At 45.5% G+C, this 68,595-nt stretch overlaps 7 protein-coding genes across 27 annotated transcripts in view; 2 read left to right on the plus strand and 5 right to left on the minus strand.

Annotated features, from left to right (window-relative positions):
- Nucleotides 1-9,106: 9,106 nt before the first annotated feature.
- LOC136552807 (uncharacterized) lies at nucleotides 9,107-11,610 on the minus strand. The gene is made up of 2 exons (XM_066544375.1): nucleotides 11,449-11,610; nucleotides 9,107-10,231 (listed from the first exon to the last, which is right to left on the minus strand). Exon 2 carries the CDS (start codon nucleotides 10,185-10,187, stop codon nucleotides 9,384-9,386), a length of 804 nt encoding a protein of 267 aa, XP_066400472.1. The 5' UTR covers nucleotides 10,188-10,231; nucleotides 11,449-11,610; the 3' UTR covers nucleotides 9,107-9,383.
- A 413-nt stretch (nucleotides 11,611-12,023) lies between these two features.
- LOC136552808 (xylulose kinase 2-like) lies at nucleotides 12,024-16,974 on the minus strand. 2 transcript variants are annotated; one of them, XM_066544376.1, is made up of 11 exons: nucleotides 16,369-16,974; nucleotides 14,942-15,593; nucleotides 14,715-14,803; nucleotides 14,039-14,103; nucleotides 13,849-13,904; nucleotides 13,637-13,757; nucleotides 13,469-13,543; nucleotides 13,161-13,214; nucleotides 12,853-12,947; nucleotides 12,591-12,765; nucleotides 12,024-12,483 (listed from the first exon to the last, which is right to left on the minus strand). In XM_066544376.1, exons 1-11 carry the CDS (start codon nucleotides 16,428-16,430, stop codon nucleotides 12,239-12,241), a joined length of 1,689 nt encoding a protein of 562 aa, XP_066400473.1. In that variant the 5' UTR covers nucleotides 16,431-16,974; the 3' UTR covers nucleotides 12,024-12,238. The 2 variants fall into 2 exon arrangements, with proteins under 2 accessions (XP_066400473.1, XP_066400474.1); XM_066544377.1 differs by lacking the exon at nucleotides 16,369-16,974 and adding an exon at nucleotides 15,797-16,315.
- Nucleotides 16,975-21,453: 4,479 nt separating this feature from the next.
- On the plus strand, nucleotides 21,454-24,101 carry LOC136552810 (thymidylate kinase-like). The gene is made up of 6 exons (XM_066544378.1): nucleotides 21,454-21,822; nucleotides 21,928-22,266; nucleotides 22,400-22,511; nucleotides 22,608-22,667; nucleotides 23,095-23,199; nucleotides 23,602-24,101. Exons 1-6 carry the CDS (start codon nucleotides 21,776-21,778, stop codon nucleotides 23,710-23,712), a joined length of 774 nt encoding a protein of 257 aa, XP_066400475.1. The 5' UTR covers nucleotides 21,454-21,775; the 3' UTR covers nucleotides 23,713-24,101.
- A 239-nt stretch (nucleotides 24,102-24,340) lies between these two features.
- On the minus strand, nucleotides 24,341-33,408 carry LOC136550477 (xylose isomerase-like). Of its 17 annotated transcripts, XR_010782322.1 has the most exons (12): nucleotides 33,239-33,408; nucleotides 29,915-30,593; nucleotides 29,707-29,822; nucleotides 29,116-29,166; nucleotides 28,952-29,003; nucleotides 28,714-28,759; nucleotides 28,455-28,550; nucleotides 28,260-28,333; nucleotides 25,336-25,380; nucleotides 25,172-25,241; nucleotides 24,991-25,102; nucleotides 24,341-24,882 (listed from the first exon to the last, which is right to left on the minus strand). XR_010782322.1 is itself a non-coding variant. In XM_066542055.1 (9 exons), the coding sequence occupies exons 3-7, from the start codon at nucleotides 29,776-29,778 to the stop codon at nucleotides 28,538-28,540; spliced, it is 234 nt and encodes a 77-aa protein (XP_066398152.1). In that variant the 5' UTR covers nucleotides 29,779-29,822; nucleotides 29,915-30,593; nucleotides 33,239-33,408; the 3' UTR covers nucleotides 24,341-24,882; nucleotides 24,991-28,333; nucleotides 28,455-28,537. The 17 variants fall into 17 exon arrangements, 1 of the variants encoding a protein (XP_066398152.1); XR_010782311.1 differs by adding exons at nucleotides 31,398-31,718; nucleotides 33,090-33,171 and having other exon boundaries at nucleotides 24,991-28,333; nucleotides 33,263-33,408; XR_010782321.1 differs by lacking the exon at nucleotides 25,172-25,241 and having other exon boundaries at nucleotides 24,991-25,080.
- A 21,229-nt stretch (nucleotides 33,409-54,637) lies between these two features.
- LOC136550479 (uncharacterized) lies at nucleotides 54,638-59,231 on the plus strand. Of its 2 annotated transcripts, none has more exons than XM_066542058.1 (6): nucleotides 54,638-54,801; nucleotides 56,352-56,650; nucleotides 57,428-57,535; nucleotides 57,629-57,676; nucleotides 58,392-58,650; nucleotides 58,751-59,231. In XM_066542058.1, the coding sequence occupies exons 2-5, from the start codon at nucleotides 56,402-56,404 to the stop codon at nucleotides 58,632-58,634; spliced, it is 648 nt and encodes a 215-aa protein (XP_066398155.1). In that variant the 5' UTR covers nucleotides 54,638-54,801; nucleotides 56,352-56,401; the 3' UTR covers nucleotides 58,635-58,650; nucleotides 58,751-59,231. The 2 variants fall into 2 exon arrangements, with proteins under 2 accessions (XP_066398155.1, XP_066398153.1); XM_066542056.1 differs by having other exon boundaries at nucleotides 56,352-56,668; nucleotides 57,431-57,535; nucleotides 58,751-59,227.
- Nucleotides 59,232-64,208: 4,977 nt separating this feature from the next.
- Nucleotides 64,209-66,437, minus strand: LOC136550481 (11-beta-hydroxysteroid dehydrogenase 1A-like). Of its 3 annotated transcripts, none has more exons than XM_066542061.1 (6): nucleotides 65,982-66,437; nucleotides 65,458-65,650; nucleotides 65,305-65,390; nucleotides 65,076-65,207; nucleotides 64,801-64,965; nucleotides 64,209-64,686 (listed from the first exon to the last, which is right to left on the minus strand). In XM_066542061.1, exons 1-6 carry the CDS (start codon nucleotides 66,162-66,164, stop codon nucleotides 64,399-64,401), a joined length of 1,047 nt encoding a protein of 348 aa, XP_066398158.1. In that variant the 5' UTR covers nucleotides 66,165-66,437; the 3' UTR covers nucleotides 64,209-64,398. The 3 variants fall into 3 exon arrangements, with proteins under 3 accessions (XP_066398158.1, XP_066398157.1, XP_066398159.1); XM_066542060.1 differs by having other exon boundaries at nucleotides 64,801-64,923; nucleotides 64,992-65,207; XM_066542062.1 differs by lacking the exon at nucleotides 65,305-65,390 and having other exon boundaries at nucleotides 64,801-64,923; nucleotides 64,992-65,236.
- Nucleotides 66,438-68,520: 2,083 nt separating this feature from the next.
- LOC136550480 (calcium/calmodulin-dependent serine/threonine-protein kinase 1-like) overlaps nucleotides 68,521-68,595 on the minus strand; it is a 5,506-nt gene continuing 5,431 nt past the window's right edge. Inside the window, exon 11 of the mRNA XM_066542059.1 lies at nucleotides 68,521-68,595. This exon is cut by the window's right edge and continues 395 nt beyond it. The gene's annotated coding sequence lies outside the window, so the exon portion shown is untranslated.

The raw sequence follows: 68,595 nt of genomic DNA on the forward strand, positions 1-68,595 counted from the left end.
TCTGAACTCTATTTACTAAGTTGTAGTAGCAGACTATTTATACAACTCTATCCATCTAGACCTAGTACAGCTGCCGGGCTATAACAGTGACTAGATAACATAGTAGGACTGACTTTTGCCCCTGTCCCTGCATGTGGCTACAGTGCGGCAGGTGAGCCATTCGGCGCCTACCTCTGCAACGGCTATAGTACCACAGCAGGGAGCCTTTTCGACGCCGTCTTCCACTGCTGTGTGTTCACACAAGGAAGTAGTAGATTATCTAACAATTTTCCCCCTAATCCTACTGTTATCCCTTATACCCCTCCATGCCGATCATCTCCTTCAGCTCCGTTAGTCGAAGACATCCGAGCGGCTTGGTGAGGATGTCCGCGAGTTGTCGACCAGTTTCGACGAACTCGATGACAATCTGTCCTTCATCGACATAGTCCTAGAGGAAGTGGAACTTCACATCGATGTGCTTGCTCCGGACATGCAGAACCGGATTCGTCGCGAGGACGATGGCGGGCTGGTTGACCACCATCAGTGCTGGTGGGTGAGCTTCCGCACCGGTCAGCTCGCCCAGCAGCCGGCGCAGCCACACAACTTGGCACGCCGCTGTGGCCGCCGCTACGTACTCTGCCTCGCACGTAGATAGCGCCACCACCTTCTATTTCAGCGACAACCATGAAATTGGGGCTGACCCAAGGAAGACGAGCACTCTAGAGGTGCTCCGCCGTCCGTCGATGTTCTCCGCCATGTCTGTATTGCTGAACACAGTAAGTTGCAGTCTACTCCCGCCGATCTTGGGAAAGATTATCCCCTGATCCACCGCCCCCTTGACATAGCGTAATAGCAGCTTCACCGCAGCCCAGTGATCCTCTCTAGGATCCTCCATGAAGCGACTGACGTAGCCCACGATGAACGCAATGTCCGACCTCGTGTGGACTAGGTAGCGCAAACCACCGACGATGCTCTGATAGAGTATTGCATCCACCTTCGCCATAGAGCTGGCCTTTGTCAGCTTCAGCCGCTCCTCCATCGGAGTCACGCATGGCTTGCACTCAGCCATATCGCTTTGTTCCAACAGCTTCGAGGCATACGCGCTCTGACCAAGCGTGAGTTCCTCCTTCCCCTGTCTCACCTCGATGCCGAGGTAGTAGGAGAGTGCCCCGAGATCGCTCATTCGAAAACAAGCCGCCATCTCACGCTTGAAGCTGTTGATGTCCTCCGTGCGCGCGCCAGTGACGATCAAGTCATCCACATACACGCCGACGATGAGCTCCTCCTTCTCCCATCGCCGCGTGTATAGCGCATGCTAGGCTGCGCACCGTTGAAACCCAAGCTCGCCCAGTGTGGCGTCAAGCTTGGCGTTCCACGCTCGTGGGGCTTGCCGCAGCCCGTAGAGCGCTTTGCGTAGTCGGAGCACCCTGTGCTCCTCTCCCTTGACGGCAAAACCCAGTGGTTGCATGACGAAGACCGCCTCTGCCAGCTCGCCATTGAGGAAGGCCGATTTAACGTCCAGGTGATGGACGCGCCAATCCTTTGTCGTTGTCAAGGCTAGTAGCAAACGGACAGGCTCCATGCGCGCTACTGGTGCAAAGACTTCCTCGAAGTCGATGCCCTCGCGATGAACAAAGCCTCGGACGATGAGGCGCGCCATATGCTTGACAATGGCACCGAGCTCGTCCCGCTTGACCTTGTATACCCACTTTAGGCTGATCGAACGACATCCTGGAGGTGGATCGATGAGCTCCCAAGTCTTGTTTTTCTCGATCGCATTCATCTCCTCCAGCATGGCCCGTCGCTAGTGTGTATCGCGCTCGGTCAGCGCGAACGTGGGTGGTTCCTCTGCACTGATGAGCAGTAGCTCTGGGTCACTGAGCAGTCTACCCGCCAGGCCTAAGGGCCCTGTGCCGCCGACGATGTCATCCAGCCTGTGGAACCGCACCTCCTCACCTTCATGGAAGGCATCCACGAACTCAGTGATGTCACTTGGAGGTGAGGCGAACTCAATCGACGTCGATGGAGTTCCCTGTTCCGCCGGAGTGCTCGGCACCCTGGTTGCAGTGCTCGGCACTACTTCTGGACAGCTCGTCATAAGTCCTGCAGTGAGTCGACTATACCACTTGTTAGGCCACAGGATCACCGACTCAGGTGAGTCGATCACTCACCAGTCTTGCCGAGCACCCGCTAGTGTTGCCGAGCACTCACAAGCTGAGCCGACCACGAACAAGCGTTGTTCGACCCCACACACACTATGGCTAGAGGTAGAAGAAGAGGGATAATAGAGCATAAACACATAGTACAAGCACCCAGCGATGGCCGAAGCCTGGTATAGGAGATGACAAATCTGAACTCTATTTACTGAGTTGCAGTAGCAGACTATTTATACAACTCTATCCATCTAGACCTAGTACAGCTGTCAGGCTGTAACAGTGACTAGATAACACAGCAGGACTGACTTCTGCGCCTGTCCCTGCATGTGGCTACAGTGCGGCAGGTGAGCCGTTCGGCGCCTGCCTCTGTAGCGGCTACAGTACCACAGCAGGGAGCCTTTTCGGCGTCGTTTTCCTCTGCTGTGTGTTCACAAGGAAGCAGTAGATTATCTAACAGTTTAAACCATCCAACATCAAACATCATAGTAATAGGTTACGAGTACGACTAGCTTCCATGGCATTGCGTTACCACTATTACTTGTGTTATTGTAGCCGTAGACTCCAAAAATGGCATCATATATATAGCTTCATGTCTACGCTCCTCCAAGAACCAACAATAGATATATTGTACTTAATTAGATATGATAGCGAAAGTTGAATTATATATATGGACATCGTCCAACACGTAGGTCATTACCAAAGTACGTAGCATGATATCATTTCTCCCTCTCCATAGTCCATATGGTTGCCATCCACCATTTTCACACGGCTCTGAAAGCTGGATATGCAGGGACGCTGCTGCAGTGCAGTGCAGTAGCGGCAGCTGGATGCATGGTGCACGGGCGAGATGGCTGGCTAGTAGAACAATCACGCAGCCCATCTGCACCGTGCATGCATGCGACAGGCAGCCTCAGTAACTGCACGAGCATGAGCATGAGCATGAGCATGCGCCTATGGGTGCTGCTCAGGGAACAGGACATGCGTCCAAAGCTCGTGCACTGCCACACGTGAGTGCACGCCAGGGCTCACATCCGTGAAGCTTCCAAACTCTCTCCATCTCTCTCTCTCTCATTTAAACTTGAGCTTGCTGAGCCGAGCTACCGATCTGCAGCGTCGCATGGCCTGTGGGGTGCAGCTAGGTCAGTACTGCAGTGCATCATCTTCTCTCCCTATGGAGAGAGAGAGAGTCACAAGTGCATGGCCAAGGGCTCTTCTTTGGCTGTCTGGTACTAGTCTTCTGTAACTCTGTTGCTCCACATGGTGTCACATGAGCATCAGTGCCTCTCCGATCCCCGGCCTTCTCTTCTCACCTCTCTCTTCTGCTCATACACGACAACAGTTTCATCCTGTCGTTTTGCTTGTGTGTATTGACTGCTTGGCAGATCTGAACCTGCATCCGTTTCCAAACGAAATAAATATGATCGAGCTTAATTTTCTTATAGTCCACACAAGTAGATTAGCAAGCAATGCATATGGTACATACATACTCGTAGATGGTAGATCTTTCCTGACTTTTCTTGCAGAATCTAATCATGCCTTTTCTTGCAGAATCTAATCCTGCACGAGCATGAGCATGCGCCTATGGGTGCTGCTCAGGGAACAGGACATGCGTCCAAAGCTCGTGCACTGCCGTACAAGTGAGTGCACGCCAGGGCTCACATCCGTGAAGCTTCCAAACTCTCTCCATCTCTCTCTCTCTCTCTCTCATTTAAACTTGAGCTTGCTGAGCCGAGCTACCGATCTGCAGCATCGCATGGCCTGTGGGGTGCAGCTAGGTCAGTACTGCAGTGCATCATCTTCTCTCCCTATGGAGAGAGAGAGAGAGTCACAAGTGCATGGCCAAGGGCTCTTCTTTGGCTGTCTGGTACTAGTCTTCTGTAACTCTGTTGCTCCACATGGTGTCACATGCAGCATCAGTGCCTCTCCGATCCCCGGCCTTCTCTTCTCACCTCTCTCTTCTGCTCATACACGACAACAGTTTCATCCTGTTGTTTTGCTTGTGTGTATTGACTGCTTGGCAGATCTGAACCTGCATCCGTTTCCAAACGAAATAAATATGATCGAGCTTAATTTTCTTTTAGTCCACACAAGTAGATTAGCAAGCAATGCATATGGTACATACATACTCGTAGATGGTAGATCTGTCCTGACTTTTCTTGCAGAATCTAATCATGCCTGGCTTGGCAAATGCCATTGGCTATCCCCTGTTCCTTTTACCCTAGAGGAATGACAGTGTGCTAGCTGATCAAAAAAGCTGGACACAAGGGTAAACTATATGGGAGAGACTAGTGTAGTGTTGATTTTAAGTTGCAAAGGGTATCAAAGCATGCATGCAGTACTACTAGTAGTGGTGGCTAGCTCCTATGCAAGCTCAGCTTTAAGGACACCGTACCTAAAGGCTACCTGCAATCCACTACCAGTCAAAGAAACATAGAGTCACTCTGTTAGCCCACAAGATCATTCGCTCAGATGAGTCGACCACTCACCAGTCTTGCCAACCACGGCCGAGCACGACAAACGTGTCCGACCACACACTATGGCTAAAGGTGAAAGAAGATAGGAAGAACAGAGCATACACACAGCCAGAGATGTAATATACATCCGTTAGCGCGCGGTGCTCCCCGTTCTGGCACCACTTGAACACAGCTGACCAATGCTGATGATGCTTGAACACAGCTGCGGGGTGTAATATACATCCGTTAGCGTGCGGTGCTCCCCGTTCTGGCACCTGAAGATGATGGTGCCGCACCCTTAGCTTGTCACCCTTGAGCCGTCACCAAACTTTACCGTACCGGCAACATCGTCATCGAGCTCGGAGAAGGATGCCTTGGAGCCCGTCATGTGGTTGCTGGCACCAGAGTCCAGATACCACCACTGCTCCTGCTTGCCGCCCACACGTTCGAGGTGGACTTGGGCGTGCGGTTCGTCGAGGTTGATAGCCTTCAGGGCCTTCCCAGGTCCTTCCACCGTCGTCACCTCTCCCTTCTCCTCGGCCTCGACGTCGTGCAGTGCGCAGAACGTCGCTATCAGGATAGTGGCCTCGTCATCATCAGCAGCTTGCGCCAGATGAGCCTGAGCCTTTTTCTCCTGCTTGCGATTTGGGCACTCCCATGCCCAATGGCCCATCTTCCCGCAGCGCCGGCAGGCGTTGGGGTCGACCTGCTTCTTCTTCTCCGAAGAAGCCTTGCCGCGGCGCTTGCCATCACCACCGCGGCACTATGTCTCTGGCTGTGTATATGCTCTGTTGTTCCTCTCTTCTTCTACCTTTAGCCATAGTGTGTGGTCGGACAACGTCTGTCATGCTCGACCGCGGTCGGCAAGACTGGTGAGTGGTCGACTCACCTGAGCCGATGATCTTGTGGGCTAACACACTCAACTCCCTGCCTGCTCCAACAAAACAAATTAGCATCCATGGAGTTTTGGATTTCATTGCTATAGTTTCTCATGAGGAGGTCAGGAAAAAAAGAAATGTCCGTGCATGTTTCAGGCTTGCAATGCTTCTACAGAATTGACGGCAAAAGCAAGTGCTAGATTTACATTATTCAGAGCCATTTGTGATGAGGCATCAATTTATTGAGGTAGACAGAATGAGCGCATTTTGAAGGAATTATTCTCCATGAACAGGTTCATGTGTTATGTATCACAAATGGAAAGAAAATGAAGATGCTGCGGTCAGTGAGTATGATATCTGGTACAGTGGGGGTGGTTCCAACACATAATGAGAGCCTTCAACTGCTCTGAGATGCTTCAGGCTTTCCTGCTTACGTACACAAGTGGCCTGTACCACGTAAATTGAAGACCACAACATTCACCACCACGTTTTGCTGCTGGTCCCCTTCTTGTGCTAACAAAATTTACTGCGAGCTGATGAACACCTGTCTGATCAATCAAGCTCGTATTCTATGGTTCTCAATGTGGAAGTGCGTGTCTCCTTGAAGCATGGATGTAGTGCCCACAAATGCATAGTGAATTAGTGATATGATGATGATTTATCATGTGAGGCGCCTCTCTTGATGAAACACGTGTCAATGAACACGTTTTTGGAGAAAAAAAGATTTATCATGTGAGGCGCCATATAGGTTATCCCAAGCTAATATGTTTCTATAGCAATGGTTTGCTTTTTCTGTGTGAACTAATATTTATGGCAGGGTGGTGAAAGCCAAAGCTAAAAGGCTCCCCTCCCCCCTCCCCCAACCCCAAAAAAGAAATATATACTTGAAAGTAGACACACACATATTGAATTGTTCACATTTTATATATAGCGCTGGAGTAATGTAAAAAAAATAAAGTATGGTACAAAATATGGATATGATCCTCCATGTAAAATTCTTATGTATGCACCTAAACCTTAAAGTATATGTGATAGGAATGAATTAAATGAATTGATTACTCATACATTTTTTTCATTTTATTGCTGATCTGTACATTTTTTTAGGGAGCAATCATTATTTGCCATTAGACAACTATATATAAACCCCCTTGCCATTTCCATGCAATAAATAATATAACACAAATTCCAACAGTGACATATCAGGAATATAATGCCTCGTAATTAAGATGGCACCCAAGAGGGCAATATAGGAAAAGCCAACACATGTTTAGCAGCAGAGACGCAAACATGGGATACTTCTGTGGTCTGTGGAGCGCAAACAGAGCGAAGAGCCCAGGAAGTGCATGCGCGCAGCATATGCAGAGGGAATTAGCCAAGTGACGGAGAGAATGTTGCGAGCAATGATTGTCCCAGCAAGCTCCCTCGATGCACATGTCTCGCCAGATTCTGATGCGAAGATTTCATATCTCCCACAGATAAAGCTAGCAGAGCCAGGAGCGAGAGAGGTCGATCGATGGCAGGAAAAAGGAGGAAAAGCTAAACGGGAAGGAATCATTAGAAGTCGCCGGCTTTCACGGCACCAGCAACGAAGGCTAACATTCTTATAGATTCTAGTACAAATAAAGTGATCTATATAGATCACGAAATATTGAGACTACTTTTCACACAATACAAACTATCATTATTTATGATTTATAAAAAAATGTTTTTCTTTTATCATGCCTCACCTTTATTTCATCTCCCTCTTCTTTTTAACCATGGACCACTTTCTCTCTCTATACATATGTAGCTTCTACTGCTATAACAAATTTAGAATACCTACTTTTTTTTATCCGATACTACATGGCCCTTGAGGCTACTGCTCAAAAAGCAGGGTTGGGAAGCCCTCGGGGGGCCCGTGGACCATGCCCATGGTCATGCACGCCAAAGCCCTCTAAAGATGAGGAGATTTCTAAAAGCCTGTAAAAAACCCCATGCTGTAACTTATCTACCAAAAGAATGTTGCTCTAGCTAGACATGGAAGAGAAAGATGGAGGCTGTCTTTATAGGGAAAAAGGAATGAGTGTGTAGTGCCCCTGTATTGCTAGTTTGCTACACACTTTAATTAGTAGTTGCCAGCAGGAATCCTAAGTACAAGGATCGATCTAACCAGTTTACAGTTACTTTGAGTTACAGTAAAAAGGTGCAGCAGCTAGTAGAGAACATATATATAATCTGCAAACACAGCATGTGTATCATGATCTAGCTAGTATTCAAGTTGACTCAGATGAGACATGCATACAAACAGGCAACTCTGACATGTATGCCCCACTACCAGCCGTACTCTACTGTCCAAGTGTATGTGTATGACTCAGATTTGTGGTATAGGGGGAATCAAAGACATATGCGTACGTACCTGCTGCTACTCCGTAGGCCGTAGCAACCACAAGCATGCAGTGAAGTGCATCGCTGGCGGATGAAACGAAGCAAGGGTAAAGCCAAACAGAGGCGGTAGATTCCTCGAGCTCCTTGGCCTGAAGCGCGCGTCCATCAGGCTCTGAACCGTTGAACGTGAAGGCAGTAAAGAACAAGGCAAACTACACCACACCGGTAGCTGGCCCAGCCCGGCTGGCGGAGGCGACAACCGGCAGCAGGAACCATCCCGTCCCGTCGTCGTCCTCGTCCATCCGCCGACAGGCGCCTGGCGCCGATCATGTGCGCAGCAGCCCACTGCCGACAAGACGAGGAGGTAGCAGCCCGCAGGCGCGTCCCCATGCCAAGCAAAAGGTTTTCAACGCCCCAGCTGGGCTCGTGTTGCTACCTGTTTCCTTTGCCGGAGCAGCTCTAGCCCATGATGGCGGTGCAGACGAATCAGCTCGATCGCTGGAATGGAAGTCATGCGTGCCAGGCATCTCCTCCAAGTGTAGTGGTTGCCTTTTGATTCTTGGATGCTCATGTCCTCCCACCCTCCTTCCTCCAGCTCAAGTTCCCAGCCAACAGTTGTCTTGAATCTTCAGCTCCATGCCTCAAACCTGTTATTAGGTGATGAGAAGAACAGTCAGGAAGATGTATTTCAGTTTGCAGATTACAGGGCAGACGTGTGTGCAGATAAAATCCCAAACAGTGAAACTGTTCGTCTGAAGTTTCTGTTACAAGCAGCAAGCACTGGCAACTGTGGATTCAGCTGGTAGAGACATCTCGTCCCGTTCGCTTGGCTTATAAGTCTTACTTTTTCAGCCAACGAACAGTATTTTTCTCTCACAGCAAATCAACCAACAGTACTTTCAGCCATTCTTATCAGTCAAACGAACGGGGCAATCATTTGCTCCACTTCTAAGGCAATATCATTTCCTGTCATACGATCCAGCCTGGGTTAACTGCACGGTTGTCAGAGGAAATGACTGGACTGCCACACTGATCGTCTGGCATCCTGGGAATGCGAGGATAACTGGCCAGTGACGTGATTTCCTCTGAACAAACGGTGAACAGTAAGGGCTGGAGGTATGAAAGAGAGAACCCAAGTGGATGACCCAATGTTAACAGAAAACTTTCTAGAAGATGAGCACACCACACAGCAAAGGACTGCAGGTTACAAAAGAATGAACACAGGAAGATGCCAGGGGTAAATGATTACAGCAATACCAAGGGGAACAGGAAGATGAACACACCAAACTTAGAAATTCATAGATGAATACATCGTTACAGGATTCAATGGTTCGCACAAAGATCATAGAATAGGAACACCTAAAGCTCCCAAGTGCTTCTTCGTACAGGGGAAAAATATCAGTACTAGCATTCAGGAAAGCAAATGCTACATTTGTTTCTTGGGTTGGAGAAGCCCAGCACATGGTCTGATGATGATGAGAAGATATTCATGAATTGAACAGAAGCATATAATGATATTCAACATCCACACTGCTTTGTCCAGCTCATTAAATTCAGCGCCTACCACCCCTTCTTTTACTCTTCCTTCGGCTGCCCTTGTCATCAGAATCACTGTCTGATGCAGACTCAGATTCAGAAGATGCTGATGATGTGCTGTCCCTCCTGTGCCTTCTCTTCTTCTGCTTCCTTCTGTGTTGCTGCTTCTTATCCTCTGAGGAACTATAACTTGAACTACTTCCAGAAGAGTATTCAGAGCCCGTCACTGATGATTCAGAGTCGGAGTCGAACACCGAAGCACCACTACTGTTGCTATCTGAATCACTCGGCGATCGATGCTTCCACTTACTCTTTCCCTTTTTTCTTTTGGCTTTCTCCTTCTTTTGCTTTTCTTTCATCAACTTCTGCTCCTCTTCCCTCTCCTTTATAATATCAGGATTCTCAAATTGATAAGAAACAGGTATGCTTTTCTTCAGCTTGGGATTTTTAAGCTGCTGCGTTCTTGAGGGCCGTGATATGTACACTCGCTCGTTTTTGCACTCATAGGTCCAGTGACCATGCTGGAAACACTTCTGGCATTGGGTATACGCGCCAACAGAAGAAGTTTCTGAAGCTTTTGGCTTCACAGTGCCCAGCTTCGCAGCCTTCTCTGTACTCATCAGATACATCTGTCTCTTGGCTTCCTTCCTCTCCTGCCAGCGGCTTGGTCCCTCTTCCTTCTGCCCATAGGCATTGACATTGCGGGCAGCAGCAGCCGCAGCTCGTTCAGCTTGAGCCCTGCTTAATCCCTTGGCCACTGATAATGTGGCTGCCTTTATTCTGTCCGCAGCAGCATGTGGCTTATCATCATTCCCAGACATCTTGATTCACCCAGAGAGAACAAGATTATCCTAAATCAGCAACTCTGCAAAGAAATAAACTGTGCTGATCAGTAAGGAACTAATGAGGTCAGTCATATCTTCAGTAAAATGATGATAATAATAAAATAGGATCAATCTCAACTCAGCCAGAGTTAGGACATATGCATGCGCACACATTCAGACCCAACGTTTCACCCCTTTTACTACAACTCTACAAGGATAAATACAATACAAGGCACACATTTGGTCAGAGTATTTCGTATATTTATATTTTGGTTTCTCACACATATAGGACACTAAATATAACAAACTAATTGTAGATAATTAGATATAGGAAGTAACTTGCACAATTATATTGGTTCCGTATTTCAGTTTTTATGGAGTACAGAGGCAGTACATGACCATCGAAAGTTCTGTAAACAGATTATCAAGTTCTCACACATAAACGCTAGTTTTTGTCTCGCACACACATAAACAATCAAATCATTGCTCTATCTCTAGCTCTAATGGCTCGAATTAAAAACTGTCTGAGACAAGTCTTGCAGAATTTCAAACAACACAATTCACCCAATTAACCATAGATCATATATATCATACAAAATTAAATCATCGCATCTCGAAAAACTAACAAACGAGATCAATGGATAACCCATCACTAGCTACCGAGTACATTATAGACAAAGTATAAAGCAATAACATACAAGAAAACAGCATAATACCACCAAGAGCTGGAACGTAGCACTACACTTTGCATGAAATAAAAAGCGGATATCACTAATTCTACTGATAGAGAATCCACATTTCGGCGCTCCCTAGTAATAGATCTGACGAGAAATTGACCACAACCACGGGTGAGAAGGCAGGGGCAGCCGGGCAGGGAAGCCCGGTGAGCTACATACAGGGTGAAGCGTCCAGTGGCAACTCGGTGCCCTAAGCGCCGTAGTCCCGTGGAAGAAAAGACCGGCGCATCGGTGCCTCCAGATGAGGAGGTGCGCCGACGCCACCGCGGTGCTGAGGTGGGAGGAGGCGCACAGGCACGCATTCGGCCAGGGAGGCAGGGACCTGGGTTTCGCCTTGGAGACTAGGCGCGCGGGGGAGCAGACGCCGGTGCACTACAGAACCCTAGGATATCCAACAGAAAGACGAATCCCCGAGACGCCCCACCGCCCTCGAACCTAATCGACGCACGCTGCAGGCGTGGAATCTAAGAAGATAGCGAGGCGGAGCGGAGAAGGAGATGGGGAGCGAGCTTCTTGCTTACCAGCCGGAGCGCAGCGGAATGGCGGCCGCAAGATCGCCGCCGTGGACTAGGGTTTGGCGGTGCGGGGGTCGGGGACGAGACGGAGGCCGCCCGGTCCCGGTTTGATTTGTCCCGGTCTCGACTCTGGAGGAGGGAGAGGACGAGTCTGATTGGCGATTGCCCGAGGCGGTCGCGGCTCCCGGCTTCCATGACCGACTCGGTCGGACGGGTTGGGCTAGGCTGCGTGCGGACATTCAGTTGGGCCGCGTCTGTCTTGGGGTCTTAGCCCTTTTGCTTTTTTTTTTTTTAAAAAAAACATTGATTTTCGTTTAATGGAAATTATTGTCATGCCATTGCAAATTGCGTAAATCCTGTATGTACTTATTACCACTGTCAGTGACACAGGAGGCCCCATGTGTCAGTGACACGGATGGCAAATACTGGATTCGAATTCTCAGTGACAGATATCTGAGTTTACAGGCAAGGCAATACCGCCTTACTTTTCTTTGATTCGACGCATGCACAACAGAATTCCACGTTTCGTCAAATTCGCAATGTGCCAATGTCATTAACAAAGATTTAAGATTCGTTTCCCCTCGCGAAATGTTGTGTCTTTCAAAGTTGTGCGTGTCTCAGTCTCACAACGATGCCCGGACTCACAGCACAATTTTTTCTCTGCTGACCCAGGATTGTAAAATGCAGAATCAATAGTACTGACCTAAGAGAGTTTGCGTAAGAGACGATAATCCACGGTTATTCACAGATTATTCGGGTCCTGGCAGCTTCAGCAGTGCTAAATTCATGATTTTTCCTACGATCGCCCGATCTTCTCCACCAGGCGTCTCTCGATCTCCATCCGCTTTCTCATCAGCACGGTGTACTTCTGGAGGAGCTCCCGGTCCTCCTCCTTGTTGCCGGCCGGGACCGCCAGCTTCGAGCCAAGAGAGGTCTTCTCTAGATTGCCCTTGTACAGGCATGAGATGGGGACGAAGCTGCCTTGGGCGTTGCACAACCACCCGTGGGCCGCTCTCAGCGCCGCGCCCAGCGAAGCCGAATCTGATCCATGGACAGCATCAGTTCAGCGGCCATGGATATGGCTGGTGCCATCGGTTTGTGTCAGGACAACCAAGTTCGTTCAGGGAGGAGGAGATTTGAGCGATTACCAGGTCTCTGGACTGTGAAGACAGGGCAGCCGAAGATCTGGGCGATTGACTTGAGGATGCTTTTGTTGGAGGATGCCCCGCCGGTTGCTATGATCCGCTTGGGAGGGTTCGGCATGCCAAACCTCTCGGCGTGGCCTCGCATCGACAGCATTTGACCCTCAATGATGGCACGAACCTACAGGCAGGCAACGTTGTTGATGACAAGCATGGCAATCTGCTTGCAAAATATCATATGAACTGATGAATGTTTCTTTTTGCAAACCTCGGACGGTGGGTCAAATTCTTCCACTTCACGCTCCAACAGAGTGTCTGACGTGACGTCATTGAGGTTTTCGGCAGTGTACCGATGGAAACCCACTGCATGAAAAAACAGTCAGTTTCTGAGTTTTTGAGAATAAAAGAGGGGAAAACGCTGCAATGATAATAGGAGCTGTTCGGCTGATAAGCCGGCTGAAGCTGATTTGTTGCGAGAGAAAAACAATGTTCCATGACTGATAAGCGAGGCTGATAGTTTCTGAGTTTTTTGAGAATAAAAGAGGGAAAAACGCTGCAATGATAATACATCAATACCTGGAAGTGGTGGAAGGATTTCATGGTCTTTGTAGTAGAATCCTAACTTTCCACCTACATGCATGAAAAAGAAATCGCATAGGAAAGTAACCAATAAAATAGTAAAATTACAGCGTGTCAAGATAAAATAAGCAGACATTAGGATTAACGTATAACTTAACACTATAAAGCATGACATCCAAATTCCTCATGTCATCCCATAAAATTAGCTTATCTCTGTTAGGTAGTATTAGAACTCTAAAGGAAACTTGATAGAAAAGCATTTCGATTGAGCAAAATGACCATTCTCAACTTATGTAAAATCTAACCATTTAGAGGGGGTGTTTTCTCCAGATAATTGTTAAAAACATCCCATGATTTGTCTGCACACCAATTTCGCACATCTGAAACCAAAATGTAAGTATCATCAGCAATGTAGTAATGACATAATGGCATGCATACTTGTAGAACAATAAAAAAAAAGGAAACACACGTACCTTCTCTGGTCAAAGAGCCATTTTTGTAGCATAGCATCACCATATAACCATCAGGTTCAACAGGGTTGGGGAAAACATGCCCTTCAAGGCTTGGTTTAGCTTCTGCAGTTATCCCGAATACCTACAATACAATTAGGGGATGAATTACATACAACCATTAGGTAAACATGGCTATCAACCAAATCAACATTGACCACGTCTTCTCAACTTACTGTATCGCTAGTACCAAGGCTAATGGCAAGATCACCAGGAGTATTCAGAGTTAAACCTACAACAGATGCCAAGGTCTCATGAATGTTAATGTAAGAAATCATGAAACTGTTTTCACGCCAATTTTCTGCAGATGCATATAGAAGATCACAAATGCCAACTCCTCATTTAAGAAGCACTAGTCAAACCCACCTGCAAGGCTATTAGGATTGTCTCCAGACCATTGAATGACCAAACAGTTCTTATCAAACTGAAACCTGAAAATACACAATGTCTTCTTTAAGTAATTACAAAATTCTAGTGCGGAGAATATTTATAGCATTAGTCATTAGGGTGTATTTTTGTTATTATAAGCTAGCTTGCCCATTCACATTAATTTTTTCCATAATGTTCAGGAACTTCATTTAAATCCGGTGATCATAATAAAAGGAATGATGGGGTGGAAATTTTTTTATGATGTGAACTCAGAAACTTGATCAAATCCAAAAATTATAACAAAAGAAATGGTGAACAGTTGAACATAAATTTTGAGATGTTCAGACTTCAAAGTTCATCCGGTTCCAATAATTACAGTGCAAACTTTTCAACCTGAATGTCTGCATTAACAGATTTATTACAATCAGAGCTTGTATGCCATTTAACAGAAACGTACTGCCTGAACCTTATATTATGCTTGGTTGCTCAATGACACCTGAGTAGTCATGCAAACAGTAATTTCTACTTGCAAATAAAAGGTATATCGTCAGAAAAAGATAAGTACATGGTAAAGGTGATTCTGAATATATATGGCTGCAAACCAAGTATACTACAAGTTGGCTTGAGAGTGTACATTTAGCACTGGCCTAATGTATAATCAAACAAAGCTTACCTTTCTACAAAATAAGGAGTGATTCGGCCAGCAGTTGAATATGCTGGTGCTAGTTTTCCAAGCTTTGCGCCAAGTCCAGGAGCAGTTGCCTAGGAGGAGAAAGGGCACGATTTTGGTATTTTAGTCCATGAAATATTCTTAAATAAAAAGCCTACAGTTTCATGTTTTAGACTTAAGTCATTCAACAAGTCTTTAATGTATTACTAAATGAGTTAGCAAGTTCAAACCTCTAAAACAGACTTTGACCAGGTCCTTTGGTTTATATCCATCAAGTTCATCCCTGCACCATCAGTTTCATCTATACTTGCATAGCTTCCAACAAGGATAGATGCCATGAACGAGCTCACTAAAGATATTCTCTCAGTATCTTCATAAACATCAGGCTCTGTCTGATAGATCTTCCTTATCTGGGGGCCAGTGAATCTTTCATAGGCACGAGATCCTGTCAGTTTCGCTAACTCCAGTGCGCCTCCAACTGCATTCTCTATTTCTCTGCATTGCTTAGTTGTGCTACTATCCATCCATATTGGTGAGTTCATTGTAGAAAATGCATCCTTGAGCTGTGATAACAAGCTCTTACTAGCATCCAAGGAGGACAACACAGCATGGCTGCCCTTCTTCCAATAAACACTGCCATGTTGCTGCCCACTCCCTGAGACAGCCACAACTTTACCGAAGTTGATCTTTGGTTTTAGCTTCTCAAGCAGCAGCTCCAGAGCTTCCACCCACATAATGGTTGGTGAAAAAATGTGGCCATCATCTGCGGGGTCTCTGTACACCCCGCCTTCAGTTTTGTAGTGTGGCAATTCAGAGTCAAAATTAACAATTTCAGAAGCTACTATTGTTAACTCATTGTTGAGCACCGTAGCTTTCAGCGATCTGTAACAGGAGAATGACAGTATTAGGTCCAAGTCTAATAGTAACCCACAAATTTAGTATGACAACAAAGAAAAACAAAATCCAGGAAGAGAATATGTGAAGCAAATGGTGCCGCAATCATGGTTATCAACTTACTGGTATGCAGAATACAGAACAAAGAAACCACGTTTGGGCAAGGTAAAAATCTTGAAAGATGTACTTACGAAGAATGACATCCATGGTGTTTCTTGTGCATCTAGAAAAGAACTTTGTTTTTTCAACCCAAACAAGGTAGAGAAGTTATACGACACAGCCACGTTACATCAGACTCACCCGCACTAGTTAATTCCAGTTTCACTGCTTTGGTAGAACTCGGAATCAGATTGCAACAACACAAAACACACGGTTCCTTAAGCCTCTATCACCATGACCCTGCAACACACGAATCTAAATCCGTGGAATGAACTTTGTGCCCCCTTTTTATGGACCTTCAACCAGAGTACTCAAGTACCAACAGTACAAGATCGGCTAGATTCCACTCTTCTGTAAATTCATTCTTCCGATCGGTACTTCTGTAATACTTCCGATCGGTACTTCTGTAAATTTTAAGCACATTTCATTTTCCTTCCCCAGTTACAAGCAGACAAGGTTCCAACCTTTACTCATATAATGTGCCATGCCCATCGCTAGAACAAATGATCGCCTGATTAGAGGAATAAGCAACACCGAGATCACAGGAAAAACAAGATCCAGTACCGGTTTAAACTGAAAGGGGTAGAAAAGGGACGAGACTTACTGAGTGGAGCTGTCCAATCCGAGGAAGAGAGAGCCCTCCGGGAGAGAGCCTCGCCCCGCCATGGCCGCCGTCTTTTTCCCCACGCAAAATTCGCTCCAGGCGGGACTACGAGAAGGTGAGAGCGACGCGGAGGTTGGCGACGAGTGCGCTACGGATCAGGAGAGATTTATGGGAAGCGGGCGGCGATCCAAGGACGAGGAGTGGACTGGTGACCGTGAAATCCGTTGGCTTCCTTCGGATAAGGAAGTTAGTTATCGATTGCTGGCAAGCGGCCGAAAATTAGCCCCATGACGCCCAGCTTCCAGCCCACCAGGTGCCCGCAGCCGCAGGAAGCATCCGTTCTCCGCCTCTCTGACTCCCGACTCAATCGGCGACTCCGAACTGGCGAACTCCGCCTCCGCCCTCCGGCAGTCCGGCATCCGCTCAACGCGCCAAAGCCGGCAGCCGGCAGCCGCCCGCCCGCCGCTCCTATCCGTGAGGGGCTGACGCCGCACCGTGATTGAAGCGCGTCGGCCGGTCACCCCACCCGCCCCTTCTGCAGCCCGGCGGTACACTCTTCAGTATAAGCAGGCTCAATTGCGAAATGCCATTGTGTATTACCTGTGTGATGGGGCACATGGCCATGTTTTCTGCCTGTTTATTTTTACTCAAGGAATCCGGAGAGGAATTGGTCCCAGGAAACAGCAGATGCTGTGAGACAGTTCCTCTGGATTTTTGAGGTTCTACCTTTCAGAGAATGCTATCATTACGTCCAATTAACTCTTTTTTTTAGAAAGATCCGTTACCAGCTTTCATTGATAAGATTAGAGAATAATTACAGTAAAAATTTTGACACAAGCTACGCCAACACCCATTTATGCTCGGAGCTCAGTTAAGTAAGGTCCAAGCCATCCCTGGTTTGCCTGAGGACTAATTTACATACGTTAGAGGAACAACTAGGCCATTTGACATTGCTGGCTGATCCACTACATGAGAATGGACGTCGCTCTGCCCCGGCAGTGTAAGTTGCAGCCCTTTGTTTCCTGCATATGCCCACGTATTGGCTTCATCATATATAGATTCCATAATCTTCTGCACTTGCCTGTATTTTTTCTTGAAAACTCTGCTGTTTCTTTCACGCCACACTTCCCAGATGGTCAACACGATCAGTGATCTCAGCCCCGCCCTTCATTGGTGACGGTAGTCTGTTCATCATCTGAAGAAACCACTCTTTGACATTATCTGCGTCTTCCCAATTTGCCGGCTGCAGGCACGGTGCTCTCTCACCCAGAGCCCCACCCTTTCCCATATCGTTTTGACCACTGGACACTCAACGAATAAGTGAGTTGCAGTCTCCAGGTTCCGTATACATAGCTGGCAGAAAATATTCATTTGGCCAATGCCTTACCTGCAGCCTTGCTGCTGTCCATATCCTGTCCTGGAGAAGCAACCATATGAAGAACTTGCATTTTGGAGGTGCCTTGGTCTTCCATATAAACTCGGCCGCATTGCATGTACCTAAGTTCTGAAAATGCAGATCATATGCAGACTTAGCTGAATATTCCCCATTCGACGAATGAGTCTTGATAATTCGGTCTTCTTCCGACTGCACAAGGACCACAGATTGTAATTTGTCCCATAGTTGGAGATACTCTGCGATAATTTGTTGACTCATATTATTGTCTATATCCCTGACCCAAGTATTGGCGGTCAGCGCCTCCGCCACAGTGCGGTTCTTTCTCTTGCTGTGTCTGAACAACTCAGGGAATAAGTCTGCGGGGGCGTCTCCGTCTAGCCATCGTGATGTCCAGAAGGAAGCCTTGCATCCATTGCCAAGGTCCACCTTAGTCGCGGCGCTGGTAACGCGCCTGTCTTCATTGTCAGCTTGAAGCTGCAGGCCCTTCCAAGGACGGTCCCTGTCATCCCAGGCATACCACATCCATCTTAATCGTAGCGATCGACTGAAAGCCTCGAGATCCTTGATTCCCAATCCTCCATTACTGTAGGTGTACACACTTTCGTCCATGCCACCATACACTTTCCTCCGGTGAGCTGTCTGTCACCGGCCCAGAGAAAACGACGTCTGAGATTGTCTAGTTCCTTTATGAACTTTTTGGGAGGTTTGATAGCTGTAATCCTGTATACAGGTAGCGAGGTAACCACCGACCTTATCAACTCCTTTGTTCCAGCAACCGTGATCAACTTCCCTTGCCAGCCAGCTATTTTCCCTTTTGCCCGATCTTGGATGTACTGGAGATGCACCATTCGTGTCCTCCCTAGATTCAGAGGCATTCCTAGGTATTGGATAGGGAAGTTCACCCTGGCGCCCGAGAACTCCCTGAGCACCTCCTCCATATCTAAGCCTGCACATCTAATTGTAGCCACCGTGCTCTTCGTCATATTAATGCGCAGCCCAGTAGCGTCCCCAAAGGTCTCCATAATTTCCATGATAACGTCCAATTAACTCAACTGTATAGAAAAAAAAATAGTCTGGTGATCATCTATATAGGATGGATTACATGGACTTCGTGCAGGTCTCCTATCTGCACCAAGAGTCCATGTTGCTGTTGTAGTATCAGTCTAGGGGGTGTTTGGTTCTGCAGGAAAATTTTAGTCTCTGTCCCATCGGATGTTTGGACACATGCATGAAGCATTAAATATAGACGAAAAAAATAACTAATTGCACAGATTGTGGCTAATTTGCGAGACGAATTTTTTAAGACTAATTAGTCCATGATTTGACAATGTGGTGCTACAGTAAATATATGTTAATGGCGGATTAATTAGGCTTAATAAATTCGTCTCGTAAATTAGTCTCCATCTATGTAATTAGTTTTATAATTAACTCATATTTAGTTCTCCTAAATAGTATCCGAACGTCCGATGTGACATGGACTAAAATTTAGTCCATGGAACCAAACACCTCCTATTTTCATTGCTGGGCAAAGATATACTGTATTATATGACACTGTTTTGCAGAACCATTTGGACTCTGGTGCTCATATTTCAGTTCCTCGTGTTCCTATGGATTGAAGGTCACTCAGTTTTGTCCCTTTTGGATTTTCTTGGTATTTAAACTAGTCTTCATACCTGGCGGTTCAAACTGATACGCTATATTGAGCGGAATTTATTTGCATCGGTTGAAGATGAAAAAGATACTAAATAACTTTCAAGGCTTAAAGAAACTAAATGATAAATTTGCCTCACAACGGCCTGAGGAATGAACGGTATGCATTATATTCATTCATTTCATTTCAATCTATAATGTGAATTGATATCATCAATTATATTTCTTGTTATATCTATTATTAATGTGTGACTAATAAAAGTTTTAGCCTCGAATATTTAGCCTGTCCCGTTTGTGGATCCGATTGCTGGTACTGGGATAGACAAGGATCATTGTCGATTATCGCTTCTCGAGGAATAAAAAAAATCAAATTTGACTAAAATTATACAAGAAAGAACTAATATTTATGATACTGAATAAATGTATTAGTTTAATTATAAACAATATTTTTATAATAGAACTATTTGGAAATATAAATAGTAATATATTTTTTTATAAACTTGATGAAACTTAAGAAAAATTAATTTTGTTTTCTTAAATGTACAATTACATTGTTGGGACTGAGGAAATATCCTCTTTCCTTTTCACACTCATATACATGCACATGTACTCTCTCTGGACTCATATATAATGTATGACAACAAAAGTTTAATTACTAAAAAAGTATTTTAGAATACAAATACAGTGTAAGAGCATCTCCAAAAGTACCCAATAAAAACCTTCCAATCTAGAATTTTTTGGCAGGAATAGAAAAACCCATCTCCAGGGGTTCACAATCCCACCTCCTAATCTTTTAGCACTTGAAAAAAAAATCACCGAAAGCGCGGATATATCCGCACGTGGAAGACGCGCGTATTGGTCTTCCAATCTAAGGTGGAAGGGCGTGAGAAAAAATAAAAAGTAGAAAAAGGGTTCCTAATGCAAATGTACAGGCGGATTCCTGATGTAAAATTATCTTCTATATTTTAGGAGTGAATTATTAGAAACTATTGGAGATGATCTTATTTATTCCTCCCAATACTTTTTGGCAAGTTGGAAAACTCTATGATTTTGGGGAAAAAATTCTTAGGAACTCTTGGAGATGCTCTAACTATTTTTATACTATAAATATTTCATATGATCATGCTAGTCATCAAACAGAGCTAAAATTTTTTAAGTACATGCATGCCTTATACACTTGTCGTCCTGAAAGAATGAAAATATCACTTTTCGATAAATCAAATAATTTCAAATTTGGTTATATTTATAGAAAATAATATCACCATTTACATCTTTATAATAAAAATATACTATGATTGATTTAGTGATAAGTTTTGCATCATAACATTAGCATTTTTTGTATATATTTGTCACATTTAGGGTTATTTGTTTCTCAGAACGTGAAGTTTTGGGACCGAGGGATTTCAAAACAGAGGGAGTAGCACATCTCAAAATTAAATTAGTACTCCATTTTAAATTGTAAGTCGCTTTGACTTTTTGATACATAGATGTTGCTAGAGTCAGCAACCACAACCAAAACTTGCTAAGAAAAGTGAAACCATCCAATCTTCAACTTCCAGCACGATGGCTTTCACGTTCAATGAAGAGCATTGCTGTTGTCTTCTTCGATACTCCCCAGTTCCAAATTGCAAGTTGTTTTTACTCTTTTTTGGTATATCGATTTTACTATGTATCTAGACATACGCTACATCTAGATATATAGCAAAATCAATGTATTAAAAAAGTCAAAGTGACTTATAATTTGAAACGGAGGGAGTACATTCTTTCTAAACATGTTTGACCAATGTTATTTCATCATTAGGTGGTTAAATACCCCTAGCGTGTAATCTATCGAGTATTATATCGATAAATTTCAAGAGAGCGAACAAAATATTAGGCACCCGTCACAATTCTGGTTGAAATCAAGTCTATATTTGTTTTATATATAGTCCGAAAATTCTAAAAAGAAAAGGGAGAGAGCGTAGGATGAGCTGTTCTATTTTCCGGACGTGCGATGCCTCATGGATGGTTCAGATCAGGCGCTCCTACTGATCCGACTCCCTCCCTGAAAAGTAGGAACCCCGCTCTTCCTCTTTCCCTCCCGAAACAACCGCCGCCGCCGCCGCCGCGATCCAGGTCTCCAGCCCCTCCCGTGCTCGCCGCCGACCTCAGCCTAGCGCCGCCTCCAACGGCTCACGGATCATACTACTCCATAGCCTTTCCTCTCCATCGAGCTCAGGCGGTAGCCTTCCTCGCGGGCGCCTGAGCTCGACTTCTTCCCCCTTCTTCTCCTCCTATGCCGCGCCGCCGGTCAACCTCTCGCGCCTCCTCATCTCTGCTCTCAGCTTTTGAGCCTGATCAAACCGGAATACCCAGCCGTGCATGACTGCATTGGTTCGGCTCGCCGGAAGAGCAGCTTCGTGGAGCAGGTGAGTCATCCCTGTCCCTCCAGATGCCTTTCCCAACCCGAAGACGTGCGCTTAATAATCGAATCGTTGGGGGGTGACGGTGCTTGCTTCCAATCTCTGCTGCAGGGTCGGCAAAGCGGCGGCGGCGGCGACAGCACCCTCTCCCCTCGGCTTGTTCGCGCAGCGCCGGAGGGCGTTTCAGGGCGTGAGAATGGAGACGTCGGGCAGCAAGGGCGGCCGTGGCGCTCTGGTGGTCCTGGAAGGCCTGGACCGGAGCGGGAAATCGTCGCAGTGTGCCCGGCTGCTGTCCTTCCTCAAAGGCAAAGGCTACGATGCCGAAGGATGGAGGTTCCCTGACAGGGCCACCAGTGTCGGGCAGATGATCTCTGCCTACCTCGCGAACGAGTCGCAGCTTGATGACAAGACGATTCATCTGCTCTTCAGCGCCAATCGCTGGGAGAAAAGGTAGGTGTGCTCTTCTCACCACGTAACTTATCTATTATTCTATCGATCTGAGGCTTTCGTAGCACACCGTATACGAAGATTCGAGATGCCTGAATGTTACTATGAATCTGTTAATTTGGATTGTCACTACCAGAGCTTTGATGGAGAGCAAGCTAGTCAGTGGAACTACTCTCATTGTAGACCGCTATTCTTATTCAGGCGTGGCGTTCTCAGCTGCTAAAGGGCTTGACATTGAGTGGTGCAAGGTGAGCTGTGTGCCATTCGGATGAGTAATGACTTGCTCTCTTTCATGTCAATAGCTGCAAGCTAAGAAGTGACGCCTATTTTATCCTATTTTTCAGGCTCCAGAAAATGGACTTATTGCTCCAGACCTTGTAATATATCTTGATGTACAGCCAGAGGTATTATGTTCTATTTATACACACTTAGCCTATGGTGTTCCAACATGGCGTGTTTTAGTTTTCTTTCGATGTTTGTTATGCTTATGGTGTGCTTGATGTGTTTGACTTCTGTTCCATTTTCTTACACATTTTAGGTGATGATGGCCACTGTTTGGGCTTAACCCAATTAATATGGTCTGACATTAATTTTTGTTTTGGAACACTAAAAACAATCCACTTTGATTCTGAAGTGTTTCTCGTAAGGCAGGAAGTGAAGAATACATTTTGTTCAGCAAATTTCTTTGCCCACACGTCTATAATGCTAAATGATGTCTGTAATGTGAAGTTGTTGTTTGATGTTACCTGTCACCTAGGCTGCTTTCACCTCAATAGTATACATGGATTATCCTCCTGCATCATAGTGGTCAATGTGAATCTATTGTTACAGAAAGCGGCTGAAAGAGGAGGCTATGGAGGTGAGCGATATGAAAAGATAGAGTTCCAAAAGAAAGTTGCAGAGCATTACCATTCACTCCGTGATTCGACATGGAAGGTAACTCAGTTTCTGCAAGAATCACCAAGATGAGGTCCTTGTATTTGCTTTGCCTCTTGTGCCAATGACTCAGGTCTTGACATGTGCCAACTCAAAGGTCTGGAACTGCAAGTGAAACAGATTTAATACCTATATTGTTCAGTTTGCAGTGGTATTCGTGAAATGTCAGAGCTAATATTTTTGTGCAGAAAATAGAAGCTCCCAACAGAGAAGAAATCCATAGCGTGGGCACTACTTGATTATTTATTGTGTGCAAACTAGAAATTTGTAACAGAGAAGAAATTTGTAGTGTGTTTAGTACTTGTGATTTATTATTTTTGAGTTTTTTATAGTGCTCCAGACCACTGATGTGCTTTTTTTGTTACTGAATCTGAATGACAACTCATTTTGTTTCTGATGAAGGCGGTCGATGGTTCCCTTCCCATGGAGACCGTTGAAGAAAAACTGAGAGATTTAGCCACGAGCTGCATTCAGGAGTGCCAAGGGAACCCACTTACCAATCTGGCCTGGTGAAGTGCCGCAATCGCACAAAGTAATGGCGCTCACAGGCTAATACATCGTCTTGTGTGATCTACCGTGGTCGGGATGGAATTTTAGGCATCTTGAAGCACTTTGCCTTGCCATTTGCTCTATCAGTATCCCTTGCACAATATATTTCTAATTTCAACGTGTGTTCAGAGAAGTTTCATAGTTTTTTCTTCCTGAAGTTAATCTGCCTGCCAGTGTCTTGATTTTTTGTAACGTGAAACATGTGATGAGACTACAAAACACTTAAGTTTCTATGCTTCATGTATCTGCAAATGCTGCTGGGGGTGAACAAACATTGGAAAAGGCATGTAAAACAGCAGCACTTGAAATTTGGACTTTCCAAGCAATTGGATTCAGAGCAAAACTTTACTTCCCAGGCTATTGCTCAATTAGGAAGCGTACACGTCCATGCTATTCATGTATCTGCAAATGCTGCCGGGGTGAACAAACATTGGCAAAGGCATGAAAAACAGTAGCACTTGAAATTTGGACTTTCCAAACAAATGAATTCAAAGCAAAATTTCTCAACCGGAAGCATACACGTCTATGCCAGTATCTGCAAATGCTGCTGGGGTGAACAAACATTGGAAAAAGGCATGAAAAACAGTACCACTAGAAATTTGGACTTTCCAAACAAATGAATTCAGAACAAAATTTTACTTCACAGGTATTTCTCAATCAGGAAGCGTACACGTCCATGCTGAAACTTAATAAAACTAGTGGGCTCGTTTCACTCATATAGCACGAGCTTTAATTACGCAAGTCTACGATTCAGAAACCAAAGATACACCACGACTATATCAGAGGGTTATGTTGTGCTACTGATAACTCAAGTTGTACTAGTTTGCAGTACATCTTAGCAGAGGCAATACTTTGAGACCCACAGCTGCCGGGCCTCAGCTACACAACTGTCTATCAGAGACTTCCTCATGTCGTCCACAAATGCCGTGGGATGCCCTTCTCTCAGCTTGAAGACGCTCTCAATGACTGAGAGCTCGGTGGCCGTCGTGTCCGAGCCACAAAAAGCAGTCCAGTCGTTCACTGTCTTGCCTGCAGCATGACCTCGCTGCCTCTGTTCACGGTTCCAGCGACAAGAGGGACTTGCAGGAGCGTGGAGAGCTCATCAAGGCCTTCAATGGATGTATGAGGATGAACCTGCATATATAAATGCATTTGTTAACTAAATAGAACATTTGCAAGCAGAAGAGAATGGATTGAATGGAATTATGGAAATGAAAATGTAGCTAACAGTTAACGCCTTACCAAGCCACCCCTGTTAGAGAAGGTGCAGTAACTCCCCCACAAGGATATTTCCAGCAATAGTCTGCCTAAACACCTCGACACCATGCACATCTGCAATAAACTCCTCAGTCTCCTGTTGAATGCATTAGCACAAAGATTTTAGCTTGAGGTAGCTGAGTAAGTGCAAAGTTTCAGGGGCTACCTCAAGCTAAAATCTCCAGAATTTACGCAGTTTCCTAATAACCAGATGATTTTAATACATGTGAAAACACCTGGGTAATAAGTTATCAGATTCCTAATAACTAGACGTGCGTAAGCATTAACAAGAGACCTAACAAACAATCACAGCATAAAGCAAATGCTTACCTTGGTCGGTTGTAGCATGTGGCAATAGAAGTCCATTCTTGTTTCCTAGGCAAACAAAGTGAATGATGGATAAGTCTCATGTGTGGCTGGTCTTTGTGGGGATGGCTCGGGCCCTCCTCAAGCAAAGGGGGATGCCGGCTGTCTTCTGGGGAGAGGCGGTGGTGACGGCTGTCTACATCCTCAACCGCTCGCCTACCAAGGCGCTCGACGGCAGGACACCCTACGAGGCTTGGCATGGGCGCAAGCCGGCGGTCTCCCACTTGCGGGTCTTCGGCTGCCTCGCGTTCGCCAAGGAGCTTGGCCACATCAGCAAGCTCGACGACAGGAGCACTCCGGGAGTGTTCATCGGCTACGTGGAGGGCTCAAAGGCCTACCGCATCCTCGACCCGAAGACATAGCGTGTGCGCACGGCGCGCGACGTTGTGTTCGACGAAGGGCGAGGATGGGCGTGGGACAAGGCGGTGGACGATGGCTCGGCTCCGACGTATGACGACTTCTCTGTCGAGTACGTCCACTTCGAGGGAGCTGGGGGAGTAGGCGGCTCTTCTTCGGCGAGCGCGTCTACCCCAGTCCCCGAGCCTCCACCGAACCCGGCGCCTACTACTCCGACAGCACCACGCTCTCCAGCCAGGACCTCGGCTGCGATGAGTTCTTCGCCGACTCCACCACAGCCGGCAACGCCACGCCCTCCAGCACCGACAGGCACCACTCCGGGCACGTCTACTCCACCACCAGCTCGTGTCGAGCACAGCCCGGTTGAGCTCGCTACTCCGCTCTCTCACGACGAGGAGCGCGTCGACGCGTACCACGACGGCGAGCCGTTGCGGTACCGTACGATGGAGAACCTTCTCGGCGACCAGCCGGTGCCGGGACCGGTGCCTCATGACCTGGAGGCGCAGTTGCACCTTGCATGTGACGACGGCGAGCCTCGGTCGTTTGCAGAGGCCGAGAGACACGTGGCATGGCGCGTCGCGATGCAATTGGAGATGGATGCGGTTGAGAAGAACCGCACCTGGGAGCTTGCTGACCTTCCTCGTGGTCATCGCGCGATCACCCTTAAGTCGGTGTACAAGCTGAAGAGGGATGAAGCCGGTGCCATCGTCAAGCACAAGGCTCGCTTGGTGGCACGAGGTTTCATGCAGCAGGAGGGGGTCGACTTCGACGACGCCTTTGCTCCCGTGGCACGGATGGAGTTCGTGCGACTCCTCCTTGCGCTAGCTGCCCAGGAGGGCTGGCGTGTTCATCACATGGACGTCAAGTCTGTGTTCCTTAACGGCGACTTGAAGGAGGAGGTCTACGTGCACCAGCCGCCGGGATTTGCGATCCCCGGCAAGGAGGGCAAGGTGCTCCGCCTGCGCAAGGCCCTCTATAGCTTGCGACAGGCACCGAGGGCGTGGAATGCTAAGCTGGATTCCACACTAAAGGGGATGGGCTTTGAGCAAAGCCCGCACGAGGCGGCCATCTACCGACGGGGCAATGAAGGTAATGCCCTGCTGGTGGGTGTCTACGTCGACGACTTGGTGATCACCGGCACCAAGGATGCGGAGGTGGCGGCATTCAAGGAAGAGATGAAGGCCACCTTTCAGATGAGTGACTTGGGGCCTCTCTCCTTCTATCTGGGAATCGAGGTGCACCAGGATGACTCTGGGATCACGCTTCGACAGACCGCCTACGCCAAGCGCGTCGTTGAGCTAGCTGGGCTCACTGATTGCAACCCAGCTCTCACTCCGATGGAGAGGCTGAAGCTGAGCCACGACAGCACGACGGAGGAGGTGGACGCTACGTAGTACCGGCGTCTTGTGGGGAGCCTTCGCTACCTCGCCCACACACGGCCAGACTTGGCATTCTCCGTCGGCTACGTTAGTCGGTTCATGCAGCGACCGACGACGGAGCACCAGCAGGCTGTGAAGAGGAACATCCGCTACGTTGCGGGGACTCTCGACCACGGCCTCTACTACCCGAGGTGCCCTGGGGCGGCACACTTCGTCGGGTACAGCGACAGCGACCACGCCGGCGACATCGACACCAGCAAGAGCACGAGCGGGATCCTCTTCTTCCTCGGCAAGTGCCTCGTTAGCTGGCAGTCGGTCAAGCAGCAGGTAGTGGCCCTGTCCAGCTGCGAGGCCGAGTACATAGCGGCCTCCACCGCTTCGACTCAGGCGCTCTGGCTCGCTCGACTGCTTGGCGATCTCCTCGGCAGAGACACTAGAGCGGTGGAGCTCAGGGTGGACAGCAAGTCCGCCCTAGCCCTGGCAAAGAACCCCGTGTTCCACGAACGCAGCAAGCACATCCGGGTGAGGTACCACTTCATCCGAGGCTGTTTGGAGGAAGGGAGCATCAAGGCGAGCTACATCAACACCAAGGACCAGCTTGCGGACCTGCTCACCAAGCCCCTTGGGAGGATCAAGTTCCTTGAGCTCTGCTCCAGGACCGGGATGGTTCAACTCTGCCACAAGACGACGCACAAGACTTAGGGGGAGAATGATGGATAAGTCTCATGTGTGGCTGGTCTTTGTAGGGCTGTACTGCTCACATGGTCCTTGTGGCTGTTTTCTGTTTTTAGGACAGCATCTTAGACTAGAGGACAGCATCTTAGAGGACAGCATCTTAGACTAGAGGACAGCATCTTAGCTAGGACAGCATATTAGCATCTTAGACTAGCATCTTAGACTAGCATCTTGGCATATGCTTGGCTGGCTAGCAGCCTATAAATATGTAACCCCAACCCCTCAGGTTGGTATGGCATTTGTGTGAGCTTGTGTGAGAAATAGATAAGAAAATTGCCCCAACTCCTAGTGTCGTCCTCTCTCGATGAGAGTAAGAATTCTCCTACTACCAAGAGTGAGAATTCAGCGACTAACAGTGAAAAGGTGAAAACGAGGAGAGAATAAACCAGATAGCAAAACAAAGTTTCAGATATTAACCAACACAAAGTCGACCCTATTCTGGTGCCACCAATAGAGGTCTTGACCACAGGAATGGCATCTGCAAGCTCAGCCTTAAAGGCAGTGGAAAACATTAGAAGAACACACTGTTAGAGTTAGCATTTCGTCTACTTCCACTCAAGGAGCCCAATAACTCTAACGTCAAGTCAAAAAGAAATATATAGCACTATAAACCTGTAGAAGTTCTCTGACCCTCAATCGCTACCAGACAGTAAGCATTTGTCAGCTTGGAGAAAACACCAACTTCACAGTTGTTCTCAAACTGAATACCTGAAAGAGTTTGCATGCCACAAGTTGCACATAAGGAAGTGAAAACACAGATTTCATGAGCAGCAGGGTGAAAGGTTAGCCACAAATATTTAGACTAACAAGGATCAGTGCTTCTGAATCCTGTAGGATATTTTGCTAATTCATTCCTGAGTAAGAAGCTTACTGGTGTTTTGTAGGTTCTTGTGGTTTAGGCTCTATCAACAGTGTTCCTGAAATAACAAAATCTTAGTTCTATCATTGAACGCAATGGCAGGAACTCTGCCTTTCAATTAAGGATGGAGAAAGAGGGTTTATGTACAAAATCTTAGTTCTATCACCCAATTGACATAGTAAAGACAATAAACTATATCAAAGTTATGGACATTGGAACAGGTAAACATAAAGAAACAGGACTGAATTACCGTTGAATCCGATCTTCTTCGTGTAGTCAACAGCAGCTTGAAGAAAGTTAGCCTGGACAAATCCAGCAAATGAGCAAATAATTTGTGCCACAAAGTAAAGTAGAGACAAAAAGGAACTCATACAAGATGGTGTAGAGCTAAGTTCCAGCAATTTATACACTAACCTGGAGCTGCTTTGCCAGCTCAACTATCTCATCCAAGTTAGCATTTATTTCCTGCAATGTGAGATAACAGTCTTAGGAAATTTCTGACAGACATGTTACCGAACCAAAGTCGTTAGTTGTTGCAACACTTCATCTTAAAAAGTATCAACAGGAGATGAAATGTTTGCTGCTTCCAAATGAGTTAGAGCTTCCTATACCTAGTTGGTTGGGTGTGAATGAAATAAATGATCAAAATGAATCCTTTTAGATGAGCATAATATAGCTGGAACACATCAAGAATCATATTCCTGTGCTCAGCATATAGTCACATAGATATCGACAGCGTCCCATAATAAATTGACAGTAGTACCCATAACGACCAAACCAAATGTAATTTCTAAGGTTGCATCTTAAAAACAGTACCCTAGATAAGTCAACCAAGCCACTTTGATTAACTGTTAACACACATGAAACATAACTAAAGGACACAACTACCGAACCAATTGTAAGGTTGCATATTGAAAACAGCTTCCATGATAACAATAACAGACCATGCTGATTATACTTTTAGTTCATGCATTAACAGAAGTACAACACAACTGAAGGACATACTTCAAGAGTTTTCCCATCCGGGGCAATATCCCTATCATGGAAACACCATTTGTCAACTCCCAGCTTCTCCATGAACTCAAAGTGAGCTCTCACAGTGGACAGTAACGATTCAGTGCCTGCAAGTATAAATTTCCCATCATAAGCAACGATCGGTATTCAGCGGCCGTTGCATTGCAAAAGAAAAAAAGAAGAAGAAGAAACAACATACCATCAATGACGCTGCAGCGAATTTGACAAGTGGCGAGGGCAGCTTCGGCGGAGACAACTAGAGAAGACAGCCATAAACGCCAGGACAGCCGTCACAAAGCGGAGCGGCCACGCCGCCAGCAGCGGTGGCGGCGGCGCCCCGACCTTAGTCCTGATGGCGGGCAGTGCAGTTGCGAAGGTCGGCCAATCTCAGTGGAGAGTTTCGTGGTGTTGTTTCCAAGAACACCACGTCAAATAAAATGCAATGAAACTTTAATGAAACAACCACTCTCAATGCATAGTTTCATTCTATAGTTTCATAAACATTTAATTCCATGACTCATTGCGAGTTGGTAACTGTGCCAAGAGAGTTTATCCTATGAAACTCATTTGTTCTCTTTCTTCTTAAATACGGTGTCATGTCATCAAAATGCCTACGTGATAGCTTATTAAATACGAATGAAACTTAGATAAAACTTCCACTGAGACTAACCTAAAGCGTCAGTGAGGAGTCCGAATCCAAGACCACGTTGATGACGTGCCTCGGGGACGTGACCGACTTTGTACCAAAATTAGCAAACCATGCCCAAGATCAGGACGGCTAAACCGAGACCACCTCCGACCTCAACATACTCTTCACCTTCGCCGAGAGTTGGCTCGCTGTGAGCCCGAAGAAGTGAAGAACTTCTCCATCCTGCAGTCTGAAGAGGTGGAGAAGATGATCAGCTGCTAAGTGAGGTGCAGAAGACACTTGCTGCTTGACAAGAGGAGGAAGACGACCGGATGTGTTACAGGAAGAACGCCACTCTATCTATAGTCCGTGAGGCCAGACAGGGAGCACGACGACGAGATCAGTGGCAGAGGTTAGGGGGCACCCACACACACATTTCACAACAAAAAATTTAATGGTACAACTTTATAATTTTTATATATATTAAGAGGCAAAATATACAAAATTCTTGTCATATATATCTATTAATATCTTCTAAATAATAAAATCATATAAAACATAACTAGATAATAAAATCATTCCTATGAACGTCTCTAAAATACTGAGTCGGTACTCAAAATTTATAAAGTCACCCTAAACATCTTGCTATCAACGGCATGTCACTTAATTCCAAAAGAATAGAGCGTTAGATCCTAAGATATAAAATATATAACAAAATGCTAGCACCCATCGAGTCAGTGAATTAATCCGGACGGCGCCGTCGCCGGCCAGGGGCCGCCGCCGGCCTCTCTGCCGCCGGATCCGCCGCGGACCGGGCCCCCTCCCATCCACGGCCGGCGTCCTACGCGTGGGGGAGGCGCCGCCGCCCGCCTGGTTGAGCGCGCGCGACCGGGGCTGGTCCGGCGCGGCACCAGGCGGCCCCTCCCGTACCCATCCCGACCTTTCCTGCGGCGCGGAGGGCAAGGAGCTGGTGGCGGCGGCTGAGGCGAAGGAGGATAGTAGCAGACAACCAAGGTAACTGTCCCCTAACCGGTCAGGCCATTGCCGAACGTACACTGATGACCGTCCTGGCGCACCGGCCGCAAGCTCACTGTGGCCGCCACGGCTGCGGGCGAGAAGCGAACCAGACGCCGCCTCATGCCGTTCCAGCGAGCTTGTGATGCGCCAAGTGCATCCGGCCAGGCGCACGGCCACACGTCGGGCACGCGGCCACGACGGCCAACGGCGGTGCAGGTTCACCGCGAGTGGGCGTAGTCCGGCAATGGTGGTGCTGGTGCAGGACCACTGCGAGCAAGTGGTCGTCCTGCGGCGCTGTGCCGCCACTGGCCCAGGATGCGCAGCATGTCAAGCAATGCTATTACCGTAGCTCCTTCCCCTGCAACAGCATCATATAGTGTTTTTATGCCTACAAGCTGATCAATCAAATGCCGTGCCCATGACGCATTCCATGCATCTTGTATAGGTTTTTCATCATTCATTCGTTAAAATTTGCTTACACAATCTGACTGTAACAAAAATATTTTTCAGATAGGGAAACATTGTAACACATGAGCTGATATAGTTGTGTTGATCATGCCTACTACTTCCATCAAGATGTTAACTCTTCGTCTAACATCTTCAGTTATGTTATATTATATCGCTGGCAGCGTGAATGAATTCACTGCCAATCTGCCATGTTGCCTTTTTATTCTACGTATTGATGAGAAGCCTGTTTGTTTCCACAATTCCACTCCTACTTCACAAGATGGATACTAACAAATATTGTCTCATGTGCAGTTATTTGGATCAGCATGCATGCCATCAAATTGGTGGCCACCTTAACATGTTACGAAGATGTTTCGTTTCTATTTCTGTAAAACTGGCTTCTGTAATCTTTTATTCTATCTACAATTTGGTAATTTTGCGGTTAGCTGATTGCTACCCAAGAGCTATCATAGTGGATCTTCAAAAAAAACATACTTTGTATCGACTAAAATATATACTTTGATGTGTGAACTTGTTTGTGTAATATTACTCCAAATGTACGACAGACAAACAATTTTTTTTCACCAGGGGGTAAAATGGTTATTTTAACCTTAACTTAATCCCGTCTAATTTAATTTAATAATCTACAAATGTTTTATTTCAAAGTCCCGCAGCAACGCGCGGGATATTCTTCTAGTTTGTTGAAAATTAAAGTTATGAATTTAATTCTCTATTTTACATTAGAATGTAATTCCTTCCTCTACTTACATGGAGAAAGAGATAAAAAAAGAACGAAACAAAAAGAGACGAAACCGTAAAAAATGAAATAAGGAGACGAAAACCGTAACAACAGCAAAAAAAAAAAAAGAACCAAACAGATAAAGCGATGGATTGGAAAAGAAAATAACAACAGATGAAGAAGAAATGTGTTCTTCTTCTAGATCGGACTCTTCTCCCTCTCCTTATTCAGTCGCGATTCCTAGTCAGATATCAGGTGTGTTTTTCCTTGGCTCTTGGAGCCGACGAGAATTTGAGGATGTAGGACGCACATGTGGACGTTTTTGGGCTGGTGAAAACGGAATTGAAAAAAAGAACATGGTAGAAAGGAAAAATATATTATAATAAGATATATATATATATATATATATATATATATATATATATATATATATATATATATTGGAAGATATAGGAGAGTAGGATTCATATTCAGGTTAGTCAGGATTGGAGGCTTAATATTAGGTATAGATAGATATAGATATTAGATAGAGATTACAATTACCATTGAGCTTATTTGATATCGCAGAGTTCTATTTGAATTTAGATTCGTAGCTATCCCAAACCTATCATATAAATCAGGAGAGCTATAGACAGTACCAAATTAGTTAGAAGGAGGCGGACAAAAAAAAATGGATGGACGAAAAAAAATACCCAAAAGTTATCTCTTTATGTCACCTCCGAATCCAATGCATAAGCCGCCGCCGCAACTTTAGTCCCCAGTGCACAGGGCATGATGTTAGCACGAAGAAGCAGCACACCAAGGAGAAACAACGACATCTTCGTAGCCATGGCTCGATCTTGGCAGGATTTGCTCTGCCGTGTTTGTGGTGTTTGTAGCAACCTCCACCCGACGCAGTGGTGCTTAAATATAGAGGGACAGACTCCTTTTTTTCTCTTTGGATTAAATGAGTCGCTGGAGTACAGTTGGAATTGGACACGATTCCTTCGCGGTGCCAAACTTTGCCGCCCATCTATACTTTAGGTTTGGTTTCTATAATTATTACATTGAGACGAAAGTTGCCTAACATAACTATTTCTCTCACATAATAGTAGACAGACATTAGGATTCCTATTAAAAAATGGATGGACGAAAAAAAATAGCCAGAAATTTTACCTATTTGTTATTAGGTAGGTATAGATTAATAATATGACAATTTAAAAAACGTTGCTGCTTTTGCTCTGTTATTATAGCCATCCTTTAGTAACACTAGTACGAGCCTTGCATCTGGTTGAGTCTTGGTTACATGTTCCAACCAGAACTAATAAAGAGTACTGCCACTTCAATATCTCGTGAAAAAATTGAGCCTTCCTAGCACTCCTTTTGCATTCTATAATTTACTTTTAAGTTTTTTTTATGTTGCAATAGGGTTAAATATTAGGTTGCAAAATACTTTTGTGTGCTAGAATAGTCACACTTTATCAACCCTAAATGACCTCGGCTAAGCGATGTGTTTATCATCTACAAGGCAAAAAAAAGTAGAGGTAAACCGACATCTTTATGAGGCAAGAACAAAAGAAGGCCTGACATGACATAATAGGAGTAGATAGATAATTATGTATTTAGAAAAAGTATCATAAAAATAACAATAATGCATAATTAAGAAACTGGAAATGTTGCCACTCTTACATGAGACTTGTTGTCCCTTGTGGAACAAATGGTTTTTTTCTACGGGTAGAACATCTTTTACTTATCCCTTTGCAGTAGAATATTTTTTCCTCATTAGAAACAACTAAATGTTCTAGAGTAGAAAATATATTTTATTAAGAGGAAAGAAATATTCTCATAGTAAAAAAATGTTGGGGGGTGTGACCCATTTGTCTTCCCGATCTCTTAAAATAGTTAACTTGAAGTGAGAAACTTTCTAGACAAATGACGAGTATGCATAAGACAAAATTACCGTACTTAGAGACAATAATACTCTATATCTAGATATTTTGCATGAGAAATATCTAGGGAATAGATAAACACTAGTGAAATTATACATGGGATACTCTCAATCTAGATATTTTATATAATGATAAATATCCAGGGAATAGATAAACATGAGAAACATTCTAAGTATAGAAGGTTGCCACTGTAAGGCTAAAAATACCAATAGATTTAATTGTTCATTCCATACATACCAAGTCACTAAGTGAGTTACCAAATGTCATAAAAGTAATCATTGAGTGTGAAAATATTTCATAGTTATTTTGCACACCCAATATTATACAATGTTGTGTCTGCCACTATTCCTGAACGAAGACTACTAGTCGTGCTTCCCTCGTAAATTTAACTAACTCCATAACCTATGCAATTATCATTTCAAATTTGTCATTTTACTATCGCCATACCAAGGTTTTTTTTTATTCCCGAATCGCTAAATAGTGTAATACCTTACGTTCAGTTTGGCTTGAAGCCTTGCGATGGATTGCTTTGTTTGAATTTAACTTAATAAATACATTGATTTATAGTTTATACTGTGTACAACTGGTCTCTTATTTCCAACTCCCTCCTAAAATATTTGCTTACATTTTAATACCCCGTGATGTTCAACTGATACCATATCAATAAAAGTAAAAGATTTTAGAGAAAGGAGCTTATTTGAGTTCAACATTATTGTCAATCTTACTTATGTCTTAGATGTGTATGCTGATCCAATAGATTACCTATGCATCGAGTATGACACCTGGAAGGGTGATATTTCTCAGCTTCACCACTCGATAAAAATCTTGATCACTAAATGTGTTAAAGAGTTGGTGTTGTTTGGTTGTTGGGCCACGTGTTGGTCGAGGAAGCTTACATTGAGTTTTTTTTTCAGAATCTCTAACCTTTCTATGAATGATGAATTATATATCACCATCATGTAAGAAGCTTTAGATGTTCTCTCTTGGTCATTTGAATGAGACGGGCATCAGCATATCCTCCAAAACTCTTACGTTACTCAAAATGTGGAACTGCAATTATTTCATATAAGCCACTCTTCTAAGATGGGTTGTTTATGCAAATCATATGGAATATTACTTTGCTTAAATTATGGATTTGCAGATTTGGTGCAGTATATGTGAGCCATTGTCCTGAGCTGAGGTGAATTACCCAAGTCATAGAGCAAGATTTGGTGTTCTTGAGCTTGGGACTAGGGTTTATGGGTAATGTTTTCTAGGGTGAATTACCCAAGTCATAGAGAAGTTTGGTGTTCTTGAGATTGGGGCAAGGGTTGTGGGCGATGTTTCATAGGGATGTGTGCTATCTAGGGTTGTGCAACTTAAGGTTTGACCCTTTATTTGGAGAGTGAATTTAGTGATAGGGAATTAAACCAAACTTGAACAAAAGAGGGAAATTCATGAAGTTAAATCTTGGTAACTTAGCTTTGGTGGATATGTGACTCTTGGGCCACTAAACCATGCTTATGCGGCCATGCCTTGTGTTGGTATTTATTAACGTGTCACTTGTTTTAAGTAGTCACCCTATGTTATTTACATTTCTTAGCATCTTTTACTAAGTTGTCATCCCTAGTATTGGTGCAAAAAATGCTTGTTAGTACTACCTAGTGCCACTTCTAGAATGACACTAAGAAGTACTTTAATATTTCATGTGACTAGGAAGAATATATATATATATATATATATATATATATATATATATATATATATATATATCAATGAAAGGAATCTGCAAGCGCACAGATAATTATACCATCGTAGCACTTTATCCGAGAGTATTTTAGGTATCGTTATTTATATTTTATCACAGGGAACGTTTGGCACGGACATGTATTGATAACTTATGCTATTGATAGAGAAGTAAACCATAACTAATATTCTACTCACAACAGGGGTAAGTCATAGAATAAATTATGTATATGATAAGTATGGATTAATGATAAATCACTCAGAGTACTCTTTTCTATGGCATTAGCATGGTTAAGTAGAATATTAGAGGAATAATTCCTAAGTCATTCTTAATTACAAGTCAAAGCATACATAGATTAGTGCAATTACACCTAGTAGTCATGGCTAAAGTCATCTTTATATCTACACATAAGGGATATTACTAAGAAAGATTAAGAACAGAGCATGTTCTTCCTTCATAACCGGACCTTACTTGCACCTATATTCGAGGGGTGGACTACAAAAGATTCAACGGGAGTGTCACATCCGCGATCTACCACATGACACAGAATATAGGGTGTATCCGCAGGTGAACAACGTATAAGCACCACTCTTACACAATGTCGACCACTCACCCTGTGTACACCAGAGCGAGCGCTATACGAACTTATGCATAAACATAATGATAAACTAGCTATACTAAGTATATAATCAAAGTAGACGATGACCATTATAACTAAGAACATGAATATTGTGAATACCAATGTTATCATAACAATTGTAGCAAACATATAAAAGTAATAAGAGATACAAAAGAGAGGGGGTAGATAGATTATACTAAATCACACTCTTGACAAGATTAGGAATCCAAGCGAAGCCTGCTTGCCTCCCTCTAGACCTAGCCTAACTAGCTATGCCCTAGAATATGGTGGAGCTCTGAGGATGATTACGGTTTCTGTCTTCTCAAATAACTTATCCAACGCCTGTGGGAGGGGGGTAGGGGCTGGTATATATTGGCCGGAACGTCCATCGTGAGCCTTTGGATCAAACCGACTTAAAGAACGGCGTTGATGCATTCTAGGAGGCGGTAGAGAACCGACATTCGAAGGAGGGGCTGACATGTGGGCCAGGGAGCCGGCCGGCTTACACCTGGCAGCCACTCGGGCTCCGCCTCGGTGTGGAGTCCTCTCGAGTCTTCTGAAACCTTCTGGGGTCGTTTTCGCTGTGCCATCAACACCTTGCTTCTTTTTCCTTCCAAGTGGGAGAGATGAAACTGAAGGAGTTTGTGATTTCTTGCATGAAACACATATTCCTGAATTAGGGAAAGACCTAAGAAATCCATGGGATAATTGGGTGAGAGGGAAGTAGAGCTTACACTTGAGATAGATTAAGTAGCTAGCCTCTTCATTTTCACCTTAAGCAATATAAAATCAAGAGTTAGGGTTTGGATTTGCGATTGAGAAATGAGAGATGTTTCTTGAGCTCACTGAGGTGATGGAGATGGAGATGATGATCTTCATCTTCTCCTTGAGTTGTTGATGCTTAGTCTTAGCTTAAATTTCTTCTTCTTTTCTTTCTGTTCATTCTCTTCCTTTCTCTCTATAGTTCTTGTTTTCTCCACCTTGAAGAGAGAGAGGATGAGAGTGAGTGAGTAAGATGGAGAGGGATCTGAACCAGGCATCTTGGAGACTCCATTTCGAGCTGACAAGTGGGGCTAAGAGGGATGAGAGAGTGACAACTCAATTTAACTAATTCCGCTGAGCAAGTGATCTGGCAAAAAGTCCGACGAGTCACCGGATGGTTCGACATAACATTATTTTGATAATCTTGAATTTGAAGAAGAGAGATTGAAATTAGGGGTCTTAAATATAACTCATAAGGATTATAGAACCATTTAAAATCCAAAGATCACTTCTCGAAGTCAGCCACCAGGTTGACCAAGGTTGATCTAAGTTGACTTGGTTTGATTGAAGAAGGTTACGAGGTTTAAGAGTCGAATTTGGGGTCCTTGTCCTTGGAGAACTAGATCCAAAAGCTTCCATTAGGTTGCTAGAATTGCCCATTGCTGGAAAAGAGATAAAAGGAGGCTATGGACGGAAGATCTTGTAAAGTTTAATCAAATTTAAAGAAAAAGAGCACCAGGTTTTTTACGCAGTTCTGGGAAGGGTGAAGGGTAATGCGAAGGACAGAGCACGACAGGCAGCTGACTAGCTGAGCAGGCAAGGCGTGGCGTGGCGGTACATGAGCAGTTGCGCACGCACGCCGCCGTGGGCACGGCTGCTGCTCGGAGCCTAGGAGTCGTGGGCTGGCCTCATTGGGCCTCGCGTGCCAGACGGCTCCTCGAGCCCACTGCATACGGCGCTTGGGCCTTGTATAAGCCGCTCATCTCATTAGGTCCGCTCATCTGTAGAATGCAACGGCCCTCTCCACTACGGAGTGCGCGGGCGGAGGATTCGTTAGTGCAGCTCCGTTGTGATTGGTTGGGTTCGGTGAGAGTGAGTGATGAGACGACGGTGGACGGAAGGACGGGGAAGACGCGAGCAAGCGGACGAAACGACTGTCGAGGGGGGCCATCCATCCATCCAAATGTCTACTTACAGCCTTAAGTCGTTTCTTCAAGGACGGAAAGTGACTTATACTGCCTAACTACTAGGACCTGACGCTGCTGATGAATCAATAATGAATTCATCTGAATATATGATATGAACCTGTTTGTTACGAGTGTCTCGCACTCCCAGTGAATCGTAGTGCGTAAAGGAAATGGAGAACTGTACTTTCAGATCTACCCTCGACCATGAAGGGTTGCAGCCTGCCAGCCTTGCAGGGGCTTCGTCGTTGTCAACCCTTTATCTTCTTTCAGTTCCTGAATCCCTGATCGATTCTTGAGCAGTGTGGATTCCATTGTCTGGACTAGACAGTGCAAGGTGTCGTTGCCTTCCCTTTTTTTTCTCTTCTATAGAGCCCAGTTTACTTACCGAAAATTTTGGCAAAACGATATTATAGCATTTTCGTTGTTATTTAGCAATTAGTGTCCAATCATAGTCTAATTAGGCTTAAAAGATTCATCTCGTGAATTTCGTCTAAACTGTGTAATTAGTTTTATTTTTTATTTATATTTAATGCTTCATGCATGCGTCCAAATATTCGATGTGACGAAAAATCTTGAAAAATTTGATGTTTTGGAGGGGAACTAAACGGACCCTAGTTCTATTCTACTGCCTACTGGTACTAACCATTTGGTAAAGCAAAGGACGATGCATGTCAGAGTATCTTCAAGAAGGCAGAGCAAAAGTATTCAAGAAATTGCATTGGCAATGGGGGCCGGCCGGGAGCTTCAGACTGGATCAAAGTTCTGACCAGCACAAACACAGCCTGAACTAGTTTTTTTTCTGCATGCCGATTGCCGACATTCATCAGAGCGACCCTAAAACTTACTTGCAGGTAGCTACTACTCGCTAGGTGGGTTGCACAAGACAAGCAACCAGAGTTGCTGCCCTCATCGGATGGGTGGTGCAATATGTGTTTGTGCGTATGCTCGTGCGTCTGGATAAGACAGCGACACGCCGCCGACGGCGAAGCAAATGCATCCGCATCCACCTTTCCGTTTCCGCCGGGCTTTTTATTTCCAGCGTGGATATGTGGTGTGGCTGCTGCTAACCAAGCTTGTGCCTCACAGGCACAGCTCCGCTACCTGGAGTAGCTTCCAGGTGAAAGCGATGGCCGATCCCATATATTCAGCGACAACATCTTTCAAATGATTAATCAAAATTAAACAATCCATGTGCGTACGCATCTCACCTCGTCACCCATCATGCATGAAAATGCTTAGTACGTAATAACTCGTTCTAGAAGCCGGTAATGAATCATCCAATCCATCCACCCTCCCTCCCATTATATATTACGATCTCAGTTCCAGGTTCTCCCTCCTGTCACTGCTACTTAATTTTAGTCATATCAGGGATGATGATGATGATCAGGCCTACTTTGAAGCTCGTCAAGGACTAGTTTATGTTAGTGGCGAATCCTATAGGTGGATAGTAGTTCTTGTTGGCATCTATACGAGCGCTTTAATTTGGCTCTAGATTACCGCCAGCTGCACAAGTTAAACTCGCTCTTTTATTGAGTTGCAGTGAAAAGCTATAAATATAACTTTACTCATCTAATCCTCGTATACAAACATACCAGGATGTCATATTGTCATACTGCTACAGTGATTAGATATGACATTAGAGCTGACTTTGAGCCTGCCCCTGCTGTGGCTACAGTGCGGCAGGGGAGCCTTTCGACGTCTGTCCCTGCCACGGCTACAGTGCATCAGCCAGGGAGCCCTTTTGGCGGCTACAGTGCAGCAGCAAGGGGAGCAGCAGATTACTTTATAATTCTTCCCATAATCCTGCTGCTAACCCTAGAACCTCCACCATGCCGATCACTTCTTTAGCTTCGTGAATCGAAGATGGCCGAGCGGCTTGGTGAGGACGTCCGCGAGCTGCCGACCAGTTTCGATGAACTCGATGACGATCTGCCCTCCATCGACACAGTCCCTAAGGAAGTGAAACTTGACGTCGATGTGCTTGCTCCGGTCGTGGAGAACCGGATTCTTCGCGAGGGCGATGGCGGGCTGGTTGTCCACCATCAATGCTGGTGGGTGAGCTTCCACACCGGTCAGCTCGCCCAGCAGCCGGCTCAGCCACACAGCTTGGCACGCCGCTGTGGCCGCCGCCACGTACTCTGCCTCACTCATGGATAGCGCCACCACATTCTATTTCAGCAACAGCCATGAGATTGGAACCGACCCGAGGAAGACGAGCACGCCAGAGGTGCTCCGCCGTCCATCGATGTCCCTCACCATGTCTGCATCGCTGAACACAGTGAGCTGCAGCCCACTTCCGTCGGTCTTGGGGAAGACGATCCCCTGATCCACCATCCCCCTGACGTAGTGTAGCAGCCGCTTCACCACGGCCCAGTGATCCTCTCGGATATTCTCCATGAAGCGGCTGACGTAGCCTATGGCGAATGCAATGTCCAGCCTAGTGTGGACTAGGCAGCGCAGACCACCGACAATGCTTCGGTAGAGTGTTGCATCTACCTTCGCCGTGGTACTGACCTTCATCAGCTTCAACCACTCCTCCATCGGAGTCACGCACGGCTTGCACTCGGCCATGCCGCTCCGCTCCAACAGCTTCGAGCCGTATGCGCTATGACCGAACGTGAGCTCCTCCTTCCCTATCTCACCTCGATGCCGAGGTAGTAGGAGAGCGCATCGAGATCGCTCATTCAAAAACGAGCATCTCACGTTTGAAGCTGTCGATGTCCTTCGCACGCGCGCCGATGATGATCAAGTCATCCACATACACGCCGATGATGAGCTCCTCCTTCCCCCATCGCCGCGTGTAGAGCGCGTGCTCGGTTGCGCATTGCATGAACCCAAGCTCGCCCAGCATGGCATTAAGCTTGGCCAATTTTACATCCAGGTGATTGACGCGCTAGTCCTTCACTGCTGCCAAAGCCAGCAGCAGTCAGATAGACTCCATGCGCGCTACCGGCGTAAAGAATTCCTCGAAGTCGATGTCCTCATGCTGGGCAAAGCCTCGGGCGATAAGGCAGGCCTTGTGCTTGACAATGGCACCGCGCTCGTCCCGCTTAACCTTATACAACCACTTCGGCTCGATTGGACGATATCCTGGAGGTGGATCGACGAGCTCCCAAGTCTCATTTTCCTCGATCGTCTTCATCTCCTCCAGCATCGCTCGTCGTCAATTTGCACCACGCTCGGCCAGCGCGAACGTGGGTAGTTCCTCTGCACTAAAGAGAAGCAGCTCTAGGACATTAAGCAGTCGACCCGCCAGGCCTAAGGACCCTATGCCACCGACGATGTCGTCCAGCCTACGGAACCACACCTCCTCACCATCATGGAAAGCATCCATGAACTCGGTGATGTCGCTTGGAGATGAGGCAAACTCGATCGGCGTCGATGGAGTCCCATGTTCCGCTTGAGTGGTCGGCACAGCACCTGAAGTGCTCGGCACCTCAGCTGCAATGCTTGGCACTTCTCTTGGACCACTCGTCACCACTCCTACTGGAGTGGTCGGCACCCCTCCAGGAGTGCTCGTCACTAGTCTTGGAGTGGTCGACACCACTGCAAGACCTCTCGGCTCTGCTACGGGAGCGTTTGACACCGTCCTAGAGTGGTCGGCACCACTACAGGACCGCTCGGCACCACTCCTCGAATGCTTGACATCCCTCCTGGAGTGCTCGGCACCGCCCCCAGAGTGCTCGGCTCTGTTGCTGGAGTGGTCGGCACCTCCTCTCTAGCGTCTCCACCACCATGGATGACCAAGTGCTCGACGATGAAGGTGCTGGTGAAGCCGCCAGCTTCCCCCATGCACGTACTGTCCTAGTCCCACGCCGCCTTCTCATTGAACACGACGTCACGTGAGACAACCACCTTGCCTTCGCATGGGTCGTAGATCCGGTATACCTTGGTACCTTCCTCGTAGCCAAGGAGCACCATCGGTGTGCTCCTATCCACCAGCTTGATAAGGACCGGCTTCGTCTTTCTGATGTGACCAATGCAACCAAATGTTTAGAGGAAGGACACGCTTGACTTACGCCCATACCAAGCTTCGAACGGCGTCACGCCCTTTAGAGCCTTTGTGGGCGCGCGGTTGAGGATGAACACTATCGTGGTCACCGTCTCACCCTAGAACCTTGCTGGTATGCTCTTGGCCTTTATCATAGATCGAGCCATGCCGACCACTATCTGGTTCTGCCGTTCCACCATGCTATTCTGCTATGGTGAGTATGACGCGGTGTGGTGTTGCACCATACCCTGACCCATGCAGTATGCAGCGAACTCCACTGAATTGAATTCACCAACGTGATCAGTCCGCAGCATGCGTAGCTTCTTGCCACTCTCCATCTCCACGCATGCCTTGAACTTCTTGATCACCTCCATCGCCTCGTCCTTGCTCATCAGGAGTTGCAGCCACATATAGCGACTGTAATCATCCACGAGCAGGATGAAATACCGCCGACCACCGTTTGTAGCTGGCGTGATTGGCCCACAGAGATCGTCGTGGATGAGCTCGAGAGCGTCCATCGCACGATACTTGGCTGCCTTTAGGAACGACAGCCACCTCGACTTCCTGACGAGGCAGCTATCACACAGCTCACCTACGTGCTTGATGTGGGGCAGCCCTTGGACTATCTTCTCCAGCCAACTGAGCGTGTCGAAGCTAAGATGGACGAACCGGACATGCCACAGCCATGGCTCCTCGATGTGTTGTGCTACTAGGCACACCAGCTACTCCACCTTCAAGTTGAGCAGGTGTGGCAGAACCTCCTAAGAAATCGGGCTCACGTGCATCTATCATTGTCTCAATAGACCTTTGATAACGTACACGAGTTCCCAACAACTTAATAGGTCTGTCAGGTGTCTTCGGGAAACCCGAATCATCCACGATTTTTTTGAACAGGATCCCAATCACAGACATTGTAGATTACAATAGTTTATTCAAATATATACATCAGAGTAAAAGATAGCGGAAGTCTTAAGATAACATAGTTTACAAACTAGTTATTTTCAAACTTACAATACCATAAGTGTCATACAACCATAGTAGCGGGATAATATTACATTAACATTATTTATCATACAAACTAGTGCCTTGTCCAAAGGCCATTCATCATTCCTCATCGTCATTGACTTCGAACACAGACATGCAGCAGGAACCAAAACAAGCCTGCGCATACGACTCACCTGCAACAAGGGTTAACAAACCCTAAGTACAAAAGTACTCAACAAGACTAACCTGACATAAAGGGGGTGTAAGACTTTAGAGATGCAGGTGTTGGGGCAAGGTAAGGATGTAGCAAGATTCAAAAGTTCTTTGCCAAAAGCTTACTATTCTTGATCCTATTTTTAAGTTTTTACCTCTAAGTATTCTTAGTTCATTATCTCAACTAAGTGTTCATATCCCATGTTCCAATCCTTCTTATTCCATTCTTTTCTCATGTTTTAGTAATTCACTAGTCCTGCATTGCTTTTGTAATGAATCGAGTCTCCATATTCATGGAGCACCGGCAATTCGAATTGTTTCAAGTCCCAGCTGGGGATTCCTTATCACACGACATATGTAGAACTTAATCTTGCATATATCAACCTCGCTACCGGATCCTCCTATACTAAGCCGTCTCCACGCCACTCGAGAGCACAGCACACCTCAAATCCGGCCACATTCCAGCCACGAGGGTACACGCTACTCCCGCCATCTCTCCACTCTCAATGCATGGGCATTCATCTTAGTGTCGGATTAGCCGAAGTAGGCTTACCGGAGTATATGACCTGTACTACAAAGTGTCTCGTTCAGAAGATCCACAATGAGTGGCCTTTAAGCGACATAGTCGGCAACATTACCCAACATTCAAGATAAGTCACCCGACTAGTCTCTAGTTCATTCTATCTTCTTTCTTTCTTTGGCCAGTATGCCATCTTTGATTGTATCAAAACTTTTACTTTGAAAGCCTACCATAAAGCATACTAAGCATTCTACGCCTTTGTAAATGAAAACATCTTCAAGGATGGTAAACAATTAATAAGGTAGGCAATGCATCAAGTAGGTAACATTTGAATAAATCAACTTAATGCAATAGGTAACATAGGTGATAAGCTTTTCAAAGTAAACAAGGTAATGGTTTAATGCATAAACCGGGGCTTGCCTTCGTTGATGATCTCGGGTTCTGGATCAGTACCACAATTATCGAATCCCATGACAACTAGGAATTCTTCCATAACTTGCTCAACTAGAATCGTTTCACTCTCGAATTCTACACGAAATAATAACATATGCTTCAACATGATGATAATGCAAACATGATGCTTTCATGGTGCATAAAATATAATAACACCTCAAATACATCTTTCCTTCACGGTACGGTTGCAAGCCAACAAAACCAACTTGCAATTCTACCATCAATGACCACACAAGTGACTTGACCAAATTGATCTTGAAACCCTATTGGTCATAAAACATGATCAAAACAAGATCAAACACTAATCTAACACTTAGGGTTTGCTTTTATCTATTTTTGAATTAATTTGGAAATAAGCCCAAAAATGAACTTGTTCTAGATGACCTCAAAATTTTATGTAAGCTTTCTCATGACAAAATAGTGTACCAAAATAAAATTCATAATTTTTGGAGTTATACAGTGGCCTACAAAATTCATGGAAATTACATTTATTAATTAATTGACTGAATTTTTGAACATTAAAAATTTATTCAAATTTCAAGTTTCATATTTTTAAACCATACTAGAACATGTATAGAAGCTATACACAAATTTTCAGAATTTTTGGAGCTATGATTATTTTCCTATAAATTTCTAAAGTTTCAGCACTATTCAAAATTTAGAAATAACCAAATCTCACTATTCTCACGCTCTCTCTCACTGACAGCCAGGCCCCGCTCGTCAGTGACACAGACACAGAGCACGGCAGCGCTGCCATTACCGGTCGGCCAAAACGCGCCGGCGGTGATGCTCTGGCGAGGCAGACCGCACCAGCATGACCTACACAACCCTGTGAATCTACCCCAGTCCTCAAAATAGCAGCACGCGCACCGGAGTGAGCTCTACGTAGGCCATGGCGGCGCGGGTGCGACGGCGCACGGCACAACCCTGACCACGGTGCGGTAGAGGCTAAAGTGGAGCGAGCATCACGCTCAGGAGCTCACCACGATCACACCGGTGTGCTTGGTGAAGGCAGAGACGACCTGGATCGACGTGGCCACGGTGAGGTCGATGGTGGCGGAGCTTCGGCCGGTCACGGGGAAGAATGTGTTGCGCCGGGCGATTCCGTCCAACCCAAACAACGCGAGCAAGCTAAAGAGGAGCACAAGGTCGAGGCGATCACACTGGTGTAGCTAGGCATGACGGACGCAGTTCGATGGTGGCTACGACGAGCAGCGGAGCTAATCGGTGGCGGAGCAGAGCAGAGGGAAAAAAAGGGAGGACGACGGCGGCGGTGCTCCTATTTATAGCCGGGAAGAACGTGTCCGGCGTCGACAGCTCACGCACGAGCTTGCCACGGAGCTTGCTGCGTGTCACCGCGCAAGAAAGCGGCGGAAAACGATCGGCGGCGGCAGCTGCGTGGCGTCGGCGGCAAGCAGGGAGGTGGCGCTTGGCCGGGTTTTGATTTTTGAAGTATTTACATAATTGCCACTGTGTTTATTTTGCAAATTACTCACAAATTTTCTAAAGAAGTTGAAAATCTCCAAAAATGAAAGTTGCTCAACTTTTCAAACTCTACAACTTTTCTTCAAGGAACATTTTCAAATTCTGACTCCATTTTGAAATTTAAATTTGGGATGCATTTGAGCATTTGAATTATTTCAAAATTACTCCAAATTTTATATGTAAACTTTAAAAACTTTGAATACCAAAGTTGATCCTTATTAAATAAGCTTCAACTTTGCTTTTTGTCACAACCCCAAATTCCAAATGGATTTTGAATTAGACAAAAGAGGCAAAAAGGACTTTTATGGTTTGAATTTGAATTCAAATTTGATTTGTATACCTTTTTACTTAACTTTGATTTTTGACCAGTAACATGGCCCATTAGGGTTATTTGAGTCAATTGACACATGGTCTCACATGATCACATGAAATTTGACCCTTGTGGTCATGATCTTTATTTAGGGTTTTGAATCACATCACATAAAATAACAACATTATGAAATAAATCTTATTTAGTGAATGCATTCAAAATTTTCTACTTTATGAATGCTTTGCAATGCATATAATGACATGTCAAGTTTTAGTGCTAGGTCAAAACACCAAAGATGGTACAGTAGGTACAATCAATTACATGAGCATTTTATCTTCGTGAGAAGACGCCGCTCTCGATCAGTACCTTGCAGCCACGCTCGTCCAGCTTCTCTATGCTGACAATGCTTGAATGCAGCTACGGGATGTAGTACACATCCGTCAACGCGCGGTGCTCATTGTTCTAGCACCTAAAGATGATGGTGCCGCACCCTCGGATCGCCACCCTTGAGCCGTCACCGAACTTTACCGTGCCGGTCATGTTGCCGTCGAGCTCGGAGAAGGCTTCCTTGGAGCCCGTCATGTGGTTGCTGGCGCCAGAGTCTAGGTACCACCGCTGCTCCTACTCGTCGCCCCACATGTCCGAGGTGGACTTGGGCGCATGGTTCGTTGAGGTTGATAGCCTTTAGAGCCTTACTGTGCCCCTCCACCGCCATCACCTCTCCCTTCTCCTTCGCCTCAACATCGTGTAGTGCATAAAACATCACCATAAGGAGAGTGGCCTCATCATCCTCATTAGCCTACACTAAATGAGCCTCAGCCTTCTTCTCTTGCTTGCAATTTGGACACTACTTTACCTAATGTCCCATCTTCCTGCAGCGTCGATAGACGTTGGGGTCGACCTTTTTCTTCTTCTTCTCTGAAGAAGCCTTGACACGGTGCTTGTCATCGCCGCCGCAGCTGAAGGAGGCTTCCTCGGACTTCTTCATCTGGGTAGCCCACTCCTCCTCTATTAGCAGCATCTTGCCGTTGTCCGTCGTTGCTGTAGCCTGCTCCATGCGCTCATCCACCGCCTATAGATGGTCTATCACATCCTCAATGGTGAGGGTGGACAAGTTCAGCATCGTCTCTATGGAGAGAGCGATACAGATGTACTTCACTGGCATGGAGTGGAGGTACTTGAAGACGGCCTCTTCTTCGTCGATGGTGAAGTCGTGGCTTCTTAGCTTGCTGATGAGCAACTGCAGGTGAAGGGAGAAGTCCTCCACCGACTCACCATCCTTGAACTTGAGGGTGGCGTACTCCTAGTTCATCAATTGGGCTGTCGCCTTCTTTGCGTAGTCGAAGTCGACGCGCATCGCTGTAATGCCCTCTCACGCCTCCTTAGCAGAGTTCTTTGCCCCCAACGGTTCCCTATACTCCGCTGGCACAGCAGCGAGGATAGCCTCCAACGTTGACATGTCGTCTTCTTCATTGTTTGTGCCCTTATCAATGGTATTTCAGAGCCATCGGGCTCTGAGGTTGACCTTCATGGTCACCGCCCACTCGTCATAGTTGATGTGAGTCAGCGTCGGCTAACTAGTGCTGCTGACTTCCCACACCATGCGCACGATGACCTTCTGTCGTGGCTGGACAGCCACAGCAGCGTCGCTGCTATCGTCCATCTCTAAACCATCCGTCATCGCTAGCGATTAGTCCGACGACGGTGCTTGTACGGCTCTGATACTACTTGTTGGCCCTTGGATCTTTCACACGGGTGAGCCGACCGCTCACTGATGTTGTCGACCACACACTATGGCTAGAGGTAGAAGAAGGGAGGGAGAACAGAGTGCTCATACACACAGCATAAGCACCAGCATTGCCCGAAGCTCCGTAGAGGAGATAGCAAAACTGAACTCGCTCTCTTTACTGAGTTGCAGTGAGAAGCTATAAATACAACTCTATCTATCTAATCCTAGTATATATATATGCCAGTCTGCCATACTGCTACAGTGACTAAATGTGACAGCAGAACTGACTTTGGCGTATGCCCCTGCTGTGGCTACAGTGCGACAGGGGAGCCTTTCGGCGCCTGCTGCGGCTACAGTGCAGCAGCAGGGGAGCCCTTTTGGCGCCTACCCCTGCCACGCGTACAGGGGTGCAGCAGATTACTTTACAATAATTGCTATATAAATTTGACAGTAGTAGCTGGAAAAAATTATAGTCCCTCCATCCAAAAATGGTAATCGTATACAATTGCTATATGTCAACCGGTTGTTTTTGCTCCATCTAACAACCGAATTTGTGGTCGTCGATCTCGCTCTCTCTGGTTCGCAATCCGTTTTGCCGCTCCCTCTGCAACCGCCCCTTGCTGCCACCCCAGCAAAGCTCCACGCTCCCTCCGTCGCTGCCCCAAGCACAGGTCCCGCATAGCTTGCCGCCGCCCCAGCACAACGAAGACGACGGGGAAGTTGCCTTCCCGGACGAGGAGAACCCGACGACGGCGGACGCGGAGCCCTCCATCGCTGCCGCTGGGATTGATGAGGCGTTCGGAGGGAAGGGCAGGGATAAGGTTAGGGAGGGTGGGTCCCACCGTAATGTGTGAATATTTTGTGATTTGTTCTAAAATTTGTGAATAATTTGACATATATCTCTCTGATATCTGCAATCCATAAAAATAATTTGTATTTTTTTCTGAAAATTTTGGCATATGTTTATCTGAAATCTGCAATCCATAGAAATAGAAGTTGCGTTATCCTAAAATTACATCACCATGTTTAATAAATTACGCTGAACAAATCATTGTGAATATAGTAATAAGACAGTGTAACTATAGCTTTAAAACAGTGAAGTGCATATGCAAAATTCAGTTGTTAGGAGGGGCGAAAACATCCGGTTGTTACCTAGACATATCCTAATCGTAATAGATAGTAGGGAAAGTCATATAAAATAGATTTTGACTATTAATTTTTTTATAATATTAATATAATGTCGGCGGCCGAAAAACAATAATATCATGTTAGAGACACTTTTAACATAAATCTCTAAACTATTTTCCTTTCGTCTAATATGATTACCACTTTTGGACGTAGGGAGTACCTCCCAAGAGCGACGGTATCTTGACACAAAATCTTCAAAAGTCCGTTTATCTGTTTCTTCACATTCACATCAGAGAATATCGCCCTATTTATTTGGGCTGGTTTGGCTTATAAGTCATGGCTAAAAATACTATTAACTAATTTGGTGTAAAAAAATACTATTTATTAACCAATAAATCATAGTTTATAAGTCAAACACCACCAATATAACGCAAGTTGGATGAGTACGACCTGCTCAGCCCGCCAACTTGTCTGACATCGGCGCTGGCATGGACGACGACAACACCGATGAGCCTGCGCGTCGTCCCAACAGCAACCTCGGCGACTACGGCGAGATGAATTTGGTCAAAAGTACTTTATCTGCCCCCTCTCTTAATGCACCGCCTACCTGCAGCTCCATTTTCACAGCTACTTCTCAGTCCCCTCTCCCTACTCTCCAAGCCTACTGTCTCACGGGCGATGGTGACAACCCAGCTTAGGTCCAGTTTAGATGGCAAAAATTTTGGTAAAATAATACCGTAGCATTTTCGTTGATATTTGATAATTAGTGTTCAATCATAGTCTAATTAGGCTTAAAAGATTCGTCTCGTGGATTTCGTCTAAACTGTGTAATTAGTTTTATTTTTTATTTATATTTAATGCTTCATACATGCGTCCAAAGATTTGATGTGACAAGAAATCTTGAAAAATTTAACGTTTTGGTGGCGAATTAGACAGACCCTTACTCATCTCTCGTTACCATCGCTGGTGCCCAATCTGGCTGCCACTGCATCGGCCATGCTACGGAGCCTCACACACGTACTCACCTCGCTGGCGACGCCGCTGCTCACAGAACCAGCGATGAGCTGCATTCTCCGATTCGGCAGGCTGCAATATTCCTTGGGGAATTACCGGTGAGTAGTTAAAAAAGATCGTAATTTTATGTGAGCCATTGAAAAAGTTCAGCGGACTTCAACGTCACTATTTTAACTTTTTTTCCCTTCATGCCACTGCCGTTAGATTAGACTTTAACGATGTTAAAGTGCAGGTATAAAAAGTAAAAAATACCATTAAGTCTAAATATGTCATTAATTTTTTTCAGTATCTTAACGACTTCAAATGAAAAAACTTAAAACTAGAAAGTTGTAGATCTCGTCGAGATCTATAATTTTCATATAAAAATTATCTTCATTTAATTTCGTAAAAAAGATATGATTTAATATGATTAATATATCTTAGAAAAATCATATCTTTTTTGTGGTACCTCAAGCAAACTAAGCTAACTATCATCTTTACCAAGCAAAGTGTTGGGTTCAACTAACAAACACCTAGCTTTACAAATGAAGAATATATCTTTATTTCTACTAATGATTTAATATATATTGAAACAAAGATCATTTAACTCCCTAATGCTTAGTCTATTCTAAAGCTACAAAAATTACAGTGAGCACATAATAATACAATGAAGCTTGCTACCATAAAAATTTCAGGACTAAAGCTATCACCAATTTATCATAAAAATTCCTACAATGATTCATTTTAATAATATGAAGCACTTTCAAACGATTTAATAGCTTCTGGTATCAATATGTATAAATATGAACTAAATACACCAATAGATATAGCATAATTTTATGAACCTAACAAAATTTATTTTACAATTTTTGAATATCTATCCGATTTTATATTAATTGCCAAAGATCAGCTCAGAAATTAAATTAGAAAACTATCTCTAATTCCTTATGAAAAAGAAAAATGAATTCTGGTGCGCGGCCCACACGCGCGGCCCACGCAACGCAGCGCGCGACGGCCCACGCGAGGCCGGCCCACGGCGGAGAAGCCCCCGCGCGCAGGCGCTTTTGCAGAAACACCCCCGTGCTATCCTTTATTAACACAACGACTATGCGCACTATTTCTATTGATAGTGTTTATGCAAGAAGGCCCTCGTATTAACTCGTCTTCACATCTGGGAGGTCCCCGACACCTCCGCGCTCGCTGGCGCGGCATTGACCGGCACTAGGCCGCTACGCCGGCCAACTGGGGACTCCCTCGACCCATTTAGAGGACCGATGCTCACCTACGGGCCAACACGCAACAATGGGCAGTGATTCGAAGACTGGAGACGAAGTAGGGCGACTTCGCCACGCTACGCGCAACCTGTGGTGGCGATGACAACATTCCGGTGAGCCACGGCACTAAGGGAACAATAGAGGTAGCGGGTGAGCATCAGCGACTCACCAAGGACCCGGGCGAGGCGATGGTTCGGCCGAAGACGCCTTGACCAAGGCTGGCCATGTACGCGCGGCGAGCTCAGTGACGAGTCATGGTGGACACGACCGCGTCAGCAGTGTCGGAACAGCGGTAGGGGTACGTCTTAGATGCGTATGGCGAGAAGGGGTTCGAGACAAGTCTAGCGGTGCAGCCAATTTGGCCCGAGGTGGTCAGATGGAAGCTGCCCTCGGTGATGGGCGGACTCAGCCTTATCGGCATGGTGGCGGGGAAAAGCTCCAAAATTGAAGCTCGACCGGACGCTATTCAAGGTGGGATGGGGGCGGGTAGCTAGGCAGCTAGGTGACGAAGCCAGCGATGCGACGAATCGGGCAATGGTGACTTCTCCCTGCTTATTTAATGGTGCGTCTCAGTCCACCATGGCAACAACGAAGAAAGAGGGGGAGGGGGTAGGTCAGAGCTCAGCTCGTCCTCGCCTTGGCGGGGTGCGAGCGGCGTGATCAGGACGCACACGCACAGGCGCTACGGACAAGGCCTGTGTGCATCCGTGATCGACACGGCACGAGCGACTGTCGCGCCTTTATGGGCGAGGTGACAGCAGGTACGACCATGTGCCGATGTCGCGGATACGCCTTGCGCGCGCAACAGTGGTGCAGAGCCGTAGGGGGGTGCGGATACGACGGCGAGGCGACGATAGCGTAGTGCGGCCGTGGCGGCACTAATGACGGTAGTGCGAGGCAGGGCAGCAGGGCATGGGGCCAGCGGCTCGCTGCGGCCGGCCTCGGCCAAGCCCAAGCGGGCTCGACCGACCCGGCGTGGCGGCACGGGATGACCGCGTGGGACGCGGCCATGTGCGCGTCGCGGGCTGGCCGCGTGGTTACCACGCACACGGCAGCAGACATCCCGAGGCTGTGTCGTGCACGAATTTTAAAGCACCCGTAAAAACTAAACGAATGATCTTGGAACCAAGCCACCTTCACCATGCTCAAGAGAGCATATTAGGCTACCCCGAAGAACTAAAACATAGTACTAATCTTTAACTAGATTTCTCGGAATAAATTCGCAAACCCAGTGCTGTCAAACTTTTTTTAAACTAAAGAATTTTCTAAGTCTTTAAGCTAGTTTTGATTTCAAGTCCCATTTCTAAGCTATTGGAAACACTAGTTAGCAATGTTATTTTTCTACAGCAAGTATTTCATTGTCATCTATAAAGTTTATACTCTAAACTTTATTTAAGTGCCACATATATGTTCTATAGTATTTTTGTTCAATAAAAATTGGTTTACAACCCTACTTGTTAGCTGTATGAGTTATGAAATAACTTTTTGTTTAACACTTTTATTGATCATTTTAATTGCAATGCTTTATCTATGCACTCCATCACATGCACTAACATATAAATAATTTAGGATGTAACACGGAGGGTGTTACACTTAACCTTAGCGGTGTGGCAACTCTATCTGACGTTGATGCTTGGAATGCCGACGTTCCCCCAAACCTTGACGCCAAGCTTTGTCCCTTCATCCTACAAGCTATCCTTTGGCGGTTGTGGGACGCCAGAAACGGGGAGATCTTCAGGAATGAGTCTCCTTCTAGTCAATCTGTGATCTCAAAAATCTGTGATGATCTTGTAATTTGGCGCAAACGCTTCAGGAATGATCTAGATGTAACTAACCTGAACAACTGGAGCTGTTTTCTTCTCCACTGTAGTACCTCGAACGGCCCCATTCGGCTTACCCAGAAACCGGCTTGTTCGGCTTATTTTTTCAGCTAGAATAGTATTTTTCTCTCACAACAATTCAGCCAGAATAGTGTTTTTCAGCCAAGTTTCAGCAAGCCGAACGGGGCCGAACATCTCCACACTTGTGGAGCCCTGAAATGAAAAAGTTTGGTGGGGAATCTCTCCCCCGTTGATTTAAAAAAAAAATTGAACTGCTTTTTTGAAATTCCTACACTATTTCTATAAAATTTCTGTATTCCAACTTCGAAACAGGCTTTGTGATGGAGTGTAGTCAGAACGACAACCTGTTCGCTTGCTCATATACGATCGTGAATTATAAGCTAAAATAGTATTTTTCTCTTACACCAAACTAGTCAGCAATAAATAATCCATGATCGTTTACGACGAAACGAACATGCTGTTACAGTGAGCCGCTAAGTTGGCACGTCCTGAGCTGCTGCTTGCTTGTGTCTATCGTCTTAATTGATCCTGATGGGAGCCAACAATTAGCACGGTTCAAATTTACAGTGAATAATTAATATTTATGTCTATAACTAAATTTACTATCAAGTATATTTTATAACTAATTTAATAATATTTAGCTTATATCATAAATACTAGTATTTTTATATAATTTCAATCAAACTTTAAACAGTTTCCCTAAAAGCGAGGAAAGTGAGAATTGAACGGAGGGAGCAGCTGCTACTAGCCACTAGCCCCACTAGCTAGCTCGCACTACCACCTGTAAGCTCAGGGTGGGGTGGGACCCGCCACTACCAGCCACTGCCGAGGGGGCTCCGCCACGCCTCTCGATTGCTTCTGCAGTTCCAACAGTGTTCAGAAGCACTGCTCACCTGACCCCTCCACCTCCAGATGCGTTGCGATGCGCTTTAAAAGGGACGGACGGACCAGGCTCGCCTGGCTCCGGCTGGCTGCCTCTTTCTCCCATCCCACCTCCTCCTCTGTATCCATCCATCTGCTGCCGTCCCCCTCCCGCTGCGTGCGAGAGCCGCGCCACGAGAACGGCGCCCGAGATCACTTTTCCCGTCCGCGGCACCTCCGCTGCTCCCACGGTGAGAATTCCGCGTGCTCGGTTGGCTTGCCTGGCTGGCTGGTGGTCTGGTGCAGCCTGCGGCGGCGGGGCGGCCGTGGTTTTTTAATTTGCCTGCGGCGCAGCTCCGCCCGGCCCCCCTCAATTGGCTCCCGAGTCCGGAAGATTCCTTGCTTTGCCGGCGAAATTCGGGCTCGTCCTGACGGTTTATCCGCTGGATTTGCGAGGGGTGGTTGTGAGTGAGGTGATCGGGGTCATCTCGGGCCCAAAGGTGGCGGTTTTACTTCGATTAGTCCCTGAACCTCTCGGGTTCTTGTGAATTTCTTGCTCACTCGGTTGCATTCAGTGCCTGGTGCTTAATTGGGCATGGGGTACTATAGAATTGGGATTAGACAGATGCTAGTGCTTCAGTCTGTCGCTGTGGTTCTTGTGAATTCCTTGCTCACTCGGTTGCAATCTGCTGGTTGCGCCTGATTGTGACGTTTATGCTGCACAGAGTTGACTAGTAGCCACGATAATGATTGGAAGCAGCCGCCCGCCTTTGTCTTGTTTTCTTTCTTCTCTGTTCTCTGTACTGGCGAACGTTGGTTTCAGTTTATACCCGGCTGGATTGAAAGACAGATGCTTTGGACTTTGAAGGCTGCGTGCTAGTTCCGTTCATATTGGTTGAGATTTCGGTAGTAAGACTAAGAACGCACTTGTGGTCAGGCTTGCTTTGTTAGGGGGTAGACATTAGACAGATGCTAGTGCTTCAGTCTGTCGCTGTGGTCGCTAGTGCTTTCTTACCTGGGAATTAGTTTCTTGTCCTACTTATCTGAATATAAGCTTTTCATCGATTATTTTTGCTCAGACCAATTTCTATCATGTATAAGTCTCCCGTCCTCCTCCTCCACACCCCCGCCCCCGCCCCGCCCCCCCCCCCCCCCCCCCCCCCCCCCCCCCCCCCCCCCCTGCTTTGCTTGATGCTATTGTTCTATGGGTTGATCACTTCTCAATAAAATACTGAACAATGATTGCCTTATCATGTTCGAAGAATATGGTCGTGGGTGTTGCCTGTCTAGGTGACTTTGCTGATAAACGTGTTCCTGATTCTTGTTTGACTTTACTTTCAATGAACTCAGGTCCACGCATAGTATGCTGTTACTTCAGTCTGCTGTACTGTATAAACATTCGAGCTTCTTTTCATACTGTATCCAAGTAGCTTTACTTGGGACAGTCAGAGCTGCCTGCGTAGTTGGTCCACGCCTTAGGATTTGATGAGTTCATATTGATGGTCTTGCCACGTTGCTCGTCCTTGTTTAAAAGCAGATTGCCACAATGCCTTGCGTCTGGAGTCTGGTTAATTGTGTGCCTTGCTAATATTCACCCATTTTCTTACCCTTGTGATACGGGTTTTTGGAGTACGGTTGTTTGTTGCAGTAGTTTTTCCATGTCTTAGGATTTCTGTAGGTTTATATAGGTGGCCTGCCTGCCACACTGCTCTGTTTTAACAACGAAAATTCTCATTACTTTGTATCTGTTAAAGTGTGTGACTTGCTAATGTTTATCCATCTGTTGATCTTTGTTATTCAGGCTTCTGGAGGGCAATTCTTTGCTGTTTAGCTCAAAAGTAAAAAGGGTAGATGGGATCAGAAGGACCTTCAGTTGTCACTGTCCATGTTACTGGATTTAAGAAGTTCCATGGGGTTGCTGAGAACCCAACTGAGAAAATTGTGACCAATCTTAATTCTTTCTTGGAAAAGCGAGGGTTGCCAAAAAATCTTGTCCTTGGAAGCTGTACAGTTCTTGAAACAGCAGGGCAGGGGTCACTTCCCACATTATATAAGGTTTTAGAGTCTGCTATTGCAGACAGAGGAACTGGGTCGTCTGCACAGGGACAAGTTATTTGGGTGAGTGCTCAGTGCTAACCATATTCTTGATTTGATAGTGTAGTCTAGGATCACGCTAGATGAATCAGTGTTCCTCTAACTTATAGCTAAAATATCTGTGTTCTAATGTTTACCATGTTTTTATTCTCTCAAACCAGGAGATTAGCATTCAAACTATCGCAGTTCATATAGCAAGTTCTTTCATGCATTGCCGAATGAAACTATGAATTCTGCAGTATTTAATGGATATATAATGCATTATCAAGTATCATTTAAAGCATAATTATTGGGTACTCATCAATGTCAATGCATATTGCTAGTTGATACGCTTCGTCTTATGGTGAAGGCCTAATTACAATTCACAAGAATTTTACCCTCTTATTTGACCATGTGATAAGATGTTCACCTTACAGCATTAAAATTATCGAGAAAAAGTAAAAAGGGGCGTACCCAGTGCAGAGCTCCCGCTCTGTGCGGGGTCTGGGGAAGGGTGTCGGTGGCAAGCCTTATCTTCGCCTGTGCAATGCGAGGAGACCGCGACTCGAACCCGGGACCTTCCGGTCACAGGCGGTAAGACTCTACCGCTTGCACCAGGCCCGCCCTTCAAAATTATCGAGAAAAAGTAAAGCATCTTAAATGATGATTGGAAACTAATGCTTCTGTTGTCACAAGAATTAGTTTCATCTTGTGGATTGTCATGCTTTTTCTCTGAAAATATATTTTAGAAAACATAGTTTGTATCCAGTGTCACTGGAACTGATTTTATTATGGAATATATTTCAGATCCACTTTGGGGTCAACAGTGGTGCAACAAGGTTTGCCCTTGAGAACCAAGCTGTTAATGAGGCTACCTTCCGGTGTCCAGATGAGCTAGGATGGAAACCTCAGGTCGCTTTGTTGTCTAATGCCTGTTATTGTTATCTAGACTTACAAATAAACCTTGTTGATGCATTTTGACCATCTTCATTTGTTCCTGTGCAGAGGGTCCCTATTGTGCCCTCTGATGGAAGCATCTTGCGAACGAGAGAGGTAAAGATTTGATAAGTTTGATTTGATGGGTGCTTGTTATTTATATGTGCAGTCTTACTTCGTTTAATGTCTTGTCATATATAATTATGTATCTGGAATCCGCTTTCTGTGTGCGATATTTACCTTCAAAGGTGTGTGAAGTTGATAAGTTCTTAATGTATTTGGTTGTACCCACCAAATATTCATTGATAGACTACCCCAACTTGCTTGCGACTAAAAGGCTTTGTTGTTGTTGTTGTTGTATGCAGGAGTATTGTAATTCATCCGTTCCTATTACTTCTATTTGAATTCAAGCATCAATCTGTGAGAAATTAACAAATACTATGATAAACAGTCTGGTAGATTTGCCACGGTTATCTATAGTGCATAGAAGACCTAGTCCCCAACGATATCACAATGGCTTCAACGGCTTTTCTATTTTATCTTGTTCTGTTCTCCCCCAACCTGATTTGTATTCTTCAAAGTTCTCTTTTTTATTTATATAGAAATATATTTTTCCGTAGGGGCTTGCCCCTCCTGTTTCATTAAAAGAAAAAAACAATCTGCTAGAGCTATGGATTTTACCTGTGCACCAAAATGTTGTTTATTGTACCAAACAACCTGCCAGAGCTGGATTTTACATGCACACACTTAATCCTTTAGGCTTTTTGATTGATATTTTCCATTGAAAGCATTGGTGATCCTGATATTAATCACCCTTTTCATAACCAACCAGACTACCCTGCCAGTGAATGAATTGACCAAGTCGCTCCGGAAGATAGGCTACGACGTGGTGCCCTCCGACGACACTGGTCGGTTTGTATGCAACTATGTGTACTACCACTCTCTTCGGTTCGCGGAGCAACACGGCATCAAATCTCTGTTCGTGCATGTGCCCCTCTTCTTGACGATCGATGAGGAGGTCCAGATGCACTTTGCCGCTTCCCTCCTCGAAGTCCTTGCTTCCTCCACCAACTAGGAACAGCAGTTCGAAGGTGCGTCTGCTCAGCCTTCCGGTCCAGTTCATTGCTGTAGGACAGAACAGAAGAGTGAGTGTAACACTGCTGTCCGGTTGGTCTCCTTCCCTCCTTGCAGATCAGCGTTTGGACTCCTATCTCAAGGATGGATGTAAAGTTGGATGCAGGCTGAATAAGGTGGTGTGGTCATTGGCGATGGATGTTGATCTTGCTCCAGAGGGTGTGTTTGGGGGGGAAAAAAGGAAATTGCTCCAGATGTTGATCTTGCTCCAGAGGGTGTGTTTGGGAAAAAAAAGGAAATTGCTGCATAGAGTCAGACAGTCGGTGTATCTTCATGTGGCCAATTGCGGCTTGTATGCCATCAATCAAGCGCTGTAAACATGCCTGAAAAAATTGGGGACCTGGATTTCAATAAGATTTGAGTCGTTGGGGCAGACGCATTGCATTACATGTATGCTGGGGCTGATAAATATGCTGAACACAAATTGTTTGCATAGTCTAGTCTGACGGTGTTCAGCCAGATAAATATGCTGACGCCTAGCTGTTGCTAGGTGATACGCTTCTGCATTTGACATGCTATGAACTGATTACCATCGATCGAAATCTTCTGCGCAATGTGCCTGGATTGGTCGACGCGTGTTTCTTCTTTCTTGTACTGGCACTTGAGCTGGGCTGGACCAATGAATAGGCCTGCTTGGCGTTGGTCTGAGACACGCAGAAGATAAGAGTTACTCCCTTCCAAATTATAAGACTTTTTGTCATTTTTCAGAAACATACGTTTGCTATGCATATAGATGTGTGTTGTCTTATTAGATACACAGTAAAACTTATGTACGTAAAAAAGGCAAAATGTTTTATAATTTGGAATGGAGAGATTATTTATAAAATTTCTTAACATGTGGGTAAGCAAATGTTAGGAGCAGAGAGAAACACAGAAGCTCAACGTTCAGCAGCCAATTTCAACTTCAATATGCAATAATAATACTGAAGGCCCCAGCAAATGTAGGACTTCGGAGTAGTATAATACCATATCCATATGAAAATTTATGAAATTGCATTTTACTATCTACTATGTAATAAGCAGCAGATCAAAGCTCGTCGATTTCGATTGCAGGCCCCCCAAAAAACGAGATTGCATTGCGTAGCTAGAAGCGGGCAGAACTAAACGCTGAGCACAGCCCGTCCTCCGATCTGGTCACGGCGGCAGCGGCGGCGACTGAAGATGACGACGATGCTCCCACATCGCCTTCGTCGGTCGGGACCTCCTGCAGCTTCTGCTCCCCATCTGGGGTCTCCCGCACGATCCTACCCCTCTCCAGGCAGTAACGAGATGCGTCGCCCTGGCACTGCCCTCCTGCTCATTCCGCAGGCCCGATCCATGGCCACCAAGACGGACCGGAGCTCCTGGATCAGCTCCCGCTCCCTCTGACCCATGCGGGCGTAGCGCCGCGCCGCCGCCTCCGGATCAACATCCAGCTGCTCCGCAATACTCCAAACCTCCCTATTGCTGAACGGATCGCGCTTGTTCGTTACCCTTGAACCCTCCATGGTCTCGCGCTCTGCTTCCGCCGTCCCTGCCCTCGACCTCCGTCCGAAAAAGACAGTAAAATTCTGAGTTTTGATCGACTAGTAATATGTTTATAGTAGGAAAACATTATTAATATTTATTTATGTCTTCTAGATAGATATCTTATAAGTTAGAGTTCTAATTATTTTTTATATAAGTTTTAAAACTTTTTTTTGAAACCACAGATGTAAGGGCCTGTTTGGTTCCCATGGACTAAAGTATTTTGGACTAAAATCTGCACTTTAGTTGGACTAAACAGCCAAACACTTGGACTAAAAGTGGACTAAAACCCTTTAGTCCTTTAGTCCATAAAACTGGACTAAAATGGACTAAAAGGTGTTGGAGACACCCATGCCTCTCATTTATTGTTCTCTCTCCACTTTAGTCCATTTTAGTTCAAGGAACCAAACACCACTTTAGTCCATTTTTAATTCATGGACTAAAGTGGACTAAAACTTTTAGTCCATGGACTACAGAAACAAACATGACCTAAATTCAAGAGGTTTGTCGACCCATCTTTTTTTTTTATTTCCTATAATGCCCCGTGCCCCTTCAAGTTCACATGCTCCTCCCATTGCTAAGGTCACCTCCTGTTTGGTTTGAACTATGAAAAGTAAGACACAAGTATTACTAAACGTGCATTGGGTAGAAATTCAGATTCTCGTAAACATAATTTAGGTTTAAAATCTTTCAAGAAACATTTTCAGAAGATAAATCAAAATCATGGTATGAGGCTGGTTGGCTAGTTTTTTTCTAAAAAGTTGTATAAATTAATATGTTTGGGAAAAAAATCAAATATTCAAACCCGTGGCCTCTAGTCTCACATGAGCTTTCTCTACCACTACACTAAACATTTATCATGTTACATATTTTTCTCGAACATGCAAGAGAATTACATATCATTTCACTGAGGCCCGTTTGGATTCTTGGAATCCAATCTATTACACCTAAAAAATAAGTAAAGTCATCATCTAGGTCGCCCGCTCCATGGCAAAAAAAAAAAAACACCTTAAAAAACAACGTCCCTATTTCTAATCTGAAAAATACGACAAAAAACCCGACAAAAAAAATGTTTCCAATCGAAAAAATCAAATACAGCAAAAAAAAAAGGTACGGCAAAACAAAAAAAACGACAAAAAAAGTTACAGAAACAAACTCCTCCACATCCCCCGTTTCAGAAACAAACTCTTCCATATCCCCGTTTAAAAAAAACAAATACAGCAAAAATACGTTTGCGAAAAAAAACATATACGGCAAAAAAAAACCCGTTTCAGAAACAAACTCATCCAGATCAAAAATTATATACATAACCATTTCCGAAACAAAATGTTCCACATTCAAAATCATATAAACGACTTATTACAGGCCGATGAAATCGATCATCGAGTTTGGCCCTGAAAAATCTTGGTCTCTCATCCGAATAAGGCGTCGAGTCCGATCAGTAGCCCCGTCGCCTGTGCTTAATAAAATCCACGGGCATTTTCCACGGTGTTCTGGAAGATGTAGTCGATAAACGAGCACGTTACTAGACGTCTCGTCGTCCGGCACACATTAGCCCGCATAAGGTCGCATGCCTCCGTGGTGGTGGCCGAAGACGAGGAGGAGTTGACCTGAGACGCCTTCAAAGACAAGGAGGCGGTAGGCGTATGCTTCGACAGCAAGGCCACCGGGCTGGACGGGTGGTGCCCAGAGCCGCCGCCTGCTGCCGCCGCGTTCTCTGGCCAGCGGAGTAGCCGGCTTCGTGCGGCAACCAGGGAGCTGGGACGTGCGTCTCGCATGAGAGGAAGGCATCGGCGATTGATTATTGTTGCCGTATAGGAGATGCACCCCATATTTTTGGGCGCCGTTTTTAGTTATTATTAAGGAAGTAAACAGTGTGGGTGGGTGGGCGTGTGTGTGTTGTGGTGGTGGGGGTGGGGGGTGTTTGAATCGGGGAGGGGTGCAGATCGCGTGAGGGTTGTGTCCGAGATTCCGACTCCGAATTTTTCTTTGCGGCAGCGGGCGCGTGCGCGTGCGCGAAGTTAGGCCCCGTTTAGATCCAAAAATTTTTTGGATTTTGGCTCACTGTAGCATTTCGTTTATATTTAATAATTAGTGTCTAATTATGGACTAATTAGGTTCAAAAGTTTCGTCTCGCGATTTCTCGACTAACTGTGTAATTAGTTTTTTTTTCGTCTACATTTAGTACTCCATGCATGTGCCGCAAGATTCGATGTGACAGGTACTATGCAAAAAATTTTGGCAACTGAACGGGACCTTACGGTGGACGAAACCACTCCGTATATTTTAAGTAGTAATAATAAAAGAGGAGCTGCAGCGTATGTACTCGTAACTATCAGCGAAGTTGACGTCATAGAACGAGACGATGGCAAGGGAAAGCAGGACGCGAGGACTGGTGTGACAACGGTGACGGAGATGATCCATGACAATGGAGTGCCCTTGTGGAGCTTCATAGCCGCGAGGGGCGTATGCAAACGATGAGAAAAAAAAACCTCGTGGATGGACACTTCAACATGAAAAAAGGACAAGGATATACAGAGTAAATGGAAAGATACCATGGTTCCATATATATATATAAAGAAATTTATAAATAGTTTAGGGTCGCCAATATAAATTTGTGTATTAGTTTTTTAAAATTTTCTAAAAATAATCAAATTTGTCGTCGTAGATGCGCGTGAGTAAAAATATAGCCCCCGTACAACGTACGTGCATATATCTAGTAAATTATAATTTAAACACGTATTAAGCTAATATAGTTATATATGAAATATATTTATATACTATTGTTAGCCATGAAAGAGAAATGCTTATATGTTTTATTTCTACTATAAGAAAGTGGGTTGAAGAACGTGTTATAAGTTGCAGAGTAGAAACATAACATGGTGATCTATATGATCAATTTTCATCTCTCACCCTATGAATTTAAGCTAGACCAGAAAGTTGTGGAATCTTAAATTCCAAACTAAATAGCCCCATTGAGTAGATTCCAATTCTTCAAAATGAAGGGGTCCGAACAACCTCTAAGAGAAGAAAAAAAAAAGATGAATGAACAATAAAAAGGAAGGAGGAGAAGAACCCCTTCCCATGGAAAATACTATACTAGAGAAACTAGCCTTCCACCGCTAACATGATAAGGGACATGTTCTAGCTTATAATCTGATTGTTGGTGTGAAAAAAGCAAGATTCTCACCAAACACTTTGATTGTGTTTGATTCTTTTGATCGCCGCTTTTGATTATGTTTGATTCTTTTAACCTCCGCTTCTGAACTTTAAACTAACATAATTAAGAATCAAAAAATTCTCACGGTACCGATGATTATAATTGAGTCAATTATAAGTGTCCGCAAACAGAGTCAAGGCCAAAGAAAGTACTCCACTACAAGTTATTCGGTAAATTTTCAATTTAAATTAAAGTCTAAAAATTTAAATAAAACATATATTTAGAATACATATATTTGATATCCTGAACAACTTTAGAAATAATTATCAACTACACAGTTGTAGATCGCATTGAGATCTACAACATTGATGTAGAACATCTAAAATTTGATGTTATTTGGAAAAATTTTCAATTTAAATTTTAAAATCTAAAATTGAACATACATTTGATATTCTAAACAACTTTAAACAAAAAGTAATTATATCAACTACAAAGCTCTAGATCGCATTTAGCCCTGCAACTTTGCTACAGACCATGTTAACATGTGAGATCGTTTGAAAATTATAAAATCCAAATTATAAAATCTAATAACTCTAAACAATTATTTTACTCTAAACAGCTACAATTTTACCTCTTCAAGCCTCCTAAATTAAAAACTTAGAAGTTACAATTTTCATCAATCGCCATTACCTTAAGTACCTCAAAAAGGCTCTTGTGCCTTGAAAAAGTCGTGAACACCTGTAAGTAGCAGCATCCAGGCTGTTGGTACCAAACCCAGCCAAAGGAGGTGCAGAGCACACCAAATCTGTGGCAACTTCGTTCACCAGGAGAAGCAAAAGAGAGCACCACCAGAAGCATAGCTTATTCATTACCAAGGTACACAGCATATATTAACATGACCACAACTGCTTTCGTCTAGAGCTCTATACTTCACTCACTCCATGCTCCATGGGACCATTCAACTGCGCACACACACACAGTTGATGTCCAAAGGGCCAACAAAGTTTTGTTGCATTTCATGCGTGCACAGGACCTGACCTCAGTCACTCTTGATCTCCTCAGAGCGTAGAGAGGTCGGGTACAGCAGCTGCTTGCCGCCAGACTCGGCCATCGTCCTGCTCGCCGTGTCGGCCTGCCTGGCGCCATGGCCGTGCATGTACAGGAGGCGGTAGCAGATCTCGACGACCTCCGGCGCGAACACCCGCCACAGATACATCGCCCTGAACCACGCCGGCACGGTGAGGTATCGCTCGCCTTGCTGCGCTGCCTGTACCATGGCCTTGGCGCAGTTCTTGTCGTACTCCACCGGGAACAGACCGATCTGAGCCTGAAACATGCACAGCACAGCCATCTTCATCAGCATATTATTAACGTGTTATTAGTTCCAACACGATTGCAATCGCAGGGTCATCGGCTGATCAGTATCAGTGTTGTCACTCACGTCGCACATTTCTTGATCAACCTCCACCTCGCCATGCTCCTTGAGGTACTTCCCTTTGGACATCTCGGACTCGATCCACCCGGGCGTCACCACCGTGATCCCGACTTGGCTTCCCAGCTCGGTCTGCAGCGTCTCGAAGAAGTTCATGAGGGCAGCATTGGCAGCCTGAATGAACATAAATAAGTACGTACACATGAAACTGGCAGAGTTTCGAAGTCCCAGCATGCTGAAATGAAATCTTGTTGTCTGAGCGGATGAAAAAAAAAGTTCCCTACATTATAGAAGCTCATTCTAGGAACTGGGTTCCATCCGGTTGCAGATGCAGTCACCACGATTCTTCCTCGGCTCCTCTTCAGATGAGGAAGGGCAGCGAACGTCGTCTGAACAGAACCCCAGAAGTTGATATCCTGAAGAACCAAGTAGATCAGTTCAGCACCTGCGCATATATATTTATCTTAGGAAATGAAAAGCAAACAAACAAGGCTAGCTCTAGGGATTTATTACAAGCTGAGAGCTGTATTTTGTGACGTCTGGAATCTCCTGAAACGCGCCTACGCTTGCGATGCCAGCATTGCACACGAGATGGTCCACTGAAACAGACAAAGGAAAAGCTTGCACAAGCCAAACTGTAAATGTTGGGGAGTCTCATGCACTCACATCGGTCGTAGTGACTGATCGCGGTCTGAACAAATCTGTTGCAATCATCGGGGGCAGAGACGTCGCCCGGGAGGACGATGACGTCACGCGCGCCGAGCTCGAGTGCTCGGTCGGCGACCTGCTGGAGGCTCGACTCCCTTCTTGCGACGAGGGCGAGGGAGGCCCGCTTCAGCGCGTATTGGTAGGCCAATTGCTGCAGAGAACGTCACAAATGAGCTGAATCTAATAAACAGAGAGCACCTGAACATCATCATGATCATGTGGCAGCTACTAGTCGATCGTCGTTATGGACGGACCTATGGTCAATAATGAATTTGTAGTTCCTAATCCCGTGGTGATTCTAAGAGTATTAAACAAGTAAACAGTAAATTAGGAACATAAACACTCGCAAGAAATTAGTAGCAAATCTAGTAAATCTAAACATGCAAAAGGCAAAAGCAAAACTGAGCACGTAAAGATACAGTAGGGTCCGATACAGTAATAGTAACAGGCAGTGGACGACACAGTGTGTGTCACGGTGTCACCTCGCCGATGCCGGAGGAAGCTCCGGTGATGAGCACAACCTTGCCGGTGAGGTCCTCGGGGAAGAGCCAGGAGAGGAAGGAGTAGCAGGTCTTGAAGAGGTAGTAGGGCGGGTAGAAGAGCAGCAGGCTGGCCACCATGGCCGTCGTCCCCACCCAGTTGAGCACGCCGTTCACCATATCCATGACGACTTCGCCCTCTCTTCGCTTGCTTCGCCTGCTTGCTCAGTTGCGCACAACGGGACGGAAGAACTACGAATGAAGACGAGCCTCGCTAGCTAGTCGCTCCGTGCCTTCTTAACTTTTAATGGATGTGCCGCAGTGGACGTCTCTCTGTTATCACCAGTGAGGAGCGCGACCCAGGATCGGTCGCCTGCTGCATGGATAGAGCAAGCTCCGCGCGGCGACACGTACCTGCCGCCGGCCGAGACGTGGAGAGCAACGAGGCTGAGAGCGAGAGGACACAGCGGTGGACGCCGTCTCCCGTACAGCACCTACTGGATGATGTCGTCCACGCGTCCGCTCCCATCAATCTCGATGCATATCCTACATTGCACCGAAGGAGTTGCTTCTGGAAACATATGGCCTTCGATTTGAGCTTGTTACAGCCGTTGTTCGGCTGCTGCTGCATGTGTATTGCCATTTGCCAGCGGTTGAATGAAAGCTGTGGCTGCCACGAGCACCGAACAGACCTTTGGTGCCTCCTGGGATACGATGTACGGTAATTGCTAAGAGCATTTTCACCATATATCCCATCTAATCTCCTAATCTAAAAATGTAGTGTTTAGGAGATGAAAGTGCTATAGCACATCTCCTATATCTATAATTTTTAAGAGATCTCTTAAAAGAAGTATCATCTTTCCTAAACAAAGGAGACACCCACCTCTTCCCTCTCCCTAAAAAAACATTGGACACAAGTTTTACATAATCTGCTGCAGTAGTTATATCCTAAATTGATTTTAGAGTACTCTCTTAATTAATAGGAGATACGATATGAGAACTCTGGTGGAGATGCTCTAAGATTGTAAACTGAGGGCTCCTGTTGGAGCGTTGCAAGCTGCAGCTGATGCGCGGGAGCGGAGCTGAATGTGTCCTTTTGTTGAACCATGTATTTGCAAATATGTAACTTCTTGTATTTGGCCCTGTTCGTTTCGCTGAAAAGTCAGATTGAAAAGTATTGTTCGTTGATTTGTTATGAGAGAAAAATATTATATCATGGCTGATAAGGTCAAGCGAACAGACCCTATTTAAACAAAAAAATGTCCTCCATTTTTTTTAAAAAAAAATGTCCTTTTTTTTTTTGGGTTTCCCGGTTTCTGCAATTTTTCCTTGTTTCTGTTTTTTGAGATCCCTGAGATATAAACCGATTTTTGTCCCTTTGTTTTTGGCTTTCTCAGTTTGTGTTTTTTGAGACCCTGAACCTTTTTTATGGCTTCCCAGTTTCTGCACTTATTTTGTCCATTTTTTCAGGATTTCCTTGTTCTGTTTTTTGAGACCCCTGAGATATAGACCGATTTTTGTCCCTTTGTGTTTGGCTTTCCCAGTTTGTGTTTTTTGAGACCCTGAACTTTTTTTTCCCTCCATTTTTTCTGGCTTCCCTGTTTCTGTTTTTTGAGACCCCTGAGCTATATAAGCTGTGTCTTTCGAGGCACTGCACTCCAGACCGCAGTGTTCAGGATTCAGCATGCCAATCAACAACGCAGAAAGACCCCCATCATTTGCCATGATATATCCGAGTTTTCATGCACTGCGCCTCTCAAAGTCTTCTAAGGAAAAAAAAACTTGCCAGGTACACGCACTGCTTGTCTCTCTCTGCTCACTCTCCAGTCTCCCTTCTCCTTCCCTTTTTCTTCGGAATGCATGCATCGCAACGGTAAAAAAGAAAAAACACCAAGACGGTTTCACCAGTTTATGTGCCGCCTGCTCTCCAAGTACAGTAGGACACCAACACTGAACTGTGCCTGTCCGTCCGTTGCAAGCGTCATCAGGTTTTACAGTACCATACAAATACATCCAAACAGGAAAGCAAACAAAGCTCTAGCCATGGGCCATTCAATCCGATCGAAGCTGCGTGTCTTGTCCATTTCACATGCATGGTACCACATGCCAAACGCCCAGCCGATTCCGGCTATATAATGTGAGGTTTTTCCTATTTACTACGTGGTAGTTTGACTGTCTCTAGCACGGTAAGAGGTTGGGTGCCCGGCCGTGTGGTCCTCCTACGGCTGTCAGTGGCGCTCCACCGCCGGCCGGACCTGCTCCGCCGTACGTCCGTTCAGGACCAGCGCCGTGCTCCCTCCCAAACCGCGCTGCCAATGGCGACACCGCTGCATTCACGGCATCGTACTCGTACACACCAAGAGAAAGTACACGTACAGCGCCTGCGTCGTCGTCGCCTTGAACAGAGCGAGCATTCCAGTAACGCATTGCAAACTCTGCAATAACGCGCTGCGACGTTCATGTTCTCTGATGATGCAGACAAAGGAGAGCTAGACGCAGCTACAGCCGCAGGCATTGGCAAATGAAAAAAACAGCAGTCGCAAATCTTTGGGACCTTCCATCATATTCATTTTTTCCTATCCTCATCTGTACACTCGTCTACACAACAGCTTACTTC

This window comes from Miscanthus floridulus, chromosome 4 (assembly GCF_019320115.1).
Source record: "Miscanthus floridulus cultivar M001 chromosome 4, ASM1932011v1, whole genome shotgun sequence".
NCBI classification, from domain to species: domain Eukaryota; kingdom Viridiplantae; phylum Streptophyta; class Magnoliopsida; order Poales; family Poaceae; genus Miscanthus; species Miscanthus floridulus.

What these genes read in the sequence shown, in the direction of transcription:
- LOC136552808 (XM_066544376.1), bottom strand. Translation starts at nt 16,430, where the DNA reads ATGGCGGGGCGAGGCTCTCTCCCGGAGGGCTCTCTCTTCCTCGGATTG. An exon ending in TGGCTCTTTGACCAGAGAAG is followed by an intron (nt 13,544 to 13,636) that starts GTACGTGTGTTT and finishes TTTTGGTTTCAG; the next exon opens with ATGTGCGAAATTGGTGTGCA. An exon ending in CTTCACAGTCCAGAGACCTG is followed by an intron (nt 12,484 to 12,590) that starts GTAATCGCTCAA and finishes TCCATGGATCAG; the next exon opens with ATTCGGCTTCGCTGGGCGCG.
- LOC136552807 (XM_066544375.1), bottom strand. Translation starts at nt 10,187, where the DNA reads ATGTCTGGGAATGATGATAAGCCACATGCTGCTGCGGACAGAATAAAG.
- LOC136550479 (XM_066542056.1), top strand. Translation starts at nt 56,402, where the DNA reads ATGGGATCAGAAGGACCTTCAGTTGTCACTGTCCATGTTACTGGATTT. An exon ending in CACAGGGACAAGTTATTTGG is followed by an intron (nt 56,669 to 57,430) that starts GTGAGTGCTCAG and finishes AATATATTTCAG; the next exon opens with ATCCACTTTGGGGTCAACAG. An exon ending in AGCTAGGATGGAAACCTCAG is followed by an intron (nt 57,536 to 57,628) that starts GTCGCTTTGTTG and finishes GTTCCTGTGCAG; the next exon opens with AGGGTCCCTATTGTGCCCTC.
- LOC136550477 (XM_066542055.1), bottom strand. Translation starts at nt 29,778, where the DNA reads ATGGAGAAGCTGGGAGTTGACAAATGGTGTTTCCATGATAGGGATATT. An exon ending in CGGATGGGAAAACTCTTGAA is followed by an intron (nt 29,167 to 29,706) that starts GTATGTCCTTCA and finishes CTCACATTGCAG; the next exon opens with GAAATAAATGCTAACTTGGA. An exon ending in GAAGAAGATCGGATTCAACG is followed by an intron (nt 28,760 to 28,951) that starts GTAATTCAGTCC and finishes TTGTTATTTCAG; the next exon opens with GAACACTGTTGATAGAGCCT.
- LOC136550481 (XM_066542060.1), bottom strand. Translation starts at nt 66,164, where the DNA reads ATGGATATGGTGAACGGCGTGCTCAACTGGGTGGGGACGACGGCCATG. An exon ending in CTTCCTCCGGCATCGGCGAG is followed by an intron (nt 65,651 to 65,981) that starts GTGACACCGTGA and finishes CGTTCTCTGCAG; the next exon opens with CAATTGGCCTACCAATACGC. An exon ending in CAAAATACAGCTCTCAGCTT is followed by an intron (nt 65,208 to 65,304) that starts GTAATAAATCCC and finishes TTGGTTCTTCAG; the next exon opens with GATATCAACTTCTGGGGTTC.
- LOC136552810 (XM_066544378.1), top strand. Translation starts at nt 21,776, where the DNA reads ATGACTGCATTGGTTCGGCTCGCCGGAAGAGCAGCTTCGTGGAGCAG. An exon ending in GCCAATCGCTGGGAGAAAAG is followed by an intron (nt 22,267 to 22,399) that starts GTAGGTGTGCTC and finishes TGTCACTACCAG; the next exon opens with AGCTTTGATGGAGAGCAAGC. An exon ending in ATCTTGATGTACAGCCAGAG is followed by an intron (nt 22,668 to 23,094) that starts GTATTATGTTCT and finishes CTATTGTTACAG; the next exon opens with AAAGCGGCTGAAAGAGGAGG.